At 38.7% G+C, this 72089-nt stretch overlaps 2 protein-coding genes and 1 long non-coding RNA gene across 34 annotated transcripts in view; all 3 read right to left on the bottom strand.

The window, feature by feature from the left end:
• LOC136852221 (trichohyalin-like) overlaps positions 1-6013 on the bottom strand; it is a 392138-nt gene extending 386125 nt beyond the window's left edge. For all 29 annotated transcript variants that reach the window (XR_010857106.1, XR_010857108.1, XM_067126802.1 and 26 more), the window contains exon 1: positions 5674-6013. The gene's annotated coding sequence lies outside the window, so the exon portion shown is untranslated. The remainder of the gene's footprint in view (positions 1-5673) is intronic.
• An 18406-nt stretch (positions 6014-24419) lies between these two features.
• LOC136828317 (uncharacterized) lies at positions 24420-25535 on the bottom strand. The gene is made up of 2 exons (XR_010850000.1): positions 24940-25535; positions 24420-24698 (listed from the first exon to the last, which is right to left on the bottom strand). It is a non-coding gene; the product is annotated as an uncharacterized lncRNA (long non-coding RNA).
• An 11062-nt stretch (positions 25536-36597) lies between these two features.
• On the bottom strand, positions 36598-53296 carry LOC136852194 ((3R)-3-hydroxyacyl-CoA dehydrogenase-like). Of its 4 annotated transcripts, none has more exons than XM_067126643.1 (6): positions 53059-53296; positions 41260-41414; positions 40872-41065; positions 39317-39498; positions 38730-38857; positions 36598-36939 (listed from the first exon to the last, which is right to left on the bottom strand). In XM_067126643.1, exons 1-6 carry the CDS (start codon positions 53151-53153, stop codon positions 36848-36850), a joined length of 846 nt encoding a protein of 281 aa, XP_066982744.1. In that variant the 5' UTR covers positions 53154-53296; the 3' UTR covers positions 36598-36847. The 4 variants fall into 4 exon arrangements, with proteins under 4 accessions (XP_066982744.1, XP_066982765.1, XP_066982759.1 ...); XM_067126664.1 differs by having other exon boundaries at positions 41260-41376; positions 53111-53293; XM_067126658.1 differs by lacking the exon at positions 53059-53296 and adding an exon at positions 50240-50268.
• Positions 53297-72089: the final 18793 nt, after the last annotated feature.

The raw sequence follows: 72089 nt of genomic DNA, 5'->3' as shown, positions 1-72089 counted from the left end.
TAGCTAGAATTTGAACCTATACTATTTGGGTTTGAAGCAGAGGAGAGAAAAAGAAATAAAGTTGATTCATTTGAACTGCTTTACATATTCCAGTTGATTTTAGGTTCTGAATTTCAGAATCGAAATCAACCATTCCTACTATGATAGAAAAATCTTAAGTTTGTAGCCTGTGGCTATTTATGATAGTTTTGTTACTTAACACAACTTTTATCAACTACGTATTTTCCGGTTTTCCGGATATTTAAGCTCGTTCCATTCCACTTGCTCTTTGACCCCTTCTATTCATCGCTTTCTAGGTCTTCTCCTTTATCAACTAACAAATATTAAGCATCAAACACCCTTAATATCGAGTTTACTTTACCTTTAGAATAACAGATACCCATAACGAAATGTATATAACGAACGTATCTGCCCTGCCAGGGATTCAAACCTGTGCCTTTCATGTTTGATGTAGAGGATTACGGGGACCTAATCATCAGGCTAGCCAGAGCGGCATAAGGTAATTTAGACTGCTTTTCATATCCCTGTCGTATTCAGGTTCTGGACTTTAGAAAATAAATTATCCCATCTCCACCTTGATAACAGACAGCTAAGCTAAGATGAATGTGGCTATCAGTGGTGTTACAAACGTGTTGTGTTACAACTTGACACTCAACTGTCATGGTGGAGATGGGTTGCTGTCGGTTCTAAGTTCATGACATAAATTTTAAAGCAGAGTCGAAATTAACTTATATTTTCTCCTGAAAGTCGAATGGTTAGGCCACTGTGTCCTCTGTATCAAACCCAAGAGGAATTTGTTCGAGTCCTGACCAGGAAGGGATAAGCTTTTCATATATAATTCCCTACTGCTTAAGCTGTTCGACTACGTAGAGTGAATTCGATGTTTTAAATTTTTTTATAAGAATAAAAGGTCAGTAGAACGTAAGTTACAGAACTGTCATAGACACCTACGTATTACAAACTTAACACTTAGGTATCATGGTGGAAATAGGGTGATTTTGGTTCTAAGTTCAGAACCTCAATTCGATAGGATACGTAAAGCAGAGTCGAAATCAACCTATATCTCCATTGGCAGTCGAATGGATTAGTCCCAGTTCCTTTGTAGCAAACCCAAAAGAATAAGGGCGGTTCTAGCCAGGGGAGATGACTTGTTATATACAATATCTGTTAGGCATAAATTACTTCCAAAGTAAAGCTGAGTGAAATTGCCAATAATGGATGTTTGTGTCTTAAAAGTTACTTTCATAAGTGACAAAACTGAGACACACGCACACGCTATATAAATTTATATATATATATATATATATATATATATATATATATATATATATATATATATATATATATATATGTATAATATATATATATATATATATATATATATATATATATATATATTTATATATATATAAAATATTATGTATGTGTAAATTTATACAAATATACGAGTATACATATATATATTATATATATATGTCTGTATTTATACATATGTATACAAACATCATATGTATATAATAAATACAATGCCCTCTTCATTTTTCGATTTCTTCACACATTTTGGAAACGCTTGTCACTGAGATCAACATGGAGGGAATTCTGACTTCCGTTGAAGGATCCGACCGGCGTTCTGGATATCAGAGCGAGGTCAAGCGTCACTCACGTGACCTCGTTTTGAACGCGTGTTCGAATCCTGCTACGGAAAACAGTTTCTTGGAGAGGTTCAGCATTTGTGAAGAAATTCATAACTTATGAGGGCACCACAGTTATTTCATTAATTATGGAGTGAGACTGCTGACCCGTACGCATTTCTAGCCTGTCTGTGACCACACAGTCGAATGACTACCAGGTAATTAATAAATTGTATAGAACAACAGAGACATCGGAAGGTTTAATTGAATGTGCCCATATCGCTGCGTCCTCGCGTTGAATTCAAACCCTGGGTCCCTCGCTAGCAAATACTAGAGCAGAGGTTTTTAAATTGGGGGGTAATTATCCTCAAGGGATTCATTTTGCTATTTATTTAGGTAAAACGCTGGTGTTAATCAATGCACTTTAGATATAAAATATTTTAGCTAGTCATCACTAAGATGTGTTTAAAGTAATGGACAGTCTTATTTTCAAAACACAAGGACTGGAACGATGGCTTACCTTTAATGACAGGAATTCAGTCAGCGTTCCTAACGAGTGGGAAATGACTGCTCCTTACGAAACATTCACAAATTCACGTTTCACCATAATGCATGAGCCATGAAGAAACTTCCTCCGCAATGTATTTTTAAATGAGGATATCCACACGAGGAAATGCTCTGAATTTGTAGAGTTTTATGTAAGGGAAAGGGGAGCCAGATGTCTGTGCTCCATTTTCACAATAAAGTAAGATGGATTGCTCGTGGTAAGGTACTCCATCGTGTGGAGTTGCCAGTGGAAGGACGACTTTCCAGAACAAGGAAATACTAAGGAGGCAAAACTACACAAGCAGAGGAAGAATGAAGTTTCCATTTAAAATGCTTCTTACTTTGCCGATCTTTTGCAGAGGCAAAGGCCTTCAGTTTTTCTCTGTGGGGAAGTGGGGGAAGTGTTCTAATATGCTCTAGAAAATTTACCGGTTTCTGGTGAAAAACCCAGCTTTACCAGCACACGGGTCAGAATAGGTAACTATTCTGACTGAGATGGGCAAAGAAAGTACTTTCAGTACGGATATAAATGTGCAGCTAAGAATCAGGAATGAAGTGATCAGGGATTCTTTGGCTAACTGTAATCAACGAAGCAAGTGGGCATAGCTTCAGTGACCCTGTTCTGTAAAGAGTTACTGTGGACGTGATGCAACTGCCGTTTCTTTCATTGCATGGTAACGAAGTAGTGAAAATAGATTGTAAGGAGCAAGAGCTGGTTATCTTTTAGGGGTGTCTTTAGAAAGAACACCCCATTATACCCGAAAGAGCCCTCAAGTTACTGATTCTTCTCGTGACCGCATCCTTTTCACTACGAGCCACAGTGAAATTGGTTATGCTGCCATGGCTGTAATGAAAACAAACCCCAGAAACAAGATGATTCATACTTACGATGACGAGTGATTTATATTATGTGTGACTGAGTCAAGCGTTGGAAAAGTTATTACAAAAAGTAGTTTCAGCCATCACACTAATTATGACAATTATTTCCTAAATAAGTCAATGTCTTACAACACCTCTTTGTCTGGGGCAGTGGTCTTCATTCGTTCTGTTCATGTAACCACTGTGGCGGCCAGGTAAGTCAAGAATACCCCATCCTAATCATACAGTTGGAGAGGGGAAAAACTATAAAGGTACGAGTAGTTTTCTTTTTTCAGACTAATTATACAAGTTGCAAGAGAAATCAGAATATATCTTTTGGCTAACCTACAGTAGGTAAATAACTTACATATAACATATTATGTGCACACATATACTGTATATGTATTTGTGTTTGCGAGCGTGTATGAGTGCACTTGCCAGTGTATGCATTGGTCATAACGGCATCTTCACGATTCCTAAATATGTTTGGATACATTTGCCACTGAAAGCCTTGATATCCGAAAGGAAATAAATGGAGGAATGCTCCTGCGCATGCGGTACTCAGAGACTCCCTAGTTACCATACGGAATTTTTTGTTCGGGTTTCTTTGGTGCAGAAACGAAGTAAAAATTAAATTCATTGAAGGGCTTTGAGCCGCACAGCAAATTTACGGGATTTTTCGGTGGGTTGAAGACGAATCATGAGACAACTGATTTTTTAGTCAAATGTTGAGAGAACAATGAGGTACTCGACATTACAGAATTGCGAACCTGTAATTAGCCTCCCCGAATTTTTCACACCTCTGTTTCACACACTCATGCAGTTTCAGTGGGTAAGACTGAACTTATGTCCTGTACTGTTCGGGGGAAACACTATTCAACTTGAACCATACTTCGAAAGGCGAAATAATGGTCCCCTTTATTCCCTTTTCGATTTCCGTTACTATTTTCATATGCAAAGAGCTGAGAAACATGCCGGTATCAGTTCCAGCACTTACTATCAGTTTCAGTTCTTCTCTTCATTCCAAGAAATTTGTATGATCTAGCTAGGAAAAACTAGATTCACCCTTGCCGGCCAAAAGCAGCCTTCATGCCCTCGTGGCTTCATGGCAAATTCATGTTCATGAGAATGAATAAATGGGTCGGAATACAAACCATTCTTCTCCTCTTCTCACAGCAGGAAACGACCGTGAAACACACTCCATTCTAAACAAAAGGTTGTGGCGATGCGCTATGGTTGATGATAAGGGGTGAAAGAGATGGACTGCTTCATTGACTGAACGAATTTCGTAACCTGGCGTTTAACGGCTATAGTTCTCGAGGCCGGAAATAGATGTTTAAATCTATTCTTTATTCACAAATGTAAAAATCTTGACAAGAAAGCGGTTGACTTAAGCGTTCATTGAACGTCAGAGAGAGAGAGAGAGAGAGAGAGTGGAATATATTGACTGCTAAGATATCTATGTGAGCAAATCATCCAAGGAAGATCAAGAAATTTATATCGCCATTGTGGTACCAAAAGACGTGGATCATAATAGATTATGATTTACAGTAAGCAAAATGTAAAACTAAATTATATCTCAATTAAGTGTGATTATTGTGAATTCACCTGTATAGGCTATACGTATACAGGTATAGCCCATACAGGTAAAAAAAAGAATAGTGTGCACGTATGACAAGGGTCATGCAGTAACCAACATGATATCCGAAAATGTTAAGAAAATAATAACAGTAATAATAATAATAATAATAATAATAATAATAATACTCATTATTACTATCATTATTATCATAACAATATTATAGTATGATGTCAGCACCGTTGCGGTACTTTTCTTCATTTTAGTTGACAAGTACCATCTCACTTACAGGTTCATTAGCGCACATAATAAAACGCCCTCGAAGTAATGATGCCACTTCCACTTACTTGTATAAACTCGGTTCTCATTCGCATGTGACAGAAGGGTGGTCATCCCATGGCTACAAGCACTCATTCATATAACGAATGTAAACGAGATTAAAAAAAATTTATCGGACATGGACTTCCCGGATAGAAAGCAATTTCGAATTGATTATCGACTCTAAAGATAGTTGAAAGAATAATTCACCAGAAAAAATGTGCGATTCTTTGGAAATGAAACTCGATAGCAGATTATGAAAAGGATAAAGTCCTTCCAAATTCGACTTTATTAACAAGCAAAGGCTGTTTCTAAATGGAGGCTTCTATGAAGTCCGAAGCTCGTCTCCATCATTTCCACCACTGACGAAGCTGCGTGAATCTTCAAACTTTAAAGATCTACTCGAACCAAGGACACACCGCGAACGAATTTCATCGAGAGAAGAAGAAGCCCACTATCCAAATTCTCTCCATTGACTGGTGCCCCGTTTCTGTTCCGTCTATGCAAACATTCTTTCGCTAATGAAACGCATTCCTACAGTTTCCTCTTTTCGTCTACGAAACACAGTAAAATGAGAGTCCACATTTACCAAGTCACTTGAATATTCTAGTGAAGTATTGCATTATAATGTATTATGGGTTGACACCAGTCAAAATATCTGTTATGTTTTTTCTCAATTTTTTCTTTTGTCACTTGTGAGCATTCGTCCCTTTTCCCTGAAACAATAATCAAAGTCGTCACCTTTTCTGCTCCCCACAATTCTCCCTTGAGCACTACACACTTTACGCCACCGAGCAACGGCCCACTCTGAAAGCTATGCCAACTAAAAACACTGACACTCGTTTCCTCTCTCTCTCTCTCTCTCTCTCTCTCTCTCTCTCTCTCTCTCTCTCTCTCTCATAGTTGGTTCTTTCTAACCAAACGCTATTGCTGTAAGTCTGCTCAACTCTCGTTCCCCTTCAAATGTATCATTTTAACTTGTTGCTGTAAGTTTACTTTCTCTCTCTCTCTCTGTTGCTGTAAGTTTAGTTTCTCTCTCTCTCTCTCTCTCTCTCTCTCTCTCTCTCTCTCTCTCTCTCTCTCTCTCACACACACACGTTGTAAATGATGATCTTTGCTGGTGAAATGTAATTCCGCTCTTGCCAATAATCAGTTTCTGATGCAGATACTGGTATAAGAGCACAGCGATTCACTAGTACTGTAGACAAATGCGCATTTACGATGTCGTCCTTCGCCGTGTTTAAAACACGGCAGCTTGATACCGGCTGCTCTATGATCAAGAGCTCGTGCTGGCATGATTCAGCTCAGTCAAAAACAACAACGACAGTTTGATCTTTCTGTCCTTACACGTTATCTATTATTTATAAAGAGCTTTCACGCCCCAATTCGTTTCTACTTTCAAGATGGATCTCAACTGGAATATTTTATTTATATTTCCATTACTTTCCCCATTTCTTCTGTACCTTTTGCTCTTAATGTAGCGGCCGACAGCACGGACAACTAAACATTTCCATCTAGCTCAAGCCTCGTGGAAACGAGTAAAGAGGGAGAAAAAAGACTTACCGTCTCTGGGGCGTTACTTCTATCTCATAAAAGATGGAAGGTTAAAAAGAATCGGGCAAAATGGAGGCTGGGGAAGAACTCTGGATCTTGACAGACGGAAAATAATCGTCGGAGCGAAGAGTCCGATGTCCATTCATATCTAGACTAAATTTCTGGAAGCGGTAGCTTGACGGGTGTTCTGAGGTCACCCCATAGAGCATGTTTCTCAACCTTTTTTTACTTCAGGGCACACTTGTAAAGTAATTAAAACTCTGGGGCCGCATTTGAAGTTCAGTGAAATAAAATTAGCCATAAAACTACAAAATAGGCAAATAATAAGGAAGTTCTTGAAATAAGCATTTATTTTTGAAGACATTACAATATGTTTTCTATTTAAGTATGCCTGCATGAAACCTGTGCTTGGTGTGATTTGGTATTTTTTTTTAATATCAGGCATATAATATTTTATCTATTTTCACATTTAATGCTGGTCAGTGCAGAAAATCCTAATTCACAAAGATATGCAATGGAAAACTTGCAATAAAATACTCAACGCTTCACGAGCTATTGAAGTGCTTTCTTCTTTAACGGCAATCCGAAACTGATGAATGGGCGACTTCTTCATGTTGATTTGTAAGCCACGATCTGCAGATTTGGTGGCCACTTCTTCTCTTACCGAGAAACCAATGTCAAAAAACTGAGTTACATATATGATGCATAATCATGAATAGACGCAAATAGGCCTATCATGCTTTACATTACTTCGCTATAATGAATATTTATTCTCATTTAAAAACATTATATATATATATATATATATATATATATATATATATATATATATATATATATATATTCTTATATATATATAAATTATATATATATATATATATATATATATATATATATATTCTTATATATATAAGTATATATATATATATATTCTTATATATATATAAATTATATATATATATATTTTTCTTCTTCTTCTTTTAACGTGCTTTATTTCCCATTTTTTGTATGGGGTAAGCACGATGCCTTCTTTCTGAAGGACTGTGATTTGGCTTTGGGGCAGACCGTAGTCTCGATCGGCTGCCCTGCCTGACATCGCTTAGACCCAGGGCCGGCTCGTCCTTAAGGCGAAACTAGGCAGTCGCCTAGGGCGCAAGAATGAAGGGGGCGCAAGAACTGGGAACTAAATAAATAAATAAATAAATAAACAAATAAATATATATGCAAAGCAATTGTATATATACAGAACAATTATAACAATTATACATAAATTTATATATATATATATATATATATATATATATATATATATATATATATATATATATATATATATATATATATATATATATATATATATATATATATATATATATATATATATATATATATATATATATATATATATATATATATATATATATATATATATATATATATATATATATATATATATATATATATATATATATATATATATATATATATATATTACAATAAAGAAAAATATACAGAAAGCTACAATGACTTTTTTGCATAGTTCCATACAATGTTCAACTGAAATTAAACATTTTCTAAAGAATGACGCAGTTTTATACTACATACAAATACAATAAAGCAAGGATACATTTAGTTTACTTGAACTGAGTAATACTGAATAGACGGAAAACAAAGTAATGTAGTTAAATGTTCGAGTCAGTTGACAAATATTTCTGCACCAATTCTTTAAAAAGAGAATTATTTACTTTTAATAACCTAATAATATTAATTTTAGAATGAATTATGATATGCTTACCATAAAAAAAATGACGAAGTCTCATGATATTATCGAGATTACATCATGCCATACGCGTATGGGCCACGCAGAATCTCTCTCTCTCTCTCTCTCTCTCTCTCTCCGCGCGGACATTTTTCCAGATTTTTTTATTTTATTTATTTATTTATTTTTTTATGCTGCAACCCACATCGAGCAACGTGTATTATACAAGTTACCGTCTACTCCGTCTTACTAAAAGTAAAGTTAGTGTTTCCTCTGAAAGCTACAAAGGCACTTCACTTCTTTTCTTTGGTGAGTCACACCGTGAGGGGAAATCTTGAGCACAGACATACTGCACATTCCCCTACATGTCTACAAGTTGAGACTCGAGAGTGAGGCTACTAATAATTAATTCAAGTCTTCAACATTCCTGGGTAGACCGTAGAATCGTAGATCCTGCATATGATTCCACCAAATTCGTGATTCATCACTTACCAGGTAGGAATAGGCCTAACTTTTGGTCATTGATTTAACTTACACAGTATAGATGTCGGAGGGTAGCCGATAGATCACAACATCGACATAATTTTTCTTGCTAATATACTTGATATAGGCCTAGCTGCCTGCCTAAGGTATTATGGTGACAGAAAATGATTACTCGTATGATATACTGATAAGCGATAGTAAGATTTAGCGATGATACTTTTTAGCTCATTTTAACTGATTCCGTACAATATTATTGAGCAGATTCTCACCAGATTATATTTGAGGATAGTAGCTAAGCTTTATTTCAGAAAAGCTTTTACTAATGTTAGCATAAAATTTATTTTTCTAATAAAAATTCGAAAAAAATTAAACCCACTTGCAAGCGTGTGTTTGTTTTTAAGTGGGCTTTTTTTTTTTTTAATTACCAGCCCTGATACACACACACATACACACACTATACTTTATATATATATATATATATATATGTGTGTGTGTGTGTGTGTGTGTGTGTGTGCGCATAATGCATTTCAACTTAATATTTGGTAGCTGGATTTACAATTAAACTATCCCGAAATGTCACCCAATGGGGAGTTACTGACTACTGCTCACCCCAGATCTCCTAGCTGGTGGACCTGGGGGCGCAAATTAAAATATTAGCCTAGGGCGCAGGAAACCCTAGAGCCGCCCCTGCTTAGACCCCGGTAGCGGATGTACAGTACATGTATCGTACCAATCACCAGCTCCCTTTCTCCCAGCAGCGAGGAGAGTTGAGCGGTAATATAACTGATTTATATAGAAATTCATGTTTGAGGCGTAACAGAAAATCTGCTAGTTGTTTGTACGTCTTTTCGATCAGAGAGTAACGAACAGATACTGCTGATTCGTCGAACGCCATAAGATCGTTGGATGTTGGGAGTGGGCAATTCAAATGAGTGCCATACATAGAAGACCCTTATTGGTTCCTTTCGATTATAAGAGACCAATCAGCTGAGTTCTATGACCTAAGCAAGTTCAGTCTGAAAAGTTAATGTTCGGTAAGGGTTTACGGTCGACGGGTACCTTCCGACTATAATTGCATAATTAAGTAGCGTAATATTAACAGCAGGGCCCTGTTTAACAATTAAGGAAATACACGTATGTGTCAGTTTTTAAATGAGAATAAATATTCATTATAGCGAAGTAATGTAAAGCATGATTAGGCCTATATGTGTCTACTCATGATTATGCATCACATATATATATATATATATATATATATATATATATATATATATATATATATATATATATATATATATATATATATATAATATATATATATTATATGTGACTTATGACCATGAATAAAGGTGCATCGGCATACAGTAACATTGCCTTTGTTAGCAGCAGAATCAGTCTTATTTGGCTTTTCGACTAATTTGAAAGATGCAGATTTTTTCATTCTGTTATGATAGTCTCTGGATTTTACTTGCCCAAGACAAGGCTCATTCTTCATGTCAAGACATTCAGGAATGGTGCTGCTGCCACTTTCAGCCTTCATTATACACTTTCTCTGAGGAAATATTGTAAAATTATATATATATAATAATTTACATTCTTACCTGGCCTACTTACTGTTTTCCTTGTTCAGGGGTCCAATCTGGGGTCTAGCCCTTGAACAGGGGGTCTTACTTGTACACCTTGAAAAATCTGACTGCAATTGCTAGGTCAGGCAGGAAACGTAGTGGAAAAAAACAGTTGGGCTGAGGGCCATACTTCAACAAGGGGCTTGCAGATAAACACTTAGGTTTACTTTAAATGGAATATATTTACAATTAAACACATCAGTCAGAAGACTGGGGAATGATAGGCAGATCCAACAGGGCCTGCCACGTGGTTAGTTATGCTATCACTGTTTAAAAATTTGAATAGCTTATGATTAATCCTCTTGAAAGGGATACTGAAGAATTGATTGCAGTGGTCTTTTCACTGCAAGAAGCACAAGACAAGTCGTTGTTTCCACAGCCGATGTACTGTCTGCAATTTTATAATGCCAGCAGTTACACAAGGATAATTATAATGATCTCGGGCGAATTGAGGGTTGCATAGTGCCAAGGTAACTCGATTCTGGTACGATATACTTGCATGAAAATTCACACTTAGCTAAGTGAGTCAGGTCTTTGTGATAACTCGCACTTCAGAAAAGAAAATGAGAGTGCAGTGGGAGATTAAAGATACGTAACTGTTGAAAAAACCTCTAGTCAGGACTTGACCTTATAATGGAGCGATGGAGGGGCCTTGTCGAATTTCACCAGTTCTGGAGGGATGAGTTTAATGGGAAAATGCACAGATAATGCAACTGGGTGGTCAAAAGGTGACCACTAGGAGGTGTCAGCTCACTGAGGAGCAAGCAAGAGCTAGTGCGTCAGTCTGCTGATGTGGTGTTTTGAGAGCAGCGGCCGCTGTTTCTCGCCTTATGTGGCATCGGTGGCTTATTTTCTTGCTCCCACCAGAGGTCACTGGAATCGTAAGATGGCTGTTGTGTCACCTTGTTTTCTATGTTGGGATCTTTCCCAAATCCTGGTGACTTTTGGCAACCCATGTTCGCCATTTTTTATGGAGAACTCAACCTTTCTGGCAGATTTTCGGCAGGCCTCGTCTCCTTTCGCCTTTTATCTGAAAAGAGGTAATTCAAGCAGTCACCAGGTCTTTAGAAAAGATAAACAGATACACCAAAAAGGGAAGCATGGAGAGAAACTTAAATAGGGGCTGAGTTTCTCACACCCTTCCTCAGTTAGGCATCAGTGCCAAATTACGTTATTTTGGGGGTGCAAAACAGTTGGGAGGTTTGGGTTTGCTTTGGAAGTGGTTTCCCACTTAACAGCTCCCCAACAAAGTTGACAATTGCTCCTTGAATTGGGTGGAAATGTCAACAACTAAGTGAACTCAACTGAACAAACTGATAACTCTCTACTTCCCTTTTGTGGTAACATTACATTTCAGAAAAATAATTGATTCTGCAAGTAAATCAAAAGCAAGCTACATATCACTGATTTTTAAATTGGACTTTTGTAGTTTACGTTACACTGCAAGTTAAAGTCATATATCTCTCATGTTATTACGTTAAAGCAGCATTATAGGTCTATGAATTAATATTTCAGAAATCTAGGTAACAACACAGAGAACAATAATAGGATTAGTACGACATTAAACTTCAGGTTAGACATTCACTTCATTAATAAGGTTACTTTGACAGTCCAAAGTCATGCTGTTAGAGTGCCTTGAGGAGGCATTACCAGGAAGTATTCATGGGCTTAGGTTAGGTGATGCCATGATACTTGGATGCATCAGCACGGTGCCAGATGTGGCACTAACAACACGGGTGCCTTGCAGCACGAAGCTAAGTACAATGAAGGACAGTCAAGTATGTGAAGTATGTGGGCTTTGCGAGTCAAAAGTAAAATAAATGACAGATGCAAGAGTAGTAAAAGTTATGAATAATATACCAGAAATACATTTCTTAGCCTATGGAAGCTAGCTAGGTTCATTCTTTAGTCCCATAGGACAACAAACGGGCAGCCAGAGGGAGCAACCCCTCTGGCCCAAGCAACTGCTAATGGAGATGGTAATGGCACTGTGCCATGTGTGGCACTCATGTGGTTATGCCAAAAGGCTCTGTTATATTCAATGTAAAAGTTACCATGACATTGTAGGCATTAAGTAGGATGTCAGAAGACTTACGGTATAGAAAAAAAATCTGGCAATTGCACTCTGCATTGGCAGAGTGGAAAGCAAATTAAGATGAGGAGCCATTTATAGGCTTATACTCAGGGTTCATGAAGGGGCAAGATTGCCAAAAAACTATTAAATTAGGAGATTGGAAAGAGAGAGAGAAATTATCAGATTGGTGGAAGGTAACATTACAAGAAGAAATTAAGTCACACAGTTGTAAGAAGAATAAATGGGAAGAAACTTGGCATCCTCCTCTGGACAGAGGTGCCAAAATTCTTCGTAAGATAAAGGTGAGGCATTGTGCTAGAGGGCACTAGTGCAAGGAGAGCGCAACAGCTCTTATTGGGCTACCTGGATTTATCTGTGCCTGTGACTTTTCTTCAGTGGACCTCCTTGGTAGGGGAATCGGTGGAACTGAGTCTGAGTGAGACTTAGAAGTGTCACCTGTCCCAAATTCTTTGATAGCTGAAGTAGGGGCATTCGTTACAAGCTCCACTACTAGTCACCGCCGCAGTTCTTTGAATTCATTGGCCAGTTGTGATATGGCAGAATCCTTATTCATGGTTTTGCCTGCGGAGGACTGGGAAGGAGGAGAAAAGGTTGTGGTGGGCATGAGAGGCTTGCAGGTTGCCATGACCAGCTCAGGCATGGGTTGCGAGGCCGCACCTTTGGGTGAGCTTCTGCTGTGGTCAGAGGAATCCAGAGGGAACCCGACTGTATTGTGGGTTGGCTCTCGCACTGGCACTGGTAGAGGTGCCAAGCCAGAGGGGGAGAGGCTACCTGGACTGGGATCCCTTGGAGGAAGATTCAGGATGTGCCTTGGCACTAGCACTGGGGCAGGGCCTGGCACTGGAATATGATTTATCAGGGACTCGACAGTTGGAGCCTGGCACTGCTCAGGGCACTCAGGTGACATTGGCAGTGGGTTTAAGGGAGGTCCTTGAGGACTCTTGGTTTTTTATCTATTTGTTTAGGGGTTAGGACCCCTGGATTTCTGTAACTTAGCAGGGGACCAGAAGTCCTGTCCCAGGAGGAGGTCAAAGCCTTCAGGAAGGAAAGTAGCTACTGCAAGAGTGCAGATTTTTGATCTATGAGGTCTTGTGACCCTTAGCTTGACAGTGGGGAAAATCATCTTCGTTCAGTTGGTACCCTCCATTGTAATAAGTTTATGTCTGTCAATGGTGGTCCCATAGGGGTCCTTATCTTCTCTTATGAGGGAGATTTGCATGCCAGTGTCATCAATGCTGTGACCTGGCAGGCAGGGTGGCTACCTCTGGGAGGTGCCACGGATATAGGGGCTTCGGCTCGAGGTCCTAAGGTTTTTGGATTTGTCACTGCCAAAGCAATGACGGTTGGTTTTGTTTTTATAGGGCATTTTGCCCATAGAGCAGAGTGCCCTTGAACCTGACTGATAAGTGGTGCAATAATTTTTGCTGTAGTCTCAGCATGGCACTGTCCCATTGGAGGGGGCAGGCCCTTTGTTGTTCGTTCTAGCACCAGATGTGGCTCGGCTTGGCGTGATCTCATTGGGGGACTTAGCGGGAGTGTCTGGCTGGTTCTCAGCCTTCATGCAGCACTGTTCTGTGGAGTACCCGGGTTTTTTTACAATAGCCGCACACAGGCTTCTTGTGAGGGTGCCCATTCTTGGGAGGAGGCTGACCGGAGTTAGGGGAAGAGGGCCAAATCTTGGCCCCAGGAACTGGCTGTAGGATGGTGAGTGCCCCAGCGATCTGCCAAACGGCAGCACTCATCTAGCGTCGCAGGGTTCTTATCGCAGAGGTAGGTAGCGAGGGCCAGATAGGCGTAGTGTAGGAAGTCCTCGAGCTGAAAGGTTTCTATTATCTCCTCTGCAGAGGTAGCGTTGTGGGATTCTAGCCACCGCTTGAGCACTCAGGACTTATAGCATGCCCAGTCAGCCCATGTTTGACCTGCCTCCTTTGGGTGTTTGACCTGCCTCCTTTGGGTGTCCCCTCCAACGTTGTCTCCATCTTTCTGTGGTGAGCTCATAGACCTTAATGATGGCCTTCCAGGCCTCTGCAAGATTCCCTTTCCCTTCAGATATTTTGACAGCAGCATAGAGATTTCTGTGGGCTCAGGCTTGAAATTCCTAAGGACCTCCTCCACGTGGTCGAGCCAGCCCTCGGGCTCCAGGTCACTCCATTTTGGCATCATGGAGCTGGCAGCAGTGACGAAGGATGGTGAAGGTGTGGTTGCAGGGCTGCGGACCCCTTGGCAGCCATGGCGAGCTCATGGGCTCAATCCCAGTCCCTCTTAGCTAACCTGTCTTGCCTCTCTCGTTCTTCCTTCTCTAACCTGTCTAGCCTGGCTTCCTCTCTTTCTTGCCTCTCACTTTCTTCCTTGGCTTCTCTTTCTTGCCTCTCCCTTTCTTCCTGCTCTAACCTGTCTAGCCTGGCTTTGCTCTCTTTCTTGCCTCTCCCTGTCTTCCTTGGCTTCTCTTTCTTTCTCCCTTTTATCGAACCAATCTAGCAGTTTTCAGCCCTTGAGCCCCATGATTTTCCTGGCGGTGACAAGGGCTGTGATGTTGTCGGGGTAAGAAACCATATTGCCGAGGCATCGAGGGAAGTTTTCTTTTTTACAGGGAGCAAGCTATATTATCCCAACTGAACGTAATTCACAGGTTCAAAGGACAGTTCCTTATGTAAGCTGGTTGGAGAACGTTCTCTTAAATGCAGTAACTAATAGCTTGAAAAGATTAATGTATTCTTAATTGAACATAATTAATGAGTAGTTCGAAGAATGTTCTCTTAAATGAAATACTAATAGCTTGAAGAGCTTTATGAGTTCTTAGTTGAACGTAATTAATAAATAGTTCGAAGAACATGCTCTTAAATGAAGCACTAACAACTTCAAGAGCTTAATGGGTTCTGAGTTGAAAGTAATTAATAAACGGTTTGAAGAACATGCTCTTAAATGAAGTACCAGTAGCTTTAAGAGCGTAACAGGTTCTGAGTTGAACGTAATTAATAAATAATTTGAAGAACGTGCTCTTAAATGAAGTTAACTATTAGCTTGAAGAGAGTAATGGCTTCTGAAACGTAAGGTTCTTAATTGAACAAATTGAAGGGGTTCTCAGAACTCAAAATGTAATACCTCTGTGAAAGATCAACGTCAGTTAAAAACAAAAGACATCACTTATGACTTTTAATCTGCTTTGCAAATTAAATATGCTGTGAACACCAGTAAAATTTTCTTTTCTAAGAAAGTGGTATTAAACAGCATTTACTGAATAAAAAAAAAAGTAAGATGATTACTTAATTGGTAAAGGTTCGTAAGGGAATGACTAGCGTGTTCTAAGAACTTAAATAAGGTTCGTAAGTGAACAACTCAGGCATACTCTAGAACATGAAGGTTCGTAAGTGAACGACTCTGGTGTGTCCTAGAACGTTAATGAAAGAGTTTAAGATGTTCTGAGAACAGAAATAAGGTTTGTAAGTGAATGACTCTGGCGTGTTCTTGGACAAAAGGGGAAAATTCTCAAAGGAAATAATATAGCGTGCCCATAGAACTTGGGCATTAGTAGTTGAATGGATTTATTATGCTGAGAAACACCTATGGCTGAAGCAGATGAGCGTACGTTGTGAAACCTGTATTGGTAACACATGTCCGTATTTGGCAAAGAACTGAGCTGAGCGCAGTACAAAGGTAACCAAACACAAAGAATATGACACTGTTATAAATTTCAGCGCCGAGGTAAAGTAAATAAATCCTCCCTGATATGACGAGTACAAAATGCTTATAACTAACATGGACGGGTTGAATATTTTTCTTGTGGTCAAGTCCATAATGTATTTACTCTATTTAAATATGAAAGTTGCCTGACTGGCCTGTGCCTGAATAGTAATGGGTATTGACATAATGGTCGCACTCGCATGGTATATGACGAGGGGTTGGGGGGCAGCTGGGTGAAACACATGCTGTTCGTTGTGAGCAAAATCTAGCGCGAAAAGTTATGGAAACACAAATGCTATTGGAACGGTTTTCCTAGTTTGGCGCTCGGGATTTATGAATGCGTAGTAAACTTGCTCAATTACTTATAGTTAAAATGGCGTTCAAAGGCAGTGAGTTCAGGGTTTACAATGGCTCACGTGTTAGCAAATGAAATTATTTTTTTCTTGGACATAACAAAATAATTATTTAAAATTTTAACCAGGATTTTTACGAAAACCTAATGCTCTTGCTTTGACGAGCGAGAGAGAGTGATATACTCCAGCGAAACGAAAAATTTCTGGTTGGGCTATAACACGCGGCCCAAATTTTACGGTGTACCTAGCTAATTTTTTGGACAACAAATTGTCCAGGGCACATGGAGGAAATAAGTGCACTGTTTCCTTTCGTTATTACTTATATTCGTACTTGAGTGTTTAGCTAATCCTAGTGGTTAAGGCATGCAGACCACCATGCGTTAGTCACAATTCTTGTGTTTTTTGGAAGATATGCTCTCTCTTCACTATGAAAACTCTTGTTAGCATGCTCGGGGTCTGTTGTTTTCTAACAATGTACACAGTCACGGTTTTATTCGCACCTATGATAAGGTAAAAACAATAACATTGTACTTACGCTGTGGGAACTTGCTTATTTGTGCTTAAAGTGGAGGGGGTATGAAATCAGGGTCGTCGCTAGTTATGCAGACCAGCTAGCAGTTGTTATTCTGCTGTTAATTGCAAAGCAATTGCATACTTGGAAGAGGTCGCCACTTTTAGATTCTCACCTGGCCTGCTTACTGTTTTCCTTGTTCAGGGGAGGCTTACTTGCACACCTTGAAAAATCTGACTGCAATTGCTAGGTCAGGCAGGAAACGTAATAGAAAAAACAGTTAGGCTGAGGGCCATACTTCATCAAGGGGCTTGCAGATAAACACTTAGGTTTACTTTAAATGGAATATATTTACAATTAAACACATCAGTCAGAAGACTGGGGAATGATAGGCAGATCCAACAGGTGCTGCCATGTGGTTAGTTATACTATCACTATTTAAAAATTGAATAGTCTATGATTAATCCTCTTGAAAGGGATACTGAAGAATTGATTGCAGTTGCCTTTTTTGCAAGAAGCACAAGACAAGTCAATGTTTCCACAGCCGATGTACTGTCTGCAATTTTATAATGCCAGCGGTTACACAAGGATAATTATAATGGTCTCGGGCAAATTGAGGGTTGCACAGAGGGTGCCAAGATAACTCGATTCTGGTACAATATATTTGCATTAAAATTCACACTGAGCTAAGTGAGTCAGGTCTTTGTGATAACTCGCACTTCAGAAAAGAAAATGAGAGTGCAGTTGGAGATTAAAGATACGTGACTGTTGAAGAAACCTCTAGTCAGGACGTTACCTTATAACAGAGCGATGGAGGGGCCTTGTCGAATTTCACCAGTTTTGGAGGGATGAGTTTAATGGGAAAATGCACAGGTAATGCGACTAGGTGGTTGAAAGGTGACCACGTGGAGGGGTCAGCTCACTGAGGAGCAAGCAAGGGGTAGTGCGTCAGTCTGCTGATGGGGTCTTCTGAGAGCAGTGGTCGCTGTTTCTCGCCTTATATGATGTCAGGGGCTTATTTTCTTGCTCCCACCAGAGGTCGCTGGAATCGCAAGATGGCTGTTGTGCACCTCATTTTCTATGTTGGGATCTTTCCCAAATCCTGGTGACTTCTGGTAACCCATGTTCACCAGTTTTTATGGGGAACTCAACCTTTCTGGCGGATTTTCGTCAGGCTTCATCTCCATTCGCCTTTTATCTGAAAAGAGGTAATTCAAGCAGTCACCAGGTCTCTAGAAAAGATAAACAGATGCACCAAAAAGGGAAGCATGGGGAGAAACTTACATAGGGGCTGAGTTTCTCACGCCCTTCCTCAGTTAGGCATCAGTGCGAAATTACGTTATTTTGGGGTACAAAACAGTTGGGAGGTTTGGGTTTGCTTTGGAAGTGGTTTCTCACTTAACAATATATATATATATATATATATATATATATATATATATATATATATATATATATATATATATATATATATATATATATATATATATATATTTTGTGTGTGTATCATTAACTGACATCCGCATCAATTATTGACAAGTAAATGAATTCGATGTATCATTAATTAAGGTATGAATACTTTTAAATTCAATAAGGCTCAGCTCTTAATGTTGCTGATTACAACGTTTTCTCCAATCTAGGAAGGGAAGGGAGTTGAGCAAAAAAGCTGGCCTCCCTACATATATGTTCAAGAGAGCCTGCGCAGGTCGTTTTTATGTAGGCATATCGATTGAGAAAAACCATTCGCTCAAGTCGCCTGGGCAGGCAGAAAAACTGTGTAGGTTGCTCACGTTAACGTTTAGGTGTCCCTGCACAGGTCGATTGTGCAGGCAGACCTGCGCAGGTATACCTGAGCGTTAGTGGCGTCTGTCAGATACGAGCGTGAACAACTGATCACTTGGATGAAGAAAATAACGGCCCAAAATGGAAGAAAAGCACCCATTTCTTCAGGATTAAAAAGGAGATTGATCAATCTGGATTAAATGATCTCGCCAAGGAAAGTGTAATTCTAACACCAAACATTTTTTGACACCAAAAATTTTTTACAGAAATGAGATGCCAACCGTAGTTGGAGACTGAGTTTCGGACTCCTAAACTTAGATGAGCTTACAAAAGCAGTTAACAGATCATCAAAAAGCAATTTGAGAGTTAACCACGCTATCGAGAGCTATATAAATTAATGTAAAATTACATATCCCTCTCAAATATCACCCAATACCCTAGTTGTTTTAATTTTGTATTTTCTACTAGTCTTTATTGATTTTATTGCAAGGCCTATTTTACCCGAACACAAACTTTTTATTTTAGCCGCGCATTTTCGTTTTCATTCTAAACTTGGATTACATTCCAAGACTCTCTCTCTCTCTCTCTCTCTCTCTCTCTCTCTCTCTCTCTCTCTCTCTCTCTCTCTCTCTCTCTCTCTCTCTCTTTCTTCAACACCTATGGGGAACAGATCCTAGATCTGACTGTTTTCCCCCCAATAAAGAAAAGTTTGTTAAGTGTTGCCATTGTCTTTAGGGAGATGAAACCTACATTCAGCTTATATTTAAGCTTTGAGAGAGAGAGAGAGAGAGAGAGAGAGAGAGAGAGAGAGAGAGAGAGAGAGAGAGAGAGAGAGAGAGAGTGAGTTTGCATAATCATTGCACAATTCCTGACTGTCAACACCACATACTAACAGCATAACGTACATTTATAAATAAGGCAGCACAGATGCGTGCCTTAGAGCGCAAGACAATCCCAAAGCTACATGAGACCAAAGATACCCATGACCGCATACCCTCAAGAATTTTCTAAAAGCAAATTATCTCGCACCATGGCACGAAAGGCAAGCGAGGCAGAGGAGACCCAAAAACACAGAGTCAGTAAAAACAAAACGAAGAGTTATTTAGTCATGAAAAGAAAAGGAAATTCTAAGTGGAAAAGAACATTTTAGGTTACACCTGTCACTTTAACGAATGCTATTGCACTCATAAATGAGCTTAGAAAAATGTTTGCTTATGTCAAACATGGGTAAAAATTCAGGTGCATGAATGAATATGGGTTAGCAAACTAATGCGCCTGAAATTTCGTAAAAAAAGACCTTGAACTACACCTATCGTTAGCTCTAATCCTTTAAACATTCGTGTGTAGAAAAAGTCTGTTACAACCACAAATACTCGTAAGTTTAAAGTTCACCTTTTGATCCCTGTTCCAAAAAAACCCTCCCCAGAAAAAGTAGAACTTATCACAAAGGAATCTGCAGACCCGCCCCGTCAGAAAAGGTTAAGTCAGGATATACCAAAGCAAAAAGATAATCCATAGCTTGGCAATAAAAGGGAAGAAACAGCAACCTATCAATGAACTCATAGGATTAACTATTGCCATAATGTAAATCTGTGGGAAGAGACAGATGGTATGAAGTTGTTTAAAAGTTTTCCTCATTTAGAACTCTGTAGAACGCTAACAGAAGAGGGTCGGGACATGAGGTGCAAATGAGATATTAAAGATATCCGATATACTCGTAAATTCAGTTATACACAATTGTATTTAGACAGTTTTATCACATAAACTTCTCAACTAACCTACATGTTGGTAGAGAGAGAAATTCTCTTCCTCTTCCATAACCATGGATTATGCTTAGGATTCCATACTGCAAGGAATATGTCTTTTTCAACAAGCCCAACAACGATGACCTGATGCTTTTACGACGCAAAGAAATTCAGTTAAGAAGGTTCAACAGGAATTAGTGTATCATTTGTTGAGCTCGTCCTTTAAAGAACTTTTGCTCGATTAAATTAAAAGAAGATGGGATTGGGCAGGTGTTGCACTTCCCACCTGAAACAAAGGGTAGGGTTCATTCTACATGTGAGTCTCGCTCGATGTACATCTCTGCTATATTGTCTCCTGCATCTTTGTGTGCTTTTTCTCTTCTAGTACGAATTAATTGTACTACATGTAAGTCACCATGTCCCCTATGAAGGGTCAAGGTGACAGCAAGGCAAAGTGAGAGAAAATTTACAGAGGCTCAAAAGGAAACAAAAGAAAAACACTGGAAATTGTGCCTGAATGATGAATCTGACAAGGAGTATGGGATGGCCAAATAAACAATATCAACGATGATAAAATGTAAAGCCATCAAAGTTGCTAAGGACGTTAAATCTGTTACAAAACAAAGGCCTCAGACAATAGAAGAGGTTGAGGAATTGTTGCTAATTTGGATAAATGAAAAACAGTCAGTGACTGTTTCTGAGGTCACCTTATATGAAAAGGCAGGGCAATTTCATGCAGATCTCTTAGAAGCCACTGCTAGAAAGAGTTCTGTTAGAGATAGCGCTCAAGAGTTCAAAGCCAGTCATAGATGGTGCGAGAAGTCCAAGAAAAGAAGAGGCTTACACAGTGTCGTGAGGCATGGGGAGGCGGCCAGTTCTGATAAAGATGTGGTTTAGAAGCATGCTGAAGAGTTCAGTCATTATGTTAGGGCTGAAGGTTTTCCTCAAGTGTTTATTTGTGATAAGCCAGGCCTGTTTTGGAAGAGAATGCCAAACAAGACCTGTCTCACCCAAGATTAGTCACTGTCAGGGCACACACCAGTGATGGGCAGGCTAAATCATTTGCTTTCTGGGAATGAAAGTGAGGACCTAAAACTGAAGCCTTTGTTTGTCTACAACTTTGAAAACTCTGTAAACCCGAGGGTTTTCAAGAAAAGTAATGTGGCGAGAAATAAATCATATGTGATGTGGAAGGCTAACAATAAGGCTTGGATCACCAGGTAATTTTTTTATTGAATGGGTGAATGAAGTGGTTGGCTCTACCACCAAGAAATACCTTAAGGAAAAGCAGTTGCTTCTGAATGTCCTTTTAGTTTTCTGTAAAAGAAAACTATTTTGCCGGCTTCGTCTGACTGTCCGCACTTTATTCTGTCCGAACCTTTTCTCTCCTCCATCGGATCTTAAAAACTACTAAGGCTGGAGGGCTGCAAATTGGTATGGTGATCATCCACTCTCCAATCATCAAACATACCAAATTGCAGCCTTCTACCCTCAGTAGTTTTTATTTTATTTTAAAAAGTTAGCCATAATCGTGCTTCAGGTAACGATATAGGATAGGCCACCACCGACCAGTGGTTAAAGTTTTGTGGGTTGCGGCTCATACAGCATATACCGAGAACACCGATAGATAGATCCATTTTCGGTAGCCTTGATTATATGCTGTAGCAACTGTACAGAAAACTCTATTGCACTGAAGAAACTTTGGCGCATTTTTTACTTGTTTGTGCTTGACACTGCTTCTGCTCATCCTCCAGTCTTACTGGCAGAGTCGTTGCAGGAGTTTAATTTCACAACAGTGAAGCTCTCAGCCCTTACCATGATTCATCTCATCCAGCCCATGAACCAGAACATCATCTCAAATTTCAAGAAACACCACACAAAGAACTATTCCAGAGGCACTTTGAAGTGGCTTGTGATCTAGAGATGTCCCTAAGAGAATTCAACTGACACAAGTTAGATATGGGGGCCGTCTACGTTACGCCTGCGGGTTTCTACACCTGTGCCTTCATGAGAGGATCCTTGTTTTTTTGGAGAGATGTCGGGCAGGACATCTACAAATCGCCGTCGTTGCTGGGAGACATCTGTTTGGCGCAAAGGATTCATGGGCTCTGCATTCAACGTGGGCTTGTGCAGTCGCAAGCCGTTCAGCATAATTGGATCGTCAGGAATGCAAAATGTGAAGAGAAGCATGGGCTTGTACAGTTGCAAGCTGTCCAGAATATTTCAACCATCAAGAATTCAAGATGTGAGGTGGTGCATTCTATAATAACTGTGTATTGGAATAACAATCATACATACGAGACAAATAATTTTCGTATCTAGTGCATATGGTTTGCTATGATTTTTGGAGCTGGCCTGTACTGAACTTTCAATCGCACAGTTATTGTACCTGGGCGGGGGTGCCTAGAGGTAGGTGGACCAAGCTCCTATTAAGTCTTTGAAGAACTATGTGCTGACCTGTCAGAAACACATCCGGCCCAGGTGCATTTGTGTCAATGTTGGAGGTTTACACGCTTAGATACAACGGGTATCTGACACATGCATTTATGCTTTCTTGATCATGGCTTAGGTGCATGGAGACAGTATAAGTGCGTATGTGTATTGCAGTCTCTAATAGTATATTATCAGAGGAACAGACAGCCATGGGGGAACTTCATTTTGTGACTGGGTCTGATTTGTTTGTGGTGCAGTGTTTAAGAACCACCACTGTGAAAATACCTTATCTGCATCCATAGAAAAGTGAGTACCATAACTCATGAACACATATCTTTTCCAGACATTATGTGGAAATACCCAGTTGTGCTGCAGTGAAATTTCTCTGTGTCTCCATTATACATTTTCCCATCCTGTTCTCCATTGTACATTTTTCTGTTTTGAATATTGATGTCATGTAACACCATTTCAGGTTTTAATATATGATATGTTTCTTTTAACAGGAATTCTGGGTTCGTCCTGTGAGGACGAATATTTTGGAAGTGGTGTATTTTTACATAATATATAACATTTATTTTGGTCTAGAATAATTATGACCTTTTTACTTTGTTTGGTGACCAGGGTGTTAGTCACTAGTGTTGGTTGGTCTAGAATCATTAATCTGAATGTATGTGAATCAGAATTCCCTCTATTGATGTTTTCCATTTATAGGGGGTGAAATTCACTCCATTTCATGACCGTAGTTTTTGCTGAATTACTTTCTTTAGATTTGCAAAAAAGTCTAGTTTTGTACCTCCGTGTTTAATTCCAGTAGGCCTTTGTTTGAAGATGGATTCAGTAAGAGAAGTCGACAAGGGAGAAGGAATTTGCTGACCCAGGGATGAGCCACCGCTACCAGAGAATCTTAGGAAAGTAAGATGATTGATTCTGTTTTTAAAACAGATACAAAGAATAACCCTATTTCACCTGATTCACTGAGTCCAGATTCTGTCCGTTTTTGGACTTAATCAACTAAAATTCCCCTTGCAACATATATGAAAATATATTATTTCAGCAAGTGAATAGAGATATTAAAGGACGTTTGTAGCTTTCTGATTGTATATGAATCACGTGTGATGTGATAAATAGTATATATATATATATATATATATATATATATATATATATATATATATATATATATATATATATATATATATATATGTATATATATATATATATATATATATATTTTTTTTTTTTTTTTTTTTTTTTATTTTTTTTTTTTTTAAGATTCTCACCTGGCCTGCTTACTGTTTTCCTTGTTCAGGGGTCCAATCTGGGGTCTATCTCTTGAACAGGGGGGCTTACTGGTACACTTGAAAAAAATCTTACTGCAATTGCTAGGTCAGGCAGGAAACGTAGTAGAAAAATACATTTGGGCTGAGGGCCATACTTCATCAAGGGGCTTGCAGTTAAACACTTACTGTAGGTGTATGTTAAACGGAATATATTTATAATTAAACACATCAGTCAGAAGAATGGTAAATGGAATATATTTACAATTAAACACATCAATCAGAAGAATGGGGAATGATAGGCAGATCCAACAGGGGCTGCCATGTGGTTAGTTATGCTATTATTGTTAAAAATTTGAATAGTCTATGATTAATCCACTTGAAAGGGATACTGAAGAATTGATTGCAGTTGCCTTTTCACTGCAAGAAGCACAAGACAAGTCGATGTTTCCACAGCCAATGTACCGTCTGCAATTTGACAATGCCAGTGGTTACACAAGGATAATTATAACGATCTTAGGCAAATCGAGGGTTGCACAGAAGGTGCCAAGATAACTCGATTCTGGTATGATATACTCGCATTAAAATTCACACTGAGCTAAGTGAGTCAGGTCTTTGTGATTACTCGCACTTCAGAAAAGGAAATGAGAGTGCAGTTGGAGATTAAAGATACGTGACTGTTGAAAAAAACCTCTAGTCAGGATGTTACCTTATAACGGAGCAATGGAGGGGCCTTGTCGAGCTTCACCAGTTCTGGAGGGATGAGTTTAATGGGTTTAATGGGAAAATGCACTGGTAATGTGACTGGGTGGTCGAAAGGTGACCATGTGGAGGGGTCAGCTCAATAAAGGGACCATGTTAGGGGGTAGTGTGTTGATCTGCTGACAGGATGTTCTGAGAGCGATGACCGCTGTTTCTCGCCTTATATGACCTCAGGGGCTTCTTTTCTTGCTCCTACCACTGTCGTTACAAGAATGGCGGTCGTGCCCTCGTTTTCTATGTTGGGATCTTTCCCAAATCCTGGTGACTTCTGGCACCCCATGTTTGCCAGTTTTTATGGGGAACTCAACCTTTCTGGCGGATTTTCGTCAGGCTTCATCTCCATTCGCCTTTTATCTGAAAAGAGGTAATTCAAGCAGTCACCAGGTCTTTAGAAAAGATAAAGAGATGCACTAAAAGGGAAGCATGGAGAGAAACTTACATAGGGGCTGACTCTCTCACTCCCTTCCTCAGTTAGGTCTTAGTATGAAATTACGTTATTTTTGGATGCAGGGCAGTTTGGAGGTTTGGGTTTGATTTCAGAAGTGTTTTTCACACACACATATATATATATATATATATATATATATATATATATATATATATATATATATATATATACATATATATATATATATATATATATATATATATATATATATATATATAAAATGACATTTTTATCACACCATGATCTATATACAATCATGAAGCTACAAATGTCAATATCAAATCCACGCTGCCTCAGGAATATCCCCGATGGGGAATTATCACCGAAGGGTACTTTATAAGTGATAAATGGACGGGATAGCTCAGTGGTAACATCGACTGGAGTTGCTGGATACGCATCTGTGTCATGGGATCGAGACTCGACAGTGCCCGTCCATTTATCACTTATAAATTCCCCTTCGGTGATAATTCCCCATCGGGGATATTCCCGAGGCAGCGTAGATTTGATATTAAGCGACATTTGTATATATATATATATATGTGTGTGTGTGTGTGTGTGTGTGTGTGTGTGTGTGTGTGTGTGTGTGTGTGTGTGCGCGCCTGTATGTGTAACCCATGGCCGGGGGTTGATTGAAAGACTTGGTGAGGCACTGGAATTTGCTCGAGCCTCGAGGAGATTCTTTACAGTGGAAAAAAAAGTAATTCAAACAATTCTTCGTAATGGCAGCATTGACTCTTCCAGGACTTCACACTTCCCTATTACCGTTGGAATCCGCCGAGACTCGGGGTCGACTGGGTAGTGGCAATCAGGTGATTTGTACTCTAACCCCCTGATTGACTGTTGACTCTTGTCATCCGCGTTTTATAGGATTTTGTCCGAATTTTAAGGGAGACGTTTATTTTCTCTTCGGGGCCTATCGATAATTTGGCGTCGTTGTTTCGAATGAACCAACTCCAAAAGTGGGCTGTGTTATTAATCGTCATTATACATTATTCATTTTTTAATGTGAGGCTTAACTTAGTATTCTTGATCATAACATCATTTAAATACGTGAACACAAGCCTAACTCGGGTTAATTCAGAGGATCACGTTTATCAAAAAGCTTTTAACCTCCGTTCTTGGTACCTCAGCCAGATGCTGCACATAATGTATGAATAGTCACTGGCATAGACTCAGATCATGTTTATATCTCTTATAGTGAATCCATCACGAGGGGTCAAAAGTTGAAAGGGTAAACTAAGTAAAAACAAATTACTACTTTTCTCCATGTCTGTATCCATTGCCTGCACTATATGAGCATGACATTACCTAAACTCGTTACATTAGCCATTACACTAGTTCAGATCCATATATATATATATATATATATATATATATATATATATATATATATATATATATACATATATTATATATATATATATATATATATATATATATATATATATATATATATATATATATATATAGTGTGTATATATATATATATATATATATATATATATATATATATATATATATATATATATATATATTATTGTATCAAAAAACCTACAACTTTGTTTTTACTTACCCCTGAGATCCGACTGGCAAGAGTTTCCTTCACCGAGTCGGCCTTGACAAAAGAAATTTCTCCCATGGCAACTGGAAAGAATCCTTCTCTCTCTCTCTCTCTCTCTCTCTCTCTCTCTCTCTCTCTCTCTCTCTCTCTCTCTCTCTCTCTCTCTCTCTAAACTATTGTGTGGAAATTAAACCCTACATACAAAAATAGTTTATTCTGTAAAACTAACAGACAACAAGGTAAAAACATGGTAAGTAAGAAAAGGAAATGCTAAAAACCACAAAAGGAATGTAGCCTAAATGATAAATGAATATCACCCCAACAAAACACCTTAGTTAACTTGAGAATCATGGACGGGATTCTTGCCCACTTCATTCTTTCCCCAATATGTCTCTATGTAAATGTAAGTCCTTAAGTCTTTGTTCCTTTGAGACGACCATTTCTCATTATGGCTATATCACATGCATTTCTGTGCAGATGTGTGTCCACCCTAATTAACCATTTTTCCGCTGAAACATTCTGCCAAAGAAAGGGACCATCTTTGTTAAAAATCAAAGTACACCCATATCATCAACACACAGCAGCTCATCATGTAAATGTTAGACAAGGGTAAAGAACACCAATTAACATAATCAGGGCCTTAAAGGTTAGTAATTTCCTAAGTTCTACTCACTCTCTAGCAAATGGGAATTCCAATTTCCTGCACGTCCAACACGTCCTTCCAGATTGCCTTATCACAAAAGAGACAGCACACTTTCACAAACCTCTTCACATCGAGCATTTTCGTAGCACACAAATGGATTCACGTTTCCATTTCACACCCAGAAATCTGATTAGAACCAGACCAAAAAATTCCATGGAAACTTCCATCTTTGGACACGTCACTGTATCTGCGTGCTCTCTGAACAGTGTTCAGTCAGTGGTGATCAATTGCTGAATCCCAAAGGTGACTGTATGCTGAGTGCTGAATTAACAAACATGTATCCTCATTTGTGAGATTTGTTAAACATTGCAAAAGACCGTATGTCGCTGTAAGGTTTAGACTTTTTTTAGAACAATCATTTGCAGGTTGTTCCCTTGTTGTGGGTGTTGTCTCCTTACCTGGTGGTGTTTTTTTTTTTTTTATGTATGTGTGAAGTTGACTTCTGTTGCCTCTGTGTTGACTGCAGCAGTCAGGTTTGTTATGGCAGTGAGTCAGGTCTCAGCAGTATAGCAGCAAGGAGTCCTTATTTTTGCAGCAGGTATCATTTTACCTGTTGGCTGTGGTAGCATAGGATGGTTGGATGACTAAAGCATAGTCATCTGTGGAATTGGTTCCTGTTTGACAGCAGATTTGCTGTCTCGACGTTTCTGCCATGATCATCTGTATGTTGGATGTGTTCCTGTTAGCAGTCACTGGCTGCTTCGTTGATATCACGGAGTTCATCTGAGTATTTTCATCCTCATCGACAGCTGGGTCTGTCTCAACGTCTCTACGGAGATGGTCTTTTTTTATTGTGCTACCCTGAGTTAACAGTGTGTCTTATTTTATGCTGCGTGTTGATTATTATTATTTATGCTGCTTTATTTGTTATACCTCTTTGGTATTATTTATGCTGCTTGAATGTTATTCATGCGGCTTGATTATTGTTAATTATGTTGTATGGTCTGCTTCTGCATTATTGTTTATGCTGCCAGTTTTTTTATTTGTGATGTAACTGTTTGGTTATTTATGATGTAGCTAAAGAGTTTGTTGATTTGTACTTTATTGTTGACTTGTGTTGAAGTAATGATTACTCTGTTTGTTCATTCTTATTGGTGGTTTTCGCAAAGTAAGTCAGTTTTAGTTACATTTGTTTTTGATTCTTTTGACTGACTGTTTATTGATTAATTTATCATAAGGAATGTTTATGTGATTTGTTTAATGCCAAACCTCGACTAATTTGTACATCATGCATATAACTTATTATAATAAATTAGTTTTAAGGTGCTTCAATGGTTTTGTTACGCTCCTCCCTCCGTGGGCAATAGATACATGTTCTTCTATACTGTTAATAAACAGATATTCGAAGAAGAAAGGGGCAACAAATGATAACTCTTATAAATAAAAATAGGTGATATGGCAAAGGAATCTTCACGTTCTCTCCTGAGGAGCTCGCACCTGACAGTTGTCGAAAGGCACACCACCCTCAGTTTTACCGAGGGCGTGTGTTAATGATACCATTATACACGAAAATAGTAAGTAAACTTTTTGAAACGTGTTAGTTTTTAGAAATAATGATCATTTTAATATCAAGATTTGTAGAAAAAACACATCTACAGTTCTGGGTTCTACAGTAACTTTTTTTAGATATTGCTTTTTTTAAAGTTTAAGCTAAAATTATTACCGACCCTGTTATAGGGGGCCTTTAATCTAAACTCGAATTGGATCTCTTTTCATGGTGAAATAACGTCTTCAAAAATATTTTGTTGACAACCGCAAATGCACCATCTTTCCCTTTAGACACGTTAACACATTTTCAATCGGTGATTTTATTCCAAAATTCACTGTTTCTACTGTCTCTAAATTGCCTCTTTGTCAGTCTTCCACTGATGCATAAAGCTTCTCTTTGTAATTATTGATACAAAATCATCTGCCTTCATATTCTGGCTCTTAATAAAAATCTGATACCGAGAAGCATTCTGACTATTTACATATGAAGGAAGATGAAGAAGTCCTTTAATGAACTCTGGTGTAGTAGATAACTTAATTGCCCCAGTTGTGACCCTGAAACACGTAGGTTACACAAGGGTTCTGAGGGTGAGGACAGATTTTTTTGTCGCGGTGCTACTAGCAATAGGACAGAGGTCAAAGTATCGAACCTGAATTCTCTAGTATACGAGGTCATGTAAATAAACGTAAACATAAAATAGAATATGATGATTTTGAAAGATTTGGTAGACCCTGGAGCTGGTGAACTTTTAACATTTCTTGAATCCACAGTTATTGAACAGATTGTTCCCCAACCAAATTTCCAGTCGTCTTTCACTCCGCTACACCTGTCGTGAATTTTCATGGACCCTAAAATGCCTATTTCCTCGGGAATCTATCGGTGTGCCTCCTATTCTTGTACTTCAGTGTACATTTATTAATTTTTATCACTATTTGTAACTGTACTGTTTTGTTTTGTCGGAGCCATTTTATTTTGAATAGATTCTGTTTGCCCTTTTAGCCTTGAAAATGGGTCCATTGTGGACCAGAAACGCAGGTGGATTGAAATAAAGAAAAAGGATTACTATATATATATATATATATATATATATATATATATATATATATATATATATATATATATATATATATATATATATATATATATATATATATAGGTACACGTCATAATCCATTTTCTTATTTCAATCCACCTACATTTCTGGTCCACAACTGACCCATTTTCAAGGCTAAAAGGGCAAACAAAATAGATTTAGCATCAAATTACCACCCAAACATTCTGGGACATTTCTAGAATCTTTTGAAAGTATGTTTTAAACTATGTAAGTCATCAGATGACTGACAATGACATGTAGCTTCAAACATATCTTAACAGATTCTAGAAATGTTCCTAAATCTTTGGATGGTAATTTGGTGCTAAATCTAATTTACAGTCACAAGCAAAAAAAAAGTGATGAAATCACAAAAGGTAGTAAAGCCCAGCCACTAGAGACAGATATGGAGGTCAGGGAATACAATGGAAGGGGTAGGGCGTAGGGCTTTACTCTGCAACCTGATAAATTATGATGAAACTGAAGAGTAGAAGTAAGAGTCTTTTCTCAGTCAGTATAGAAAACGAGTGCCATTATAATACGCATATTGAAAAGGCTTGGGTTTGGGCGAACCACCATGTGATGATGTTCCAAAAGCACTGTTGAACAAAAGGTGGGTAGCGAACCTTGTATTAACTGAGTTACCTACAAGGTGTCAAAATGTTGAGGACGAACCGTAACCACGTTAAGCACTCTGTCTCTGACCCGGCCACCATGGTTTTTGCCTGAATTTATATACATTATTTAACGAAGATGAAGCTAAAGAAGATGGTGGCAATCAACAGCAACAGCCGGAGGAAGTTCGAAGGACCTCCCATATTATTCTCGGCGACAAAGAAGAAAAAGAAAAACCAAAAAAAGGTCCCGTCCACACACTGCGTAACGTGCAAAAACCGAAAACGGAGGGCGAACGGAGCCTGCTCGCCCACAAAGAAGCGTTTTTGTTGCGTTTATATTCGATCCCACTCATCTGAGTGGATACATTTTAAGCTTATCGTAGGCTGTTGGTACGTCTGTCGGCAATTGTATGGACGACGTCAGAGACCTCTCACCAAGACCAACATGGTGTGGACAGAGACAAGACGCTGCAGTTGATCAGTTGTCTATCTTTCAAAACCGATAAAGGGTCAGATGCGTTGCCAAAGAGAGGCTGAGAAGAAAATAAAATCTTATTGCACATTAATATATGGCATGGTAGGAAATGTAATCAAATAAATAAGAATACACATATAAATACATTATATATATTATTTATATACATTAAAAGACTGTGTTGATGCAACTTTTCAGTTAATTTGTATAACTTAGAGGTCGCTGTAAGTCACAAATTTTAATTTTTGCAAACAATTTTGATCAAAGTGGCGCCCATACCATGACTGCGTTAATGTCAAGTTATTTAAACAAATACATAATTAGAAAAATTTACCTAGTATTTCATAATTCTCTTTACCTTTGTAATCAATGCATCACAAACTTCTGGAACAATGAGACCTTGTTTGGAAATCTTGAACGTATTTCAAAGGGTGGTGTATGAGTCTCCTGTGACCAAAAATCGTAGTGTCACAGCAAGGCGGTCTTTGGCTATTGATTACCGATATTTTGTGTCATGCTTACTGATTTTATCATTTGCAGCAAGTTTCTTGAGATCCTAAGTTTTCGATTCCAGTCCTTTTTCTTTGCTTATCAGAGTTTGGTATAATAACGACCTTGTCCATGCTCTACGTTTTCTTCTTCTGACGGGCAAAAACAACAAATGATGCAGCTGCCAGCAAAGCAAAGACGACATGTCTGCCACTTCTGGAGACATGGTGTTATTTAGGTTTTCAACATTGACAGATATCCCCCGTTTCAGGAGATTTGTATCCGGATGTCTCCTACTGTGTCCCCACAATGTTTCCATTTGGTCTCAAGAACATGTCACTGGTGTGGACGCACCCCGTACTCTATTCTCCTCAAGAGCAACAGCCAGAGGAAGTTCGATATTATTCTCGACGGCAAAGAAAAAAAAATAAGAATAACCAAAAATAAATCCAAAAAGTGCTACCTACAGAGAAGCATTGTGTTTATATTTCCGCTTATCTGAGTGGATAAATTTGCTATATGTCTTCAAACTTCGTTGAAGACGAGTGTCTGTCTCTTCAGGTATGAGTTATTGCGGGCACAGCTGATTGAGAAAAGACTCCTGCTTCTAATTTTCGCTTTCATCACAATTTATCAGGTTACGGAGTAAAGTTATCTGTCTCTAGTGGCTGGACTTTTGTGATTTCTCTTTTTGCCTGATTCCAGTCCTTTTTGCAATGGCAACGCCAATCGAAGAAAATGTTAACAAAGGAATAAGGGTTATTTAGGTTTTAGATATCGTTTGCTAAGACCTATGTGGTTCCGTGGTTATGGTCAGCTCTGTTCGGTTGCTGCATAATTATACGATATATATATATATGTACTGTATATGTATATATATGTTATATATAATGTATATATATATATATACATAAAATAATATATAATCCTCGGACGAATCGGTAGAGTTCTCGGCTAGCACTCTGCTAGGCCCGAGTTCGAGTCTCCGGCCGGAATGCTCGGTATAATTCCACAGTAAGCTGTAGCCCGTTGATAGGTAACCAAGTGGTTCTTAGCCACGTAAAATAAGTCTAATCCTTCAGGCCAGCCCTAGGGTAGCTGTTAATCAGCTCAGTGGTCTAAACTAGGGTATACTATATATATATATATATATATATATATATATATATATATATATATATATATATATATATATATACACACACACACACACACACACACGTGTGTGTGAAAACTTCTTTCCAACTGTTGAGGCTCTTTGTTTAGGGTAGACCAACGATTGCGAAAACCAAAACCACGAAGGTAGATTCAATTTGTGTGATGATTTTTAGTTAAGATAACTGACAGTAAGTCAGCCAGCTTCTCCTAACAGCACTTGCTATTCACATTAAGAAAATTGGTCTCTTCTAATATTGTGAGCAGTCAGTACCTGAGCATCAGGAAACTTGAATTTTGGTGGCTAATTTGAATGGGCCACTGTAATTTTAAAATATCATTATTTCAAAAAACAAACCCCGAAAGGCACCCCTTCAGAATATGAGCTTTCAGAAAAACTATGTATCACGGCTGTATCTTTAACCATTATTTCTCCACAGATATGTTAGGTCCGTCAACCTACCACATCCCTTGAAGGGCCAAACGGATTTCAATTAAATTTGGCACGATTAGAGACCTTAGTGGGAAACCTCTAAAGCCAAAGTTCCATCCCAATCAGTTGAATATATCCAGAGTTACAAAAGACCAAAGTCAGGGTTTTTGTGTACTCTGGGTGGCTGGGCTTTACTAACCGCCAACTACCATGGCGGTTGATACCAATACGGAGTGGCTACTAATACTGGCCTCTACAATATGCTGCAAATTCTGATGCGTACAGTTCTTGCTAATTAATAGCAAGCCAGTATATGAGCAATAATAGCAAATCAGCGCATGAGCAATAATAGCAAATCAGCGCATGAGCAATAATAGCAAATCAGTGCATGATCAGTAATAGCAAATAAGCACATGAGCACTAATAGCAAATCAGCACATGAGCAGTAAGCATGAGCAATAATAGCAAATCAGCGCAAGAGCAATAATAGCAAATCTGTGCATGAGCAATAATAGCAAATCTGTGCATGAGCAATAATAGCAAATCAGTGCTTGAGCAATAACAGCAAATCAGTGCATGAGCAATAATAGGAAATCTGTGCATGAGCAGTAATAGCAAATCTGTGCATGATAATAGCAAATCAGTGCATTCAGTGCATGAGCAATAATAGCAAATCTGTGCATGAGCAGTAATAGCAAATCTGTGCATGGGCAATAATAGCAAATCTGTGCATGAGCAATAATAGCAAATCTGTGCATGAGCAATAATAACAAATCAGTGCATGAGCAATAAAAGCAAATCTGTGCATGAGCAATAATAGCAAATCTGTGCATGGGCAGTAATAGCAGATCAGCACATAAGCATAATAGTAAATCAGCACATGAGTAATAATAGCAAATCGGCACATGAGCAATGATAGCAAATCAGTGCATCAGCAATAATAACAGATCAGTGCATGAGCACTAATAGCAAATCAGTGGATGAACAATAACAGCAAAACAGTGCATGAGCAATAATAGCAAATCAGCGCATCAACAATAATAGCAAATCAGCACATAAGCAATAATAGCAAATCAGCGCATGAGCAGCAATAAGAAATCAGCACATGAACAATGATAAAAAATCAGTGCGTGAGCAGTAATAGCAAATCAGTGAATGAGAACTATCAGCAAATTAGCACATGAACAATAATAGCAAATCAGTGCGTGAACACTAATAGCAAATCAGTGCATGAGCAATAATAGCAAATCAGCGCATGAGCAATAATTGCAAATCAGTGCGTGAGCACTAATAGCAAATCAGGGCATCAGCAATAATGGCAAATCAGCACATGAGCAATAATAGCAAATCAGTGCATAAGCAATAATAGCAAATCAGTGCATGAGCACTAATAGCAAATCAGCACATGAGTAATAATAGCAAATCAGTGCATAAGCAATAATAGCAAATCAGCATATGAGCAACAGTAGTAAATCAGTGCATGAGCAGTAATAGTAAATCAGTGCATGAGCAATAATAGCATATCCGACCCCATTTCGTTGCTAGAGGTGTACAGATCTTTATGTCCGTACCATATTGAGGTTACGTAACTTAGGACTGCAAAGTTCATCCTCGTCAATTGTCTCACATGTTCCCGGCGAAGCTAATCCTTGACCTCGACTTAAAAAAGGCGTTGCTGCGGGTCCTGGGCATTTCGCACTATTCGCCTTGGAAAAATGCTTCATTGATAACAAAACATGAGTCAATAAATGTTGTGCAAAATGCTAAGCCATTCAGATGTGCACTGAATTTTTCTCTGTGTAATCTGGAATTCCCAGTGTTCTCAGATCTTGTAAAATGAATGTGAGTAATCATATGATGAAGACCTTATTCCAGCCTTAGAACTCGGCACTCAGGGCACCACAAAAGCTTCATAGACAAAAAGAGAGAGAGAGAATCGGTGCCGCAACACCAAGAAAATATATGCAACAGCCAATAATGGGGATGAAATTCCCTCACCTCTAATCACTTATGACATCTAAACCTATTTGATTGTACCTTGTGATTTTTTTGCAGAATTATCTCGACATCAATGTCCTTTTATCATACCGTATACTCAAGACTGCCTCGACAAATTGATAAGAACATAATGACTCATATTACGCTAAAAATAGTCATATCTTTTTCAATTTTACAAAAATAACTTACTTGAACTGGAAACTTCGGTAATATTAAAGACATCTCGGTCATAGAGCCAAAGCAATCAGTGATCTTCAGCTTGTGAGAAAGTAAATCTTTCTTAAATGCCATTTTCGCATGCGCTATAATGCGCGCAGGATCCAGAAAAGAACTTTTCTGGATCCTGAATGCACGAAACGTGTTGTATATATAACACTGGCGTCTCCTCTGCAAAAATTCCCAATCTGTTCTTCGTAAACTGCCCTGAAATCTTTATCTTTTTCACGGCCTTCTAAAGTAAATTCTTACTTTGTTTCCTTTAGCTGTAACTGCTTCTGCTCATTACCAGGCCTTTTTTTATGAGAAGAGCTCTCTTCGTTGTGTGATTCCCTACTCTTCAGGACAGCGTTTTATTTGCCTCTCTGCAAGTAATGCACAATCTTCCTCATTACTATTTCAATGGCACTGTGTCAAGATCGCGTTTGGTTTTATACTTGTTCGAGGTTTCCTTGAACCTTACGTTTACTTGGTCAAAGGTTCTTACGTTTGAATGATTAAATCACACGTTAACCTTAGACTACGTTTGTTACCATGACACCGGTAAATTCTTAATAAAAAATGCAATCATGCCCACCGTTCAGCCCCCCTGGGCTTCTTTGCTTTCATTTTCACTATAAGCTACTCTGATAAGTGGAGTAATCTTGTGTATTATAGTCTTTCTTGTAAGCACTAATACTTATATACATTATTTCTCCAGATTACGCACCAGTGGAAGGCTACAAATCATTTTTACTACCTAGTCATCAGTACTTTAAGATAGCAGGCAAATCTACAAATCATATTTGCATTAATAGCCTCTCATCTTGAAATTCTGCAGTACTCTTGTAGCAGCTTAATTGCCAAAAGGTATTTCATGCAGTAGCAGTTGAACATAAATCGCTTAACATCTATTAAAATCTGATGAAGGTGTTATGACAAAAAGTCAGTCTATATTATCTGATATGTTAAACCATCAACTACAATCTTTCAAATACATAGAACACTTACATGTACTACAGTTTCAGCAGATTCTAAATTACTCAACACCCATCAAAATTCTTCGAATTCCTTTCCAGCGAAAACCCGACTCGTACAACCACAGTGGCTGATTACAAGGTGTTTTTGATGTGGTGCACTGCCACCAGGACGTCTCACAGCGTTCGTCCATTTGGAATGTCGTTACGTCATCCAAAAGACTTTCAGCATACATATCCGCCAGTCACTTCAACGGCCGCCCCAACCATGTAGCTGCTCCTGTCTGACAGCAAGAAAGCGGCCACCTCTCCTACTTCTGCCCAAATTAAAGAAAAAATAAAGTTAGGTGCAAAGCCAAAACAACGTCTGCTGACAGAGCAACTTACATTGTATTTTCAGGGTGGGAATGGGATGTGAGTCTCAACAATTTTCATTTTCCCGATTGAATTCATCTTGTCCGCTTTAATATTTCCCATTTTTCTCGAGCAATAGTGTTTTGATGCAAAACGATTATAACCATTGCCCAGTAAACCGTCTAAATTTCTATCGTCAGACTTATCTGTGAAGAAATAAAACATCTCGATAACTAATGTTCAGACACGACAATAACATATTCACATTTCATTTTAATTTCGACAACATAATTCGACGATTCAACTTTTCCGGTGAGGAAAAAACCGAGGAAGTCACGGCGGTTAGAATATGGCGAGTGTTGAGTTGTCAATTAACGTAATTCTAAAGTAACATGAAAGACAGTATGAAAAAACTTTGTGCTCAGCAATATACCCAACATTAAGATTACTCTTTGATAGAAAACAGAGGCTGAACATATTTTCAGTAGCCCCAGTTGTATAGGATAACAAGACAACCGTAAATTTTATTTTTGCAACAGATGCATACGACGCCACAAGGTACTGTCAGCATCCTGTTTTAAAGCTGCAGTTGTCTTTCACTTGAAAATCTTGAACTTCGGCGGGACTTGAGTGAGCTTTGGTTGCATTCAAACAGAGGAAGGAAAATTGCGACGAGAAAGTTGTCTTCGGATGCGAGGTTCTGAGATGAGAGGTTGTGCATTTAAGTGGAAATGAAGAAAGAATTTAAAAGATCATTTTCTTCATTCTATTTCCAAAAACGAAAAACACTTATGTATGTCATTGATGGAGACTACTAATCTTGTCAGTGATAATATCTATATATCCTATGTTCCAGCATATAACAGTTATTAATGCCTTTAAGATATTTGTCTGAATAAAACAGTAAAGCCAAATGTTCAGACAAAAACCATTTTGGCGCAAAATACAAATACAAAACGTTAACTAGTTCATTATGATCTTCTTCTTTTAACGTGCTTTTTTCCCATTTGTATGGGGTAAGCACGATGCCTTCTTTTCGAAGGACTTTTGATTTGGCTTTGGGGTAGACTCTGTAGTCTCGATCGGCTGTCCTGACTGTCATCGCTTAGACCCTGGTAGCGTGTGTACATGTATTGTACTGGTTACCAGCGCCCTTTTCTCCCAGCAGCGAGGAGTTGTTTGCGCGGTTAGGTCGACAGTCGAGACATGTGAGATGTTTGTTATATTTGTAGAAGATGTAGGAGTGTCTTTGTTTGTGTGTGTATTATTCTGTAATACCCATTTGCTTTCAAGCAAACCTATCCGTTGATTACATACATAATCCCGGGGTGTCTACACGGATAGCAAAGTGTCCGCCTCTCTGACTGGTCAGCTGCGGATTTGAACCCGCGCCACAGACCCCTAAGAATAAAATACAGTTTCCATAAAGACAAAGTCCAAGTGCTAGGGCGTTGGCCTCATAACACTTTTTGTGACATGCAGCAACAATGCAACTGGACGCAATGAAAATAACGAATGGCATCCACAGTTCTGGCTAAGATTTCTTAAAAGCGCCGTTTCTCTCATTTATTTACTGTTTCTTTTTCTTTTGAGAAGTCAAGAGGACGAGCAACTAAAGCAAATCTTTAAATATTGGCTTTAGATAAATTATACATAAGATAATATTCGGTGCTGAACCAAGCCGTTGACCACCTTTTGAAAGGGAGTTTTACAGGAAACGAAGATACGAAAACAGAAGGGGACCGACACTCACCCTCTGGCTGGCCAATGCGGCCAATGGGCGTGCGCTCTCTGATTGCCCGCTGGACGATTTCTACATCCGAAGAAACCATGCCAGTCTCGATCGGACCAGGGAGAATGCTGTTCACGCGGATTCCATCACTGAAAACGTATAAAACATTATTACCCTATATGAAGCTTTGAGGCTTAGTCCAAATGCGGATTCTCTTAGCATTATAGTCTAAATTTTCAAGCATGTAAGTATTCTGGAATATACGATCATAGAAGAGTAGAAAGTCCCCGAACGCAGAGTTAAACCAACACCTCCTTCAAGAAAAACTTAACCTAGCGCATAGCACAGAGCTTTACATGTCTTAGATATTAATTGTGGTGTCTGTGCCACTGTTGGCAATCATCAATTTCTTCTCTAACGTTTTTCCCATTTACATATCGATTCGACGCGTGAGAAAGGTGTGACTAAATTCTGGCAACTTAGGTATACATAAAAAAGAACTTGTCAGTGTCAATACGAAAAAGGATATCTTTCCCCATGCAACTCTAATAATGATATGCATTATTCAAAACTGGAAAAAATAGGAGACAAAGTGAATGCAGCCATACTGAATCAGCTCCTTCGAGACAGCTCTCGTGAAAGCTATGACTCCTCCTTTACTGCTGGAGTAGCAGGAGTTATCTTTCAGCCCGAGGATGCCAGTGATGCTAGCGATGTTCACAAAACTCCCGCTCTTCAGTCCGTGTTTCTCCATGGCGTTGGCTACGGCTTTACACATCAGATAAGTTCCCTGTGGAGAGCAGGTGAAATGAGAATGATTGTATCATGTCACAGAGCTAATAGGACGTGAGAGACCAAGGGAAACCTGATAAGGAACATTGTCCTCAGAGTAGGTTGATGAAGTTGAATGATTTACCTTGAACGAGAAATTGCATGAGAAGATGCCTGGCTTCGAGTCACTGAAGCCCTCTGCAGCCTTTTGGTTACCAGAGCATAAGTGATGAGGCTGACGGCTTAATGATGTTTCATTCAATTTCTATACAGGTGTAAACTTGAATTAAAACTTCTTTATGCTGACGGGACCAATGCAAGTAAGTTAAAAATAGTGAATAAAGTCATGGGATTTCTCAGAGGTCATTGGGCATGGATTCTGAATTTCAGAAACAAGATTAGCAAAGTATAATTTAAATTTATTTCTTCAAATACAATTTCAGAATCAAGCTTTCAGAAATATTTTATACCTGCAAAAATTCTAATGAAAAGGATTATGAAAAGTAATATATGAGCTTAGAGGACATTACTAATAACCAAAGAAAATCAGCTAAGACATGAACTGAATTTTATAGATAAACTCGCAAATATCCACAGTGCACCAGAAGCATAAAACTTATTCGTGTAAACTTACAATCGTAGAAAAGGAGACAATCTTATTTCATTATGGTATATCTCACATACTCTAGATCAGTGGTTCCCAAACCCAAGGTCGCGACCCAGGTGAGGGTTGCGAAGCTTTTTCTGAGGGTCGCCGGAGGGTCTTAAAAAATTATAATAATTCACGGCTAGCCACATTTTGAGTAATTTAGTTGATTTACTTCAAGAAAAAGCTTGCTCTCTGGAGGGAAAAGTTGGCCAACGGAAAAAATGCAGCTTTCCAAAACTAAGTGCTATGTTGGAAGATTCTTCAGATATATCCCTGCCTGACATCAGAAAAATTGTCGAAGATCATCTGTGGAATCTTCAGGAAGAAATGAATAGGTATATTCCAGAAAATGTTGACTTGAAAAAGCATAGTTGATATCAATATCGGTTTTGTTTTATACGCTCACATACACGCATAAATATGTATATATATAAATATATGTGTGTATAAACACACACATATAGAATATGTATATATATATATGTATATATGTATGTATATATGTATGTATATATGTATATATATATATATATATATATATATATATATATATATATATATATATATATATATATATATATATATATATATATAGCCAAAAGTATAAACGTAGAAATTTCCGTTATTCCCGCCCACTATCCAGTAAATCTGGTTGTCATCATTTTCTACCTTATCCTCATAATTTCTTTCTCAAACTATACCGCCAGTCTCCTCTCTGCCACAGAAAAAAAAAATTCCCTGACCTTCAAATTCACATCGATGCAGTTCTTAAAGGTTTCCTCCTTCAGGGACTTCACGGGTCCGATGCCAGCCACCCCGGCTGAGTTGACCAGCAGTGTTGGAGGAGACTTGTATTTTGCAACAACGGCAGAAATTGTCGCGTCCACTGAATCCGCTTTCGAGACATCAGTCATCAAGGCCAAGTGTTTGCTTGGATCTGTAAAGAATTTAATAAATATCAATATGAAAGCAATACAAAGAGTTTCTGCAATATTTTCTTTCGTGTAAGCTAATTGGAACCAACGGTTTATAAAAAATGACAAATTTAAAGATTAAGATATATTAATTACCGAAGAATGACCCTGCAACAGCAGTGCAAGGCTAGAAAGCACTCAGTAGTCAGACGCTTACCTGTAAACAGATTGACAGTCTCCATTGCAGTCGATTCCTTAATGTCACAAACAACTACAGTGGCTCCTTCCCTTTCCAGAATTCGGCATGTTGCCCTGCCTATGCCACTTCCACCTCCTGTATAATGCAATGATAAGGCAGATAGAAAGGACAACCTGAGAATATAAAAATAATAAATTATTGATCAAGTTTGAGCTCACTAATGATAATATTCAGCAAACATATTGTAAAAACATGGCCTTTTTGATGGTGTGTTGCGTACGTTTGAGGCTGAAATTGAGCAAGAATTGAAGGTTTCACTCATCGAATGGCAAACCTACTTTATTTATTACATATTTTGCCAGTATGTTACTTTCATTAATAATTGTCCTCGTCAGTCACTGGGATATGAAGCACTGCTTTACAAGGAACGTCTTTATTCTACAATTAATCGTTTTGCATTACTTTTGTTCCAAGATGGTCATGATCATACAAATGTACTGAAACACTATAAAACTTACGACTCACAAAATTTCTTTGGCGTCCACTAATTTTTTTATGCTGCTGACTAAACATCTTTTTCGTGACATTTCTCCTTTGATCTTCTACCGTGTGTGGCCCTTATAATCTATACAGCAACAAATTCGCACCCTCCATAATGCAAACTAAGCATCACTAGAGTGGCTGAGTTACCACATGACAGATCTTGAAGCTAGAGATTCTCTTCAAGTTTCTTCTTTGCTGTTATGGAATAGATGTGCCAAACTTCTTGCAAGGTTTCATACACTCAATACCAAAGAGTTTAAGCATAATATGGTATTTTCTTCCTTCATTCCTGACAATTAGTTATCTTTTCGGACTGAAATGATGCACAAAGGCTAAATGACCTCGTGCTGGTTTACTTTTTTTATCCTTTTCGTGTCATTGCTCTGTGTCAAGTCGTTATCTCACCAATCCCCCTGTGCTTTTTCCTTATCAAGAATTCCTTTGGTGTCCCGACATCGATTCTATTAAATTTGTCTTCTGATCACTGCCTTATTGTGTCCTTTCTAGTTATGCATTTCATCCATCAATTCTCTGTAGCAATTGTTTTTATACTTTAACAAATATTAGTGTGATGATCTGTTCTTCCACGAAAAGAGTTTCTGTTGAAATCGCCTAGACCCAAGTCTTTTGAAATTTGAGTAAAGTGAGGGTTAGAGCAAAGATGAGGCATTTCTTTTCCATAAAAATAGTTTTTTTTTTTTTCATCAAAACTATAATCTGCTGGGGTCCTTTAGTTATAAGAATTTATACTAAGTTTGTATTGTTCGTCATTTTTTCTCTCTCGCGTCTGACACCAACTTCTAGGGAGCTCAGTACATCCTTATCTGGAACATGGTTTGACAATCGGGTTTTTTATTTTTATTGTCCTCAGTTCTTTAGCTACGTCGTTCCAGGAATCTTTCTTTTCTTTCTTTACATCTTCAGATGACAAACCATAAGGACAAAATCAACCGACTATAGTTTAAGTTCCTCATTAGATGGGTCGATATTGTACTCGGCTAGCACTCTCCTAGGCCCGCGTTCGATTCTCCGGCCGGACAATGAAGAATTAGAGGAATTTATTTTTCGTGATAGAAATTCATTTCTCGCTATGATGTGGTTCGGATTCCACAATAAGCTGTAGGTCCCGTTGCTAGGTAACCAATTGGTTCTTAGCCACGTAAAATAAGTCTAATCCTTCGGGCCATCCCTAGGAGAGCTGTTAATCAGCTCAGTGGTCTGGGTTAAACTAAGGTATACTTAACTTACTTCTTTATAAATTTAAGAGGTCCCAAAGGGAAATCAGGCTGCTGAGAGACACAGGTAATAGGAAAAGGTGATAACTAAATAGTTACGAGGGAATAGAAAAGAAAACCGATACACCTGACTTCAGGAGATTTCAGCAGAAAACAGAAATGAATTTGCTGATCACTTAAACATTTAGAGGTCAGACGATTCCACAGCTGCACTAGGAAAACTATTCCACATTTTAGTTGCAGCCAGAGTAAAACCCATAGCACACCGAACAGTATTAAACCTGTTACTGGAAAACGACACACAGTATGCAGCAGCAGCCTACCTAGTGTTGCGAGAAAAAACGGTTAGGTCAGGTAAATAGGCGTGCAGAAGATGTCTATCGTTGTATTACATTTTATGCAGGAAACATATGAGATGAGAGTCAGCACCGGAAGACTCGCTGGAGTACGGTACTCTAAAGAAGGAACTAGAAAAGAGCTAAAACACTCAGATATAGTAGCTTCATCCCAAAACATTCTAAAACATTTCCACAAGATGCCAACTGTTTTGAAGCAGATGAAACGGAATTATATTTATGTTTGTGCTTCTCAAAAGTTAATTTCTTATCAAATATTGCACCTAAAATCTTCATGAGAAAGTGACTGGCATTTAAAACCATACCATTTAATTGTAGAAAAGAATGCAAAGGTAAAAGTGTTCAAGTTCGACTAATTATCATACTTTGAGTTTTAGTTGGGTTAAGATCATGCCCCAAAACCAAGCTCCACTCATGAATACGTGCCGGATCTCTGTTCAAGATTTCTGCAACCACATTCCTAAGGTATGGAGGAGGAACAACAGCTCGGAGAGTAGCATCATCGGCGTATGCAATCAGTTTGTTCTCCAGAAATTCCCGTGTCACCAGTATTGATAATAAATAGCAGAGGCTCAAGTACACCTGCTTGAGGAACGCCTGAAATGGCATTGCTAAAGGCACTATAATGGCCATCATTGCAGACCCTTTGGATTCTGCCTATTAAAAATTCATTAAATATATTAATAAAAGATCCACCAGCAGATAAGGGCTTCATGATTCACACAGCCTATCATAAACAGTGTTTTTCCACTTTCATTCTGTTGGTTACTATAGCTGTCTGTGACCTTCGTCATTCCAGCTTGACAGACGAACGGAGGTTATTTTAAGAGGTTAAGGATTGGGCACACTCATTTAACCCATCAGTTTATTTTAGAAGGAAGCAGCCCTCCAGAGTGTGCTTACTGTGACCACCAACAGTGGAGCACATTCTGGTGAGATATTTTAACCAAAGAGAAAGATACTCCCAGGGTAAATCACTCTCAATATTTTGGGAGATGAAGCGATATTTCATCATCTCTTTTTTAAGTTTAAAAATTTTTACGATATTTAATTTCTTAATATATTTATTACATCAGCATTAAATTTATTAATGTATATATCACATCATTCATTAAACTTCATACCTTTGTTTATTGGTCACATCACTTCATTTTATTTATTGACCACTTCTCTTCATTCTTGTCAAGTGCCTTTTTGAAATATTTCCATCCATCCATCTCCTCCCAGGGCCAGTATCCGCTGCCTCCTAGCCCTTGAACTACTCCAACGCAATTAACCTTAATATTCAGCCTATGACTAATTCTGTGTATTCTATTACCGCTTCTTAATCAAGTATTTGTTTTCATTCAACTTGCTACCACTGTCCTCAGTTGCTGTTGATATACCTAGGCATCTGAAGTTTTTACTTTTTTCTAAAAAAGTTTACAAAACTTGCTAGTTTCCTTTTTGAATAATGTTACGAATTCCACAAAGTCATTCTCCAGGTGTCTTCTCCTTATATTTCATTCATACTTGGTTATCTTTTGTTACCTAGTGTTGAAACATCCTACTGAAACAGACGGCTGCACTAAACTTGACTCATCCCCTAATGCCCTGTTTGTTCAGTCAGATTTTGTTAACACACCATTTTGTTCCTGCAACTTAACTTAGGACAGACGACCTGACGAGAATCACATATTGCTTAAATGCTGTCGGGGAAGGGGGCTGGAGGACGGAAAGGGATTGAGTCTGTGTGAAAGGGTTGCTGGGAAATGGAGGACCTTAATGTCAAGGAAAAACAAGAATAATTCAAGACTAGCAGATGCTCACTATCGTTCGCATTTGCTAGTTCCCATATCCGTACCATACCCATACCCATACCCATATCTGTACCACACCGATATCCATATCCATATCAATACCCATATTTGTTCCCATACCCATATCTGTACCATACCCCATACCTACCTGTACCAATACCCATACTGATACCCATACTCATATCTGTTCCATACCCATATCCATACAATACCCATAGCCATATCTGTACCATACCCATACTGATACCCATATCAGTACCATACCCATACCCATATCCAGCCCATACCCATATCCATACCCGTACCATAACATTCCCATACCCATGCCATATCCATACCCATACCATAACATTCCATACCCATACCCATACCCATACCCATATCCATACCATACCCATACCCACAGCTAAATTAACACAACTATTAATAGTCGGCAAAAGTCTGTGGGCAGCACCAGCCTTGTTTACCTTCTGGTCATATACAAACAACTGACCATATCTTGATGTAGGTGCAGGAGCAGCTGTTGATGGGTTTTGAACCAATACTGATGCCACTGGCGGTTCCGGACCATCACAAGTATCACCATTTGTTGTTCGAGAATCACCCGCCGAGTCCATTTCGAAACAAAAATAACAAAGCTCAGCCAAAAATCATTTATTATATACTGTTGGGTCACTTAATGTTGAAAATTTCTAGGCAGTTATTCAAATATTATTCTTGAAAGATGTCTTCACAACAACAGGATCCTTTGAAGCAGTCTTCAGCTCCTGAAGCATTCCTGGAGAAATGCCCATTGGCTTATAATGTCTTCTTAAATTCTTAGACTCCAGGATCCTGTGAAGTTGTCTTCAACTCCTAAAAGGATTCCTGTTGGATCCACTTCCTTCAGGGAAGAAATCCAGAATCTGTCTTTGGAATAATTTCTTCCACCTTCTGGAGAAACGCCCATTGGATTATAACGTCTTCTTAAATCTTAAAGACTTAAGTTGCATAACAGGAGTAGTAATTACTGTGATCCTCATAATGCAGGTGGTTCGTAGTTACCACATGAGGTTAATTAAACATTTCATAAGTTCTAAAGGTCAAACAAGTTATATTTTGATTTGAAAACCCTGTATATTACTTTTGTAAAAAAAAAAATTATGTCCTTACAAATCTATAAACATTTTGTTAAAGGTACTCAATCTGAACACATTTTATTTCATCATAAAACATGGAAAAGGAAAGAGGGAAGAGTGATGGGAAAGGGGAGGGCAGGGGCAGAGGAAAGAGGAAGGGGGATTATGTTTTTCCATGAGAGAGTTGAGGGAGTTGAGGGACCACCCTGCTTAAACCGGTTTTAGTGGGTATGGAAGTGGGAGGAATGGGGACACAAAAAAAGTTAAGTATACCTTAGTTTAACCAGACCACTGAGCTGATTAACAGCTATCCTAGAGAGGGCTGGCCCGAAGGATTAGATTTATTTTACGTGGCTAAGAACCAATTGGTTACCTAGCAACGGGACCTACAGCTTATTGTGGAATCCGAACCACATTATACCGAGAAATGAATTCCTATTACCAAAAATAAATTCCTCTAATTCTACATTGGCCGGCCGGAGAATCGAACGCGGGCCTAGGAGAGTGCTAGCCGAGTACGGTATCGACCCATCCAATGAGGAACTTGGGGACACACACACACACACACACACACACACACACACACACACACACACACACACACACACACAGGGCAGAAAGATGCCAGAATTTAATATAATACAGTAGATACTGGTATATGATGCAGAATGTGGGTAGGAGGATTCAGTGCGCTACTGATAAGCCCTTTTCGTAAGTGCATGTTGTACAAGTTTACTGCACAATTCAGCAGTCAAAGAGCTAATGTGGCAGTGACCATTCAGCTTTTCCACCCAGGAGCCACCCCTGTTAATGGAATATCATATGGGGCAAAGGCTGAAACAATGAGTGCACCCACTTTCACCAAAAGCTGTTCAGCCATTCTTGAGATAGCCATCAACAAACACTCACACAGAAGGACATAGCCTATTCTTATCACTTGTATTTAACAAAAATAAAAACAGTAAATTTAACGACAATAATTGCAATATTAACAATGAATTACTAACAATATTCTTTAAATCTCCTACAAAAGTATTTTGAAATATTAACCAACTAACAAGTTAATGCAACAGAGCTCGTAAACCTTACCATACATAAAAAAATAACATTTTTTTAAACATGCTTTTATTAAAATGCACTAAAAAGCAAAAAATAATATTCCGAGACACACCAGGATTTTCTTACAATTAATCATGTCTTCAAAAATAAAAGCGTGGACCAAACATGGAAGGAAATAAGAAAAGAAATATATTTTTTATTTCAGTGTAGCATTTCCTTCCATGGTTGGCTCCCACGCTTTTATTTTGAAGACTTTATTAAATGTAAAAAAATCCTGGTGTGTCTTGAAATATTATTTTTTTGCTGTATAGTGCATTTCAATAAAAGCACGTTAAAAAAAATTTTTTTTTAGATTTTTTTACTTTATACTTTTTAGTGATGACAGAAATTGTAACCGATTTATGATTGTAGTTAACGAAACTGATATCCGTTTACGAGGGAGGGGAGGGAACGGGAATGGGTAGGTGGAAGGGGGAAGAGGTAGGGAAGGGGTAGGGGTAGGGGAGTAGGAGGGTGAAGGGAAATGGGAGGGAGGGGGGAAAGGAAGAGGGGGGGGGTAGGGGAAGGGAGGAAGGGGAAGGAAGGGGGAGTATGAAGGTGAGGGGAAGGGGAAATGGGAGGGAGGGGGAAAGGAGGAGGGAAGAGGAGGAAAGGTGGAAGGGGATGAGGAGAGGAAGGAAGATGGAAGGTGAGGGGGATTGGGAGGGGAGGAGAAAGGAGAGAGGGGGAGGGGAGCAGGTAGGAGGACAAGAAAATCAGAAAGGGATGGAGAGAAAAGAGGAGGGGAAGGGTGGAGGAGGAAGGGTAGGGGAGGGGAAAGGGGAAGGGAGGGAGGGGGGGAATGGAAGAGGGAAGGAAATGGGGAGGATACAACTAAATTAACACTCGATCGCGTGCTCGGAAGGGGGGAGGGGGAAGGGAGAATATAGGGATAGAGGAGGGGGAGGGAAGGGGGAAGATGGGGGAAGAGGGAGGGGAGGGAACTAGGGGAGGAGGAGGACACAGCTAAATTGGATCGTGTGGATGGGATGGAAGATGAAAGGGAAGGGGAGGATGGAAGAAGAGAGAAGGGGGGGAGGAGGACACAGGTAAATTAACGTTTGATCGCATGCTCCAGAGGGGGAAGGGGGAAGAGGGAATGGGAGGGGAGGACACAGCTAATTTAGCACTTGATCGTATGCATCGGAAAGGGGAGGGGAGGGGAAAGGGAGTGACATGGAAGAGGGATGAGGGGAGGGGAGGAGGAGGGCAGCTAAATTAACACTTGATCTTGTGCTTTTGGAAGGGGAGAGGGATGGGGGAAGGGGATGAAGAGGGAGGGGAGGGGAGGGGAGGACACAGCTAAATTAACACTTGATCGTGTGACGGGGAGGGGGAAGGGGGAGGGAGATAGAAAAAGGAAGGGGGAAGGGGATGGAAGATACTGGGAGAGGTCACTGCTGACCTACTTACTGATCATGCAAGGTTGTATTGTCACCGGGATTGAGTAACCCTGCAAAATTTCATGTCCATCGGACGAAGAGAACAGGTCAAAAATTGAGTCACAAGATTTCAGGATAGATAGACAGACAGACAGACAAATAGACAGCCAGACAGACGCAGAGGTCAAGTTGAATAAAAACATGTAAAAATAGAAACCAAGGAGCGAACCGCGTGAAAAGACGGCCATACCATGATAAGCCACTTGATGCTAACTAGTCTCTTCCAAAACACCTTCTATTCTGAAAAACAGGCGAAAGCAGTGGCACGAGAACACCTCTGAACGAGGCAGCTTGTATTCAAGAAAGCTATATGGTCGTCACATGGCAGAAGGCAAATAAATGTGGCATTAAAAATGACACAAACGCCCGGGATACGGCAATAACACAGACAGTCCAATCATCTGTGCAAAATATGATAAAAAGAAGACACTAGAGCCGTAAATATTAGAGTGTGAAGCGTGCCGTCTCAGTTTGTGGAAGCAAATCTAAGCAGAGTCCAGGTTACCACAGTCGTCTCCTTAGTAACATTTTCACTGTATGCAGGACTCATCCAGCCTTGCATTGACAAGTATCTTCATGCCAGATGGCAGGTACCTCATCGTTGTGATAATTTTAATTAGAAATATAATGATATTTGTTTTAAGAAAAGCAAGTCTAAGTGCTACTAAGCTTCTGCTCTTTAATACGTCAAAGTCATCACCATTTTGCCTGCATCCCTCTTCTTCCTCTCTTATATGACGCCTGCCACTCAGCCCATCCAACGTTCATCGTGAATCAGCAATTTTAGTCACCTCAGCACCTTTCCTTCCATCGTGCTTCATTCTCTTTGTACCCAAATTTCAGCAACTTGTCTATTTTCAACAAATGAATGACTTGTTACACTTTTTTATTCGAATTCTGAATGTTAAAGAAAGTGCTACAAAAAAAAAGGTGAATTTGTCCATTTCCTTAAAGCAGAAAAGTCCCTCTATGAGCGAAAAGCAAAGCGTGGATTCATGTCAGTAGTGTCTGAGAACAGGGCCATGTATGCAAATAATAATAATAATAATAATAATAATTTCTAAAAATGGACAAATCACAAATCCTCAATAGGTGTCGCTCATGGGAGTAGCGGCAGGAGCATTCTATAAAAGGCGTATCTGAGAGTCCTGAAAGAAAGACGGGAGTGTCAGCATCCTCCAGTTTGGTAGAAATAAATTGTCTTATCTCATCCCGGTTTCTAGCTCACAGAGCTGTCCATATGTAATAACAAATTTTGTTCAAAAAGGTAGGAACCAGAATAAATTTCTGGAATTAGCGCAAATTTAGAACATTTATTTCTTAACACCAAATACTACACATAGCCAGTGGCTATAATGAATGATCATTGTTTACCACAAATCATTCATAGTGCGTCTATAACTTTACCACTTTATCCTCATTGCTTGATAACCACTTCACAATGATGGGTTTACGAAGGCTGCTGCAGTGCATTAAGAGACAGTCTTGAATAACACGCTGATAAGAATGAAGTGGGGGGCGATTAGGGTATCTCGAACACATCACACACACTGATCAACGTTTACTAAAGAAGCCACTGCAGTCATCAGGCACTGAAAGCATTGCAAATACACGATGATGAAAATATCTGTGTCTAGATTATGTAAACTATACGAACACACACCTACACAGTTTGAGCTTATAGGCTCAAGTATCCTGCTTAAGAATTCACCGGACTAAAACCACGTACAAGGACTAATCCTGAAATGCATATGAATGTATCGCTACCGCGGACGAGACCAGGTGTGCATAAAACCAAGGCTATAAAAACAAAACACAGAAGATAGGAGTGACTGGCGAAGGACGAAACTTCACTGTTAATCTGAATTAAGAGAGGGAGAGTTGTCTCAACCTTACGTATTATCTCATAGTTGCATTTTAATCAAATATCAAAATATAGGATTTAACATTTTCCTGAATGTTATAAAAAGTCCAACTGGGGAATGGAATCATCGTCGATATAACGAGGGAAAGAAGGCTATTCGTCTTCACTCTCGTCGCCTAAGAAAGAACGAATCACGATGAACAGATCTTCACACATAACTATCATACCTCATCATTTCACATGATTACTTCAGACAAGGACGCTTTGTTTTAGTTTCGCTGTTCTACCCTTTGTAGACCTGTCCGTTAATTTGTCTGTCTGACAGTTTGGAAGATCACGTGAAATCTAACGAATTTTGATGAAACTTTGTGAGAGCGTTTATAAAATGACCTTCTCGAAACAACTTTGGTAGAAGTTAAAGGAAGCCTAAAGGTTATATTTCAAGGTCACATTTTTCTATAAGGTTAAAGTCTTCAAAGCAAGCTATAGTTGTGGTGATCATTTTCCTGTTAATATATTACACACAAATTCCATAATAACCGAGTAAACCAAGTTTGTCCTTTTGTGGTCAGATTTCTTATCTATGTTAGAGTGGTTGAACAAAAGAGTTCCTCGTTGGACGGGTCAGTACCGTTCTCAGCTAGCATTTAATGAAAAATTAGAGGAATTTATTTCTCGTTGTAATGTGGTTCGGATTCCACAAAAAGCTGTAGGTCCCGTTTCTAGGTAACCAGTTGGTTCTTAGCCACGTAAAACAAATCTAATTCTTCGGGCCAGCCCTAGGAGAGCTGTTAATCAGCTTAGTGCTCTGGTTAAACTAAAATATACTTAACTTAGCAAGAAAAAGAGATCTAGAAAATGAATAAAATACAAGGGTCTCAAGATGAAACTGGAACAAAATTGTCCCAGTTTTACTAAGGAGTAATAGTTAGAGAGGTGGGACAGCAAGATGGGAGAAAGGACGCAAAGTAAAAGGCTAAGAAAAGGGTACAGCTAGAGGCCGAGGGAATGCAAACATCCTTTAGTAACGCCTACAGTGCACCGCGTGAGATCCACTGATGGCACTACTCCAGTCCTCTCTGCGGGGTCACTTAGGAGGGGATGGCCGCAGAGAGTGATACCCCTCCGGGTTTCAGCAGTCAACTTTCAGATACCCAATCTGTTGCTTAGGTCAACAGCAACACAGTTCAGTGGGTGACCGGAATTTCGACAATTTTGCTCAAGATATGACTGTCATGTCCTCTAGATCACGAAGGTTATTTATACGTACATACAAACATGTATATATATATATATATATATATATATATATATATATATATATATATATATATATATATATATATATATATATATATAATATATTTCATTGTATATATATCAACATACGCCAAGGTTGTATATCAGTTCCTAACAAGACATTTCAGTATAACTGAAAACACATATTTATATATATATATCATATATATATAAGATATATATATTCATATATATATAAACATATATTTATATACATATATATATATATATATATATATATATATATATATATATATATATATATAATTATATATATATGTGTTTGTGTGTTTGTGTGTAATTGTAATTACCACAATGGCCTTTTAACTTATTGATTTCTTCACATATTTTAGATACACGTATCCCTACGGAGTCTTAGATCCTTACAGAAGACTATAAAGTAAGTTTTGATGCCCGTTGCAGGATTCGAACCCGCATCCAGAGAATCAGAACGAGGTCAGGTGGCCTTCCTTACCTTCTCGTCTTCAGGTCGGCAACGTCAACTCGAAGAATTCAAGACGCTAAGAGGGCATTTTGGTCATTACAGTTGAAGGTGTGTCTGGTATAAAGTGACCAGTAGATTCTATATATATTACAGAATGCGGCTGTCTTATTGTTAAACCACCCTCGTTCAAGGGGTAGCTACTTCATGTTATTGGAATAGATCCTTTGGACACATGCAGCAAAAGGAACCATACAAATGGACAATGGTCTAAAATATTAGAAATCTAGAAGTAAGGAGGTAATTTTCATTACTAATACATACATATATATATACTATATATACATATATATATATATATATATATATATATATATATATATATATATATATATATATATATATATATATATTATGTATATATATTCATTCAAGAACATAAGGCAGCGAGCATTTGCTTATAGTCATATAAATATGCAGTTACAACACTTCGTGATCGCCACTTCCTTCGCGTCGAAATAATATCTTAATGATCGCTCCAAAGGACTACAGCCAGATATAAACGTCACTACAATACACCGCCGTATTTCTCAGCGCAAGAGATCAACCTCAAATACCCACGTTGGCCCATGCACTGTCACCAGCACCACAAGCAATCGCCACCGAAAGTTACCTGTAACTAAGGCAATTTTGCCTTGAAGTAATTGAGCAGCCATCCTTGCTCGACGCTCAGTGATGCGTGGTGTATGAAAATGCCTGAATGGACGCTCCCCCGGGATACGGTCAGGTATGCGACGTCTGTATGGAACGCTCGTTAGAAGTCCACTTCAGAATGACTGAGCACACAAGGTCTTGGACAAGGACTTGGGACTTATATATCAGTTCACTGATATGAAAAATATAAGCGTTGCCAGACACTGCCACACTTCTCAGTCGTCACTGAATTGGCATTGTTGAAATCTGCTAAAAAATATACGTATTTAAGGCAACTTACTTTGGAATGCTTAATTATATAGATTCAGTCGAAGTCGTATCATAATCTGTCTCCTCATATCCTTCTGTTAGAGAGAGAGAGAGAGAGAGAGATTGTTTATCGCGTTAAAGTTGCTTATTTACCACATAACTGCACATCATATATTTTCTTCTCGCTTATCATATATTTTCTTTTCACATAAGCGAGACAGAATTTACACCTACACTGTTTTTATCTTCTTTCATGTATTCTTATATATATGAAAATAGTTGGACTCGTTTCAGCCATTATCTTCACAATAATGTTTTGAAACTGCTTACACTGTGACGAACGTCTTTGTTTTTCTCCACTCTTCCGCCTTGCAGTACAAACGGCTACTTAGTTCACTTGCCCCCACCGCGCTGCCCACCTTTCTGCATCACCTCAGTAAAATGCAAACTGAAAACTATTACTTTTATATAACTCAATATTATCGTTTATTATGATGAAGTCATTAGATTTATTTCAGATCTTGGCAGTTTTCTTTTTCCGTGTCATTGAGCTTCTATAGCTCGACAAAATAATGATCGTCTTTTTTGGATTAAACTAACAGTGCTGATATTTAATCTGCTGTTTCCGAAAAGGAGCTGGATTGTGCTTTCTGCACCAGAAACCAGAGCGGGCAGTACACCAGCATGCCGTGGTGATAACCTGGGATATTGGAACAAATGCATTCTCTGGAAAAAGTTTTCTAAACCTCTGGCGCTTATTTAGGAAACTGACAAGCGAATTCAAAAAGTATGAAGAAATCGAGACGTTCAGAGGGCATTGTGGTCATTACCATTTTACACACACACACACATATATATATCTCTCTCTCTCTCTCTATATATCTATATATATATATATATATATATATATATATATATATATATATATATATATATATATATATATAGAGATATATATATATATATATATACAAATGTTCTTAGGAACGGGAGACAAGGATTATGGGGCTTTCGTCTTAATTCGAGTTGTTTTTAGTTATATATATGCCTTGATATGAAAATAAACATTATAACCTATTATATTTATATATATATATATATATATATATATATATATATATATATATATATATATATATATATATAAAAACTTGTGTGTGTGTGTGTTTGTGTGTACATACAGAGGCCTTCGTGATCAAGAGGACATGATACCCATCTCAAGAGCAGAATTGTCGAGATTCCATTTCCGGATAAGGATGAAAGGTCTCGTCATATTCCATTAAAATGAAAAAGAAGCTTGCTGTTGACCTAAGCAATAGATTGGGTATCTGAAATTTGACTGCTGAAACCCGGAGGGGTATCACTTTCTGCGGCCATCCTCTCCTAAGTGACCCCGCAGAGAGGACTGGGGTAGTGCCATCAGTGGACCTCACGCGGTGCACTGTAGGCGTTACTAAAGGATGCTTGCATTCCCTCGGCCTCTAGCTGTACCCTTTTCTTAGCCTTTTACTTTGCGTCCTTTCTTCCATCTTGCTGTCCCACCTCTCTAACTATTACTCCTTAGTAAAACTGTCGGGTTTTGTTCCAGTTTCATCTTGAGACCCCTCTCAGGTTTGCACTTCCAAAGGAAGAGGGCAATCGACCGCCGTTTCTTTGCGTTCTGGTCTCCAGATATAACAGTAATTTTACTGCCGCGAATTTAAAAAAAAAAAAAAAAAAAAATTACAAGATTAGATGCCAGTTTTTACAGCTATTGCTTCTATAATTTTAAGATTAATTCTGTTGCTACTCTCTTTCACAGGGCCCTTTCCCTCACTTGTAGTTGGAAAGCTTTTCACGATGAAGTAACCTTTCTTCTAGAATAATTTAAACTCAATTGTTTTCCTTCAAATGTAGATTTTAATACCTTCAGTAAAATGCTAAACAGGAGGTTTTTCACTGAAGGTAATACCCTTACGGTGCCCAAACTGCACTTTTACGCCCATTTCCATACTGTCCTGAAATCCATCTTAGAACAAAAATTTACCAGTATTATTTAAAAACATTTTGGTGCTTTGAATGTTAAACTTGTCCCTGTCAACCCCCTAACGATTGGCTCTACTTTTAAATTGAAGGATCAGCTTTGTGCTGTGATGTCCTCCTAGATTCTCATACGGGGTGGGTTATCGTATAGGGGTGAAATCTCGAACCTCGAACGCCCTAACATTGGAAGTCATACGAAAGTTTGTAAAACTCCCATTGAAAACAAATTTCCATATAATTGGACGAACTTCGAGTCAACTGGAACTACCGGTCTTTGATGATAAAACAGCTCGTTCCGAATTTGAACACTCTGACCGGCAGTTAATGTTTTGCTTTCGTACGCATCATTTTCTCTGTTTGTGTCATACTGACAGGTTGGCTCCATATACTTAATTTTTTTTTTTTTTGATTGTAACCCTTTAGTTTTTTATTAATTTTTTTGCTTGTCTTCTGTGTCCTATTAATTTTAATTCATTTCACAGTGTTTCTCTGTTCCTCAGTGTCCTTTGCGTAAATTTCCCTTTTTAGTCGATTGTCTTTTTTTTTATGTACTCACTTTGCCTTTTTGTATTTATTCTGTGATTTTTATTTTAAATTTTTTTTTATTTAATGCCAGAAACCCTAATGATGGAATCTTGGATTATGAATCATTTGGAATAAACATAATAAAAAAATCAATCAAGAGTATTCCTGCATTTTAATCTTCTTGTGTATATATATATATATATATATATATATATATATATATATATATATATATATATATATATATGTATATGTATATATATATATATATATATATATATATATATATGTATATATATATATATATATATATATATATATATATATATATATATATATATATATATATATATATATATAATGTTTTATGACTGCGACTACGTGACATGCAACGCAGAGGTCCAGCAGGGCAAGAAGCGGATGCTTGGGTGTTTTCGGATTCAGCACTGCCCGAGCATAACTGGGCACTTTCGGTGCAAAATCAGCATTGTTCATCTGGTTGGAGAGCACCTTGGATATAGCCCACGTGTAACAGGAAGTAGAGTCAGCATGGATTGTTCTAGAAGCCTGGGGGTCCGGTTCTAGTCAGATTTCTGGGCATGTTAAACGGAAACGTGAATCCATTCGTGTGTTACGAAAATGCTCGGTGCGAAGCGGCTTGTGAAAGTGTGCTCTCTCCTTTGTGATAAACCAGATTGGAGGGACGTGTTCGACACACTGGGAATTGGGATTTACATTCGCTGGAAAGTGAGTAGAACTTAGAATATTGCTAACCTGTACAGATTTGATTATTCTACCAAGTGTTCCTTCACTGTTGTCTAACATTTATATGATGAGTTGCTGTGTATTGATGAACTTGAAGGTCTTTGATTTTAATAGAGATGGTTCCTTTCTTTGGCAGAATGTTTCATTGGAACCATGGTTAGCTGGGGCGGACACGCACCTGCACAGACATGCGTGTAACATAGCCAAGTGGGAAGTGGTCATCTTAAAGGAACAATGACTTAAGGACTTGCGTTTACGTGGACACTTATTGGGGAAGTGAATGAAATGGGGAAGAATCCCATTCATGATTTTGCTGTTAGCTAAGGTGTTTTGCTGGGGAGATATTAATTTATCATTTACATTCCTTTTGTGGTTTTTAGCCTTTTCTTTTCCTAATTACCATGTTTCTAACCTGTTGTCTGTTAGCTTCACAGAATAAACTATTTTTGGTAAGATTAGGTTTAATTTCCACACAATAGTTTAGGGTATTGTGAGAGAGAGAGGGATCGAGAGAGAGGGTGCGAGAATGAGAGAGAGAAAGAGTCGCTCTCCACGGTCAGCTACCAACGCCTGCAACTTCGGCATGTAAGTGCAAACAAGGTTGTATGGGTGTTCTTCCTTACAACATACATACATACATACATACATACATACATACATACATATATATATATATATATATATATATATATATATATATATATATATATATATATATATATATATATATATATATATATTATATATATATTATATATATATTATATATATTGTTACGTGTGAGGAGTCTTGGTTGATCATGTATTATTCAATTTACGTAAATTTTACGGCCCTGCAAACCAAGATTACACGTAACCTGTCACTTGAAGCCAAAAGTTAACCTCAAAGACAGACGTTAATTAGCCAAAGGTCGCCAGTTAAGGGTTATTAACCTTAACAAAGAATATTTGAGATGAATTTGATTTTAAACGCAACGGTTCTCCCAAACATTCGGACGCGAGGCATACAAAAGCATCGAGATTTAACCTGATTTTGCTTACCCTAAATCCTAGGTATTTTACTGGAATAATGGGGTTGAAGCTAACAATAAAATAATTTGACTTAATCTAGACTTCGTGAAACACATATACCGTAAGTGGTGGCTGAAGGGGAACAAAGGAAATTTGAAATACAGAAAACAAAGGATAAAAGAATGGGCGAAGTTCTGAACAAAAGCGACTTTACCTTAGGACGAACGTTGTGCGCATCAACGACCGACGTGGAGTTCTTGCAATTGTTTCTTCACTTCACTAATAGAATAATAGACAAAGAAAGGGGGAAGAGGTCCAACTGGACGTGTTATCTCTCCGAAAGCTTGGTTCTCTCTGTCGTTCCCTGACCGAGCCTAGGTCAGAACAGTCCCACCAGGTGTCCACGTTCTTGTTTTCAAAACATTCGCCATGAGACAGGTAGAAAGGAAAAAGGGCCTTAGGACCACCTATTTTTAAGGCTGATATGGGAATTTTCCTATAGGGGAAAAATGGCTAAATGCTACCTATCCTTCTCCAACGGACGGTAAGGTTTTGAACTGAAGACGCACCTATATAGACAATGTCTTTTCCCGGTCTCAGTCAGGCTGATATTTTTACAATCAAAAGTTACGAGGGCGAACAGCAGTAATATTTGTAAAAGCTCCCCCTTGAAGAGGGCCTTCACTCCCTTTTCGGGCGTGAAGGTCTATACTAAACAAGCTGTTCGCCTCTCGTAGGTTACTCTCCTTCCCTGAGCAGATTAGTCCTGGTTAGCCTACCGAGCTACAGAACTACCTAACCCTAGATAGGATATGAGCTATAATCACTACTTAACCTAATTCTAATAGTACTAGAAGGTGCTCACGGTTATTATAGGCTACCTCCTACAATCATGATGTGTTTTAGACCTAGCCTAGTGGTACGTTCTATGATATTCCCTAGCCTAACCTATCCTAACCCGACCGTAGCACCAACATAAGAGTTAATATTCTAACTAAATTACAACATGGTTTATGTTTAATACAATTAAAATTTACTAGTTAATTCATGAGGGTTGCCTCATATGATAAATGGGTGCCTCACTGAGGTCTTAGGCCATGCGTGTCACGAGCATCGTGGCTCGTTTCACAATAGTTGAGATTACTGAAATTAGTTAGGCTACTTACATGATTACTGCGGCTCGGTGGTAAGTGGAAAGAACAAGGTTACTAAATTGATGTACTGTACTTTAAGGTGGCCTAGGCTAGGTACAAATAAAAGGAAGAGATCACACTGGCTACCTTCTCTGGGCAAGGGGCCAGGATCACTCTTAGATGTTAGGGCACTGTGCCGAGAGGGCACTAGTGCCAGGATGAGCGTATAGCTCGGCAACTACTGGGCTCTCTTCCGCCCCTTCTTCTTCTTCTTCTTCGGTTTCCTCCAAGGCCTATCAGTAGCTGGCCTAGCAGGTGATGAGAGCACCAACTCCGGGGACAGGCCAGAAGGGCTAGCGGGCGCGAAGTCAGGGGCAACTGCAAAAGCTGCGGGAGGACTCCCTACTCCGGCTGCTGCGACAACCGGAGCGAGAGCGATCTCGACTTCTGCGTCTGAGGATGCCAGTTCCTGGTCTTCCAAGGAAGGGGTACCATTTCGATCCTCCAGGGGTTCATCCCCTGGAATCAAATTTTGTGAAGAAGAAGCTTCGGGTGCTGGAGGCTCTCCAGTCGCGATGATCAACTGCATGGGGAACCCTAAATCTCCCGGAGGAGGATTCGCCTCATGATTTAGACCCGGCATAGAGGCCTTTTCCATTGGTAGCTCAACGTCCGTGGCGGACGGAGTCTGGCACTGCTCAGTGCTCGCAAGTGGCACTGGCAGCAGTTGAGGGTCAGGCATGCCTGACAAGGGGTCCGGAGGTGCAATACCTCTCGGACGACTTGGGTTTGGCTGCGGCAGAGATTCCTGCCCCAGCAGGAGATCGTAGCCCCTCGGTGAGTTTTGTTCGGGGGCGTCCGCTGGGCGTTGCTTGCTTGGGCAGCCCTCCCAATTTGTGGAGTGGTCTGCCCGCTTGCACGTCCTGCAGCGGTACTGCTCCTCCTGAATCTCTCTTCGCGGAGGGGGAGGACCTCTTGGTGGGCCAGCCCTTCGCGATTGGAGAGGGCTAGGCCTGAAATAATTTGGTTTATGCCCCTTCCGCGGACCACTTTGGTGGGCGGAAGGTGGAGGTTTGTCATTTTTGGGAGTTACAACTGGGGCCGCCGTGGAGGAGGTAACGTGGCTGCGGAGTGGCGGTGGTGACGGGCTTCCGCAGAGAAGATCCCGACCCAACAAGAAGGCCACTCCGGGCCGAATTCCACCTACCACGCCGAGGCGGTGGGGTATCGTGCCCCAAGGTGTCATAACCTGGAGTTGGACAGTAGGAACGGTGATGGTGTGGCCCTCTATCCACTTCATTTCCCACCGCGTTTCTTCGTCAACCATGGCACCGGCTGGCACTTGGGCCCTGGCGATCAGGCTAATATCTGCCGCAGTGTCTACTGTGACCGGACGGGTCATGGGCAGGCTAGTGCTCTGAAGAGGGGCCACCGAGATGTACTGGGTTTCCAGTCTCTCGGGGTAAAGGATCAGTGCGGACCAGCCGCAGAGAATGAAGTGCTGATTAGGTTGACAAATTTGGTGGTGGGTACATGATGTGGACAGGCCGGAGATCCAGCATTGTAGTGGCTAGCAGCCCCACAGGATTTGCACGGGCCTTTTGGATGGGCTCGGTGGCCTGCAGTAACTGTTGGAGGAGAGGGCTGAGCGGATGAATCGGGAGCGGAGTCCTGGCTGGTAGGGTTAGGCTGCTTATTAGTGCCGAGTTTGTATCGGCACTCAGCTTCAGCGTGGCCCCCCTTCTTGCAATAGTTGCACAGGGTCTTGCTAGGCAGTCCATTCTTCGGGCGAGTGGAGTTCGAGAGGTAGGCCGGAGGGATGATTCGCTTCTGAGAGGTGCTATGCGACTGATTGAAAGTTTCCACGAATCAGCCATGCGACAAGCTTCCATAAGTGTGGAGGGCTGTTTATCGTTAAGATATACCGCAAGGGCCCTGGCACACATTGGAAAAGGTCTTCTAGCATGGTCCGATTGAAGAGATCCTCAAACGTCGTGCAGGCCAAGGAGTCGAACCAGCGCGTCCCGGACTGGGTTTTGTGACATGCCCATTCCGTCCAAGACCAGCCGACTTCCTTGGCAAGACCTCGGAACCGTTGTCTCCATTTTTCTGGGGTTATCTCGTAGGCCTTTGTAATGACTCTACGAACTTCCGCCATGTTGCCTCTCTGGCTCTTCTCCAGTGAGCGAAGCGCTGCCTTGGCTTTTCCCTCCATATGCTTGGCTAGTATTAAGGCTCTCTCCGTCTCCGTGGTGCTGTAGTTATCGAAAAAAGAGCCTCGATCTCCTCCAGCCATGCTTCTGGCTCGTCCTCAGTCCACTTGGGGACTAGAGAATTGATGCTCGAAATTGGAGCGTTTGATGCAGCAGGTGTAGGACTGGAGGCTTGATGGCTAGCCATAGCTTCGGCATTCTCCATTTTCGCTCTCTCAAGCTCGAGCTCCTTCTCCTTTAGGGCTAACTCAGTTTCCTTGCAGGCTAACTCATGCTGTCTCCTTCTTTCTTCTCTTTCCTCTTCATATTGCCTTTGCTCGGCTTCATACTTCCTCTGCTCGAGTCTTTCTTCCTTCTCCCGCTTGGCCAAGTCGTCCACTTGCTCCTTAACCCAGGTAGTAAGTTCCGAGCCGGTGAGACCTGCCGCCGTCCCCAGCCCCAGGAAAGTTTTATAATGCTCTGCTGCCATGGTTCTGGTGGGGAAGGGCGTCTAACCGGGTCGACTGGGCATACTTGGGCAGCGAGGAAGTGTCTCTTCAATGACGTGGCACCCTTTCAAAAGGTGGCACTGTAGTTTGGGTGTGCCGTGTACAGGTCACACTGGTGGCACTCAGTATCCCTAGGCACTGGTGCAGGTTAGGTTCCAGAAGAACTTTCTCTTCTGTGTTCCCTTTGGTTTTGTTTTATTTATTTTTCTGGATTCTTGCTTGGTGGCACTTATGGTGCCAATGTGTTCCTAGGGACCCTCTACTGGAGTCCAACTAGGCTATATGGGAGGAAAGGCACTCTACACCCCCTGCAGAGTGCAACAATCGAATGAGAGAGAAAGGGAAGGTAAAAGAGAGAGAGAGAGAGAGAGATAGAGAAGTAAGCTATTCAAGTGATGAGTGCGGCAAATTATTGGCACTGTGGAATAAAGTGAATTTGGGTTTTTTTTTTTCTTAAAGATCCTCGTGAGTGGCTGGTCCCAGTACTGGCCCCTTCTTTTTTTTCAGAGGGTGAAAACTACTGTTGGCTTCGGTCTGGATAGCAGGCCTCACTCGTGACCGACAGTTTATCACTGTATTGTAATTACTCTTAACTTGTCCTCATCTATTGTGGGACAGAGGTGTTTCTTTTAATTGGTTTATTGTATTCGAATTAATTAGCCTAGTGTCGGCCGTTCTTTCTTTGAAGAGGGTCACGTACACTTAGGTTAGGAATGCTTACTTGAATGACGAGAGAGAGAGAGAGAGAGAGAGAGAGATTTTTCAATCAGCGAATTTCTTGCTGCTTGAGAACATGTAAACAAAGATTTTATACATGCACAATGGCATGGATCTTAATAAAATGATATAGATGCGTCGTCTTGGCTTCCTTAGGGATTACTTTATTATCTTAATTTTCCCGGGAGCCGACGTCACAAAAGTTTATCGTAAAATTTTAAATTTTCTTTATATGATTTTATAGTAGGTATTCGTATAGGAACTTGTTATTACTCCTAACTAAGGCCTAACTTTCCCTGCCTAAATTATCTTTTGGGTTTTTCCTAGCTAAGATATTGCGAGGTGGGTTCGCTACGAAGGGGAAAAAAAAAGAATGCCCCCCCAAGAGTGGCTCGGGCAGAGGTCACAATAACAAGGTCTTTGAGATGGCGGCCAAGGTCCCGTTAGGCCTAAATTTCAAAACAACCTCGGCCTGCGAAGGAAACCCCAAAATGGCCGTTCTCTCACAAACAGTTCGAACAATTTCAAAACAACTGCTATGGCGGGTATTTTCTTTTAGCACAAATTCAAACAACGAACGAAACAAATGCAGGTATCCAGATTTTACTTTAAATATACCAATCATGCATAGTGTTTTACGTTACGGATGGAAAACTAAATTACCAACAACTTTGTGTCTTTTGTTATCGTTCTCTCACCCGAAACATCCTCGGCAAACAATGGAATAGATTTGCGTGATTTGCTACGGACCAAATTTACTTTACTGAAAATGTATTTTATGATAAAATTACTACTTCCGTTCGTTTTGCTACTTCACTGACACGGTTTTTGAATGATTCCCGCTATATGCAAACAATAACGATCGGAATTGCCGACGCGATTTCTAAATTACTTTGTGTACATGAAACAGGCTCCGCTTTTTCCCGGCCTTAGGATTCGTTTCTTGAACGACTTCTCTCACGGTCCGAACACGGTAAAATGCCCTTGTCTTAGACGTTATAAATTATGACTCTCTGCTCTCGAGTCGCACCCCTTTCCTACGCTAATTCTCGCTACACTTGTTATTATAACTATTCTCTTTACTGCTTATTATTATGCCTCGTTCCTTGTTTGGAAGAATGAAATGGAGTTCGATATCTGACTTTTATTTTTGGAATTAATGTAATTTTAATTTCCTTTTCTCCAGATTCTTTCTCTAAAATGTACTTTAGATTCTACGCAAGGTCGCCAATGTTACGTGTGAGGTCTTGGTTGATCATGTATTATTCAATTTACGTAAATTTTACGGCCCTGCAAACCAAGATTACACGTAACCTGTCACTTGAAGCCAAAAGTTAACCTCAAAGACAGACGTTAATTAGCCAAAGGTCGCCAGTTAAGGGTTATTAACCTTAACAAAGAATATTTGAGATGAATTTGATTTTAAACGCAACGGTTCTCCCAAACATTCGGACGCGAGGCATACAAAAGCATCGAGATTTAACCTGATTTTGCTTACCCTAAATCCTAGGTATTTTACTGGAATAATGGGGTTGAAGCTAACAATAAAATAATTTGACTTAATCTAGACTTCGTGAACACATATACCGTAAGTGGTGGCTGAAGGGGGAACAAAGGAAATTTGAAATACAGAAAACAAAGGATAAAAGAATGGGCGAAGTTCTGAACAAAAAGCGACTTTACCTTAGGACGAACGTTGTGCGCATCAACGACCGACGTGGAGTTCTTGCAATTGTTTCTTCACTTCACTAATAGAATAATAGACAAAGAAAGGGGAAGAGGTCCAACTGGACGTGTTATCTCTCGAAAGCTTGGTTCTCTCTGTGTCGTTCCCTGACCGAGCCTAGGTCAGAACAGTCCCACCAGGTGTCCACGTTCTTGTTTTCAAAACATTCGCCATGAGACAGGTAGAAAGGAAAAAGGGCCTTAGGACCACCTATTTTTAAGGCTGATATGGGAATTTTCCTATAGGGGAAAAATGGCTAAATGCTACCTATCCTTCTCCAACGGACGGTAAGTTTTGAACTGAAGACGCACCTATATAGACAATGTCTTTTCCCGGTCTCAGTCAGGCTGATATTTTTACAATCAAAAGTTACGAGGGCGAACAGCAGTAATATTTGTAAAAATATATATATATATATATATATATATATATATATATATATATATATATATATATATAATGGTTATAATGAATGATCACTGTTTACCTCAAATCATTCATAGTACGTCTATAACTTTGCCACTTTATCCTCACTGCTAGATAACCACTTCATAATGATGGGTTTACGAAAGCTGCGACAATGCATAGCACTTTCCACTCTTGCCTCAGCCGAAACGAGAGTAGCTGCTACTCAATTCACTGCGAAAGTTTTTAAAAAGTCCAATACTGTTTGCATTCTAGTTTGATAAGATTCTCGAAAATGGCATCAATAAAAAGAATAATACTTTTTCTATCTTTACGTCCAGTTGTCGTTGGCATACTTTTAATACTTTACACGCAGGGACGCTTAGAATTTCCCAAAGTATTCGGAAAATACATCTTACGATGGAATTTCACTAGCAATTTTTGCTTCATAAAACACTAATACTATTTTTTCCTCATGGTATATGTTCCCCCTCAACATCCATTAATCTGTGATTATTATTTTTCATGAATGGACTAATATTGTAATCATCTTATTGGATTTGAAGCCATTTTTTTAAAATAACACCAGTCATAGTCTAAATCGGCTGCGTTCATTTACTTGTGAGATGAAGAACGCTCTGTACCAAGCGCTTAACAAGAAAAATGCCATTTATGAAATTACTGATTAACTATTTCTTCTTTTCCAGAAATTAGTCCTCACTTGGGAGTTCACTAACACACTAATTTTGTTATATCTAAAACAAAAATATAGCAAAGAACAACAATATTGACAAAACCAGAAAATAAATACTTAAGCTTTTCTAACTATATGGCATCATACGATCCACGTGTTTACAACTTAGTGTTCTAATCCCACACCCCCACCCCTGACCAACTCGGTAGGAAGCATTGTGTAGAGAGAGAGAGAGAGAGAGAGAGAGAGAGAGATTGACTGACAGGGGATGCACTATCTAGACCGTGAAGGAGAATGTAATTTAATGTAATTTCACACATATATATACAGTATATATGTATATATATATATATATATATATATATATATATATATATATATATATATATATATATATGTGTGTGTGTGTGTGTGTGTGTGTGTGTGTGTGTGTGTGTGTGTGTTTGTATACATATGTGTTTGTGTGCATAAATCCACGTAATTTATACCTATAAATAAAGCTCTCATATTTCACGCGCAGAATCGATTACCGTTCCATTGGATGAAAGAATATTAACATGTGTACTTTACTTTCTCTAATGCTTACTTTTACGGGCATCATTTTTTAGAAAGGGCAGACCTATTGCCTAACTCTGATAAAAAGCGTGAAAATGTGCACAGGTAACCCAATATATTTCAGTAATTTTGCAATGACGTTATCAGTACAAATTAATTTTTCTGTATGTAAGCAATTGTTGTTTGAAATGACAGATCAGTGAATATATATTGATCCTATTTCTGGGTGATATTTTAGCGATGGCCAAGCTCTCAGTTGACAAGGAATGCCGTACGTAGGTTTCTAGATTCAGATTTATGAACGCTGTGAAAGAATTTTATAACAGACTGTAATTAGTACATACACACAGACATATACAGCTATCTGCATTTACCAAAAATATTTGCTTTTATATTAGTCATACTTCATAGTTCAGCAATACTTTATTTCTTGATTCATTATGTGTTCTTGTAATTAAATAAATTCTAATTGTTCAAGTATATATATATATATATATATATATATATATATATATATATTTAGATTTTCATAGGAATTCATATCAGATATCATTGGCACTAGTTATGTTATATTTTCATAAGCTTGACATTTGAAAAAATCTCCTTCACCTTCACAACATTCATATGTTCGGTCATTGAAAGAATGCCATGTTACTTGCAATGACTATGTGTGTGCAAGAGAGAGAGAGAGAGAGAGAGAGAGAGAGAGAGAGAGAGAGAGAGAGAGAGAGAGAGAGAGAGAGAGAATGCATACTGTAAGAACAGCGGCCACTAGTTTTTCTTTTTAGCGCAACTACTGCCAAACTGCGAATCTCCTCAGAGAGAAATATTAGTCTTTGTACGTTGTATAAAGTGCATCTTTTATATAGGTTTAGGTTGAAAAGATAAAAGAAAACATTCAATTTTTTTCCCTTGAGCTTCTTTACAATGAAGATTACTCTTGGAGATTGTACATTTGAAAACTGAAAGTGTTGAATTGTTCTGATACTTTTGGCCTAGGCAGTACAGGTGAATTTCCGCACTGTTTTTAGGTGGTAAGATGAACGTGGATAATCGGTAGGTGGCAAACCCAAGGTCTTTCTTAGACCATGGGCAAACCTATTTGCATGGCATATGCGGGAGTGTCATTGTTCAATTTCCTGGCCACCACATACATCAGGTATGGTAGGCGTGACCGCAAAAGCCATTTGCTTGAGATTAGTGCCAGAGATTATCCCGAACCCTTCTCGCAGATTCCTGTTCGTACTTTGATCCCTCACGGGGGATTCCAGAATTCCCTCATCGGCAGTCAAAAGTCAGGAGGAAAGTGGAAACGATATTTGAAGGTTCCGGAATTCCCCGTCATAAATCAGACTGGGAATAGGAATATGTAAACAGCACCTGCATCTCACACACAACCCAAGTAGTCTATCATGTAGATAATCAAAAGCAGTTGAGATTACAAAATATTGTTATTAAAAATATCATGTTCTGTCGTATAATCACAGTTTTTATCGGGCATTCAATCTTTATACACATATATATGCATATATATACATGTATATATTATATATATACATATGTGTATAAATATATTTGCATATGTATATATACATATTTTATATATATATATATATATATATATATATATATATATATATATATACAGTATATACTTTTTGTCACGAATTGTACCAAGTACCTGGTTATTACACAACTAGTCACAAAATCCAAAAATTTACCTTCAATTCAGCCAGATACCTGAACCTCACAACAATAAAACTACGACTGAACACTCTAAAGGTAACAGTCATCCCTTTAAAACTTACTTATCGCTTGAAAAATCAACTAAGTTTATCAAGTTATGTGTGAGGTCCTAAAATATACTAGATGAAAAGGGGCATCACTCTATCAAACAACTATAATTGTTTCCCTGGTCTTAATTCACTTCAGTAAAACTGAAGGAGAACAAAACATGTTTATCACTTTGCCTATGCACACAAAATAACCCTATTCACTGGTGGCCAACAAATGAAACACTGTGTTTAAAATTTTAAATATAAAAATTTATTTTTAACTAAAATTTATAATTAAATTCAAAATCTGAAAAATTTACTCATGCTTGAAAACAACACAAGACTTTAGTTAATTTTAAACAAGATTAATTCACAAAACTTTAATTTATCAAGAAATTATGTTAACTAAGCAAAATTTAAACTATTAAGAATTGCTCAAGATTTGAAAAGGAAATCTTAACAAATGAAAATCAAATCAGGTATTCAATGTTAAAGTATCAAAATATGTAAAATGCTAAGTAAATAAATGTTAAATCACCAACACAAAAGTTTGGGTAAAACTTTGAAATAGCGAACACAAGAACACACACAAAAATGCACAAAACAAGAACACACAAAAAATGCAAAAAACAAGAACACAAAAAATGCACAAAAGATTTATCAACAATAATTTCACTAAGGCAAAGTCTCCCTGATGTTTCTCATTTTACCATGGTAATAATAAGCAAAATCCACCTTAACTTATACAAGCTTGCATTACTTTTGTAAAATCCCTCACTACAGCACAAAAACACTTTAAATATGACGCCTATAGGACTACACAGTTTCACCAGAACCAGATCTTAAACGATATGTTCTACCAATGACCACACAAATCTGTTATATAATAAATTATACTCTCCTTTGAAGTAAGAGAGGATAAGAGAGAGAGAGAGAGAGAGAAGCCTGACCAACTCAAATGGACTCTAACAGGCTAATGCCCAGCTTTCCAAATTCTACTATGAGAAGTAACCTATGTTGCCAGTAAGACATTTTTTGGGGAATCCCCTGGCAATCTTCCCTGAAGAGGAAAGAATAAAAAAAAACAACAGAGGAAATTTCCCTGGGTCAGATAACCGCCCTTTTCCTTAGTTTCATATCTGTATAATTGACAGGAATTTACCTGACTGCACACTTGTTCAAACAACAAGCTTTCAAAGTCAACCACTGTTATCTAAAACCTGTCATCCCTGTCTCTTTTTAATGACAGTTTAGGTAACATGAGAGGGCTGGAATATACCTTGGTTTTATCAGACCACTGAGCTGATTAACAGCTCTCCAACATTGCAGCCTAAGGATTAGACTTATTTTACGTGGCTAAGAAGCTTGGTTATTTTGCAAAGGACCTGTTGCTTATTGTGGAATCAAACCACATTATAGCGAGAAATTAATTTCTATCACCAAAAAATAAAATAACTCTTCATCAAAACGATCGGTATTGAACTCCGGCCCATTGAGTGACAGTCTGAAGCTTTTTCAACCGACTCAGCCAACAGGAAATGAACCTTCTCTTACCCTTGCCCTGGTCAACAAACATTATCTAGACTTGTCACCTCATTTCTCTTTTGATGACAGTTTAAGTGGGTAAGGCACGACCCTTTGAAATGGATGGGGTTACCCTGGTTGAACACCTGACAACTGTGTACACAAGAGCCTACCAGCTGGGTAAACATGAATCTCACAGAGAAATGTATCTTATCTCTTAAAATCACACAGTCAAACTAACCCTTTTAAGATCTGACACTTGGTACTTCAATTAACAATATTACTATACACAAGTCAGGAGACATAATAGAAAACATATTAAATTTCAAAAAACCTACAGATTATAAGGCATATCATTTTAATAAATTATATATATATATAGAAATGAAACATTATCATGTTTATAGAAATATATATATATATATATATATATATATATATATATATATATATATATATATGTATATATATATATATATATATAATATATTATATTATATATATATATATATATATCTATATATATTAACTTTATCACATACACATTGTTCTGTGCATTATAAAATTACTAAATCACCTCATTCAAACTGGATGGTATATAATATTTTTTTATTCAAAAAAGTTACAAATTTCTTGGACAAACAGTCACATTATCATATCCACTACAATTTACGGATACTTGATAATGGGCACTGTTCTCCAAGAAAGACATTGTAAATGATATAAACTGATATATACCATATTTAATAGGTCCTATAATATATATATATATATATATATATATATATATATATATATATATATATAGGATATATATATATATATATATATATATATATATATATATATATATATATATATATATATATATATATGAGAGGAGAGAGAGAATGTTATTGCAGAAGATCTGTTATGTTAATCTTTTGCCTTGCATTATTTTTTATATCATCGACAATGGAAAAGGAAAAATTTCAATGGTAAAAAATAATTTGACAAATCATGAGAGAAAAGAATTTTTGTGTTCAGGTAAACAGATAATTTTCCACGTGTATGTCTTCATTTTATATTTCTCATTGATTTTCTTCGCCCTTGCTAACACTTATTATTTTTGTCCAGAAGTTGTCTGGGAGGGGCACAGAGCCTTCTGCCAGTATCACTCTCCAAGTTGTGGGTCAGAACCGGACTAATTGTATACCATTCAAACAAACCTCCTTATAACAAAATGACTATGTTATTGCCACTGTCGTCGATTCCTATAACCTCTCCTTCTGCAGGACACATTTCAAAGAAATCTAAGATTTCAGATGTAGTGTGCAATTACCAGTTAGACTATACTATTGTTAGAAACCAGTTGTTTTAAAGGATGACATTGGACCGATAAATGAGTTGCCACACTTTTTTCAGGATTCGCAGATTAGTTAAATAGGGACATTAGCTTCTCAAAAAAAAAAGTGGCAAACAAAGTTAAAAAGTTGGTAACAGAATTGTTAACCTTTAGTATATATGCGGGTTGTAAATAATTGGGAAAAATAAAACTTGTTTTAATTATTTGGATGAATATACGAATAACAATTAATATGGCCAATATGCGATTTATTTCTCTAAAAGAATGAAACAATTTCTAATGTTAAAAACATAGAGCCTGGGCAGAGGAGAAAGAAAGTGACTACGTGAAGTCACGCCTCTTAACCTGCATACCCTCACCCCTCCTAATCCCTCTCGTGAGACCTTGTTTTCTCCAGGTAGTGGGCAAAGCAGAGATGTGTATTATCGCCTGACAGCTGCTGAACATGGCCAAAAGCCGCTGAGAAAAGGAATCTTACGCTTTTCACTTTATTTATTAATCTGGAATAATTTTAAGGGAGAATGGGGATGATGATTTATTTCAAATTGGAATGAAATTAATCATTAGGAACCAATTAAGCTAGTATGCTGATCTAAATAAATGAAAAAAATTCATATTATGAAGTGAGCAACAAATAATCAAAAACTTTTCAGTGGGGCCGTACAGCTAGCCCGAGGACTGAGTCAGTAAAAAGGTGTTGGGCTAGTACAGGTGGCCCGAAGGGTTAAGAAAGCCTTGAATAACAGGCTGATGATAAGGATGAAGTGGGCGATTAGGGTATCGCTAACACATCACACACAGATCAAAGGCATTGGAAATACACGATGAAAATATCTGTCTCTAAATTATATTTATTTCTAACGAGCTGTTAGAAATATATATTTTTATAAATATTACTGCTGTTCGCCCTCAATGTATTTATTTGTAGTAGTATTAATCAGACTGACCAAGACAGGGAAAAGTCTTTGTCCCGCAGGTTCGCGTAGAATGATTCAAACTTTTAACGTTCGTTCATAGCTAGGATAGGTAGCATTAGGCATTTAACCCCCATAGGAAAATTTCCATAATCAACCTTATGATAGGTGGCCTTACACTTTCTTTACCTGTTCTCCTCGGCGAATGTTTTTGACAAAGTTTCAGACCCCGAGGGTATGAATGGACACCCTGTTTTGACCCAACTAGGTCAGACAAGCAGAGAGAACCAGCCTGCCGTCACGGACACACGCCTTATGTGTCTCGGCCTCCTATTCTTTGTTTTATAGTCTGTGTTAGTAGTGAAGTGGCGAATTCATCCCAGAACTTCCGATCGTCCGTTGTATGCGCAACAACTAGTCATCCAAGGTAAAGTCTGTGTTTTGTTCAAAACTTCGTCAATTACTAGCCCCTTTTTTCTGTATTTCCCATTTCTTTGTTTCAGTCTTTCGCCACCATATCCACCCAAGCATATTGCTTTTATGAGGTCTAGATTAAGCTTAAGTTATATATTGTTTAGCGATATTCAACCATTCCAGTGAATTAACTAGAAGTAGGGAAGGTTAAGGCCATTTTATTCTTTATGCTGCCTTGTGTCTCGAACTCTTGTTCGAAGAGTTGCAGGTTTCAATACCATATTAACGAGTAGAGATTGACTATCCGGTAGGGCGACGTTTATCGTAATTTCTTTAGTTAACGGCATATTCTTTTGTGTTGAGGCGTTACACTTCTCGACTGGCGACCCGAGTGCTTTCTCTAACCATTGGGTCTTTGAGGTTAATTAGAAGCCATTGACAGGTTACGTGTGTGTCCTTGGCAT

The sequence above is a fragment of the Macrobrachium rosenbergii genome, chromosome 3, assembly GCF_040412425.1.
Source record: "Macrobrachium rosenbergii isolate ZJJX-2024 chromosome 3, ASM4041242v1, whole genome shotgun sequence".
Taxonomy (NCBI): Eukaryota; Metazoa; Arthropoda; class Malacostraca; order Decapoda; family Palaemonidae; genus Macrobrachium; species Macrobrachium rosenbergii.
The sequence above is the reverse complement of the archived record's forward strand: the minus strand, read 5'-3'. Positions and strand labels throughout refer to the sequence as shown.

Coding starts and splice junctions, on each gene's coding strand:
- LOC136852194 (XM_067126643.1), bottom strand. CDS start 53,153: ATGGCTGCTCAATTACTTCAAGGCAAAATTGCCTTAGTTACAGGTAAC. Junction 41,415..53,058: donor GTGACAGTGCATGGGCCAAC/GTGGGTATTTGA, acceptor TTATATTCTCAG/GTTGTCCTTTCTATCTGCCT. Junction 41,066..41,259: donor GACTGTCAATCTGTTTACAG/GTAAGCGTCTGA, acceptor AATTCTTTACAG/ATCCAAGCAAACACTTGGCC.